The 72,089-nt window shown below is 44.8% G+C and overlaps 2 protein-coding genes and 1 pseudogene across 2 annotated transcripts; all 3 read left to right on the top strand.

Annotated features, from left to right (window-relative positions):
* LOC115128791 (serine incorporator 1-like) overlaps window positions 1-8,019 on the top strand; it is a 9,656-nt pseudogene extending 1,637 nt beyond the window's left edge.
* Window positions 8,020-33,420: 25,401 nt separating this feature from the next.
* LOC115128541 (transcription factor HIVEP3-like) lies at window positions 33,421-52,896 on the top strand. Its single transcript, XM_065017793.1, has 6 exons — window positions 33,421-38,226; window positions 38,558-38,748; window positions 45,564-45,739; window positions 47,520-47,603; window positions 47,692-48,482; window positions 49,170-52,896. Exons 1-6 carry the CDS (start codon window positions 33,916-33,918, stop codon window positions 49,914-49,916), a joined length of 6,300 nt encoding a protein of 2,099 aa, XP_064873865.1. The 5' UTR covers window positions 33,421-33,915; the 3' UTR covers window positions 49,917-52,896.
* Window positions 52,897-63,892: 10,996 nt separating this feature from the next.
* LOC115129037 (endothelin-2-like) lies at window positions 63,893-67,723 on the top strand. Its single transcript, XM_029659180.2, has 4 exons — window positions 63,893-64,113; window positions 65,118-65,394; window positions 66,051-66,155; window positions 66,271-67,723. The coding sequence occupies exons 1-4, from the start codon at window positions 64,056-64,058 to the stop codon at window positions 66,362-66,364; spliced, it is 534 nt and encodes a 177-aa protein (XP_029515040.2). The 5' UTR covers window positions 63,893-64,055; the 3' UTR covers window positions 66,365-67,723.
* Window positions 67,724-72,089: the final 4,366 nt, after the last annotated feature.

Genomic DNA, 72,089 nt, shown 5'->3' with positions numbered 1-72,089 from the left:
TACACCATTACTACGATATTACATATTTTCTTCACCCTGAAGAAGGCACAGTGATGCTGCAACATTGGTTTCTTTTTACCCAATAAATTACTGGGAGATTATTCATATGGAGTGTGCAACTCTCCTTTGTTTTTATAGCTTACAGTTTATTCACCGTTAATCAAATCAAATGTTTATATAGCTCTTCGTACATCAGCTGATATCTCAAAGTGCTGTACAGAAACCCAGCCTAAAACACCAAACAGCAAGCAATGCAGGTGTAGAAGCACGGTGGCTAGGAAAAACTCCCTAGAAAGGCCAAAACCTAGGAAGAAACCTAGAGAGGAACCAGGCTATGTGGGGTGGCCAGTCCTCTTATGGCTGTGCCGGGTAGAGATTATAACAGAACATGGCCAAGATGTTCAAATGTTCATAAATGACCAGCATGGTCCAATAATAATGAGGCAGAACAGTTGAAACTGGAGCAGCAGCACGGCCAGGTGGACTGGGGACAGCAAGGAGTCATCATGCCAGGTAGTCCTGACGCATGGTCCTAGGGCTCGGGTCCTCCTCCGAGAGAGAATTAGAGAGGGCATGCTTAAATTCACACAGGACACCGGATAAGACAGGAGAAGTACTCCAGATATAACAAACTGACCCTAGCCCCCCGACACAAACTACTGCAGCATAAATACTGGAGGCTGAGACAGGAGGGGTCAGGAGACACTGTGGCCCCATCCGATGATACCCCCGGACAGGGCAAACAGAAAGAATATAACCCCACCCACTTTGCCAAAGCACAGCCCCCACACCACTAGAGGGATATCTTCAACCACCAACTTACCATCCTGAGACAAGGCCGAGTATAGCCCACAAAGATCTCCGCCACGGCACAACCCAAGGGGGGGGGGCCAACCCAGACAGGAAGATCAGCACCTCTACGTTAAATCATTCTCTGGGTGGGCGCCAGCTCATGTTTTTTATTAAAATATTTTCCTCTAAACCCCAATAACCAGTGGCGATTTTTAACATTCATATCTTGGTGGGGAAAATTCTATCACCAAAGCTCAAATGCATCGAAACCAGTACACTACACTGGCTACACATTGAATGTGTAACAGTATTGCTTCCGTCCCTCTCCTTGTCCCTACCTGGGCTGGAACCAGGGACCCTCTGCACACATCGACAACAGCCACTCTCGAAGCATCGTTACCCATCGCTCCACAAAAGCCCGGTCCTTGCAGAGCAAGGGGAACAACTACTTCAAGGTCTCAGAGCGAGTGACGTCACCGATTGAAACGCTATTAGCGCGGATAGGAGTTTTGAGCCACACACAAACGCTATAACATTTGGTTTATGGTTTGGTTTACGGCTACTTCCCATATCTTTAGGTCATATTGCACGGAGGGACACGGTAGTCGAGTAAACTAGCTAGTAATTGGTCTGCAATATCGCGACTCCGGCTGCCTGTTACAAATGGTGCCCGGTTAACGATATACGACGTTATAACACTATTCCCTTGCTTCATCTATTGCACCTTCACAGTTCCATCAAAGGTATTTAAACTAACCCTTCTTGTACATGTGGTTCCATGGGTATTCAACAATAAGACATGTAGCCTATATGGGTATTATAGCTAACTTACCTCAAAAGTAATGTTAGCCACTGCTTCATGATCCACCACCAATCACTCCGTTTGAATCTTATTTTCCAGCTTGCTTTATTTTAATGGATGGACATATTTTAAAGTGTAGCTGGCTAATGGGCACTCAAAGTTACCGGGCATAGGACTGTGGCCAATGACCATGAGCCTTCTTGGGCGGGCACGGCTACTGTAAATCAATGTAGCACCAATTAGGGGCTTTTGCTGGCTCGCTCAGCAGGTGCTGCGGTGACGCACCCTCAGCGCAACCAGAGAAGATTAACGACGCCTGCGCTCTGTACTTTCTGTCTGCCCCTCCACCACAGTTGACACCAAGCTGCCTTACTCAACAAAAATGTACTAAAACAACAATGGAATGGGAAAGCGACCAAATCAAAGTTTATTTGTCACATGCGCCAAATCCAGCCGGTGTAGGTCTTACAGTGAAATGCTTACTTACAGGCTCTAACCAACAGTGCAAATAATGCAGATATTCCGGGTAGCCATTTGATTACCTGTTCAGGAGTCTTATGGCTTTGGGGTAAAAACTGTTGAGAGCCTTTTTGTCCTAGACTTGGCACTCCGGTACCGCTTGCCATGCGGTAGTGCAGAGAACAGTCTGACTGGGGTGGCTGAGGTCTTTGACAATTTTTAGGGCCTTCCTCTGACACCGCTTGGTGTAGAGGTCCTGGATGGCAGGCAGCTTAGCCCCAGTGATGTACTGGGCCGTACGCACTACCCTCTGTAGTGCCTTGCGGTCGGAGGGCAAGAAGTTGCCATACCAGGCAGTGATGCTCTCGATGTTGCAGCTGTCAAACCTTTTGAGGATCTGAAAACCATTGCCAAATCTTTAGTTTCCTGTGTTGTGTTTGTTGTGCCCTCTTCACAACTGTCTTGGTGTGTTTGGACCATTCTAGTTTGTTGGTGACTTGGACACCAAGGAACTTGAAGCTCTCAACCTGCTCCACTACAGCCTCGTCGATGAAAATGGGGGTCTCTGACCTCCTCCCTATAGGCTGTCTCAACGTTGTCGGTGATCAGGCCTAACACTGTTGACGTCTGCAAACTTAATGATGGTTTTGGATTCGTGCCGTGCCATGCAGTCGTGGGTGAACAGGGAGTACAGGAGGGAACTGAGCATGCACCCCTGAGGGGCTCCAGTGTTGAGGATCAGCGTGCAGATGTGTTGCTACCTACCCTCACCACCTTGGGACGGCCTGTCAGGAAGTCCAGGATCCAGTTGCAGAAGGTGTTTAGTCCCAGGATCCTTAGCTTAGTGATGAGCTTTGAGGGCACTATGGTGTTGAACCCTGAGCTGTAGTCAATGAATAGCATTCTCACATGGGTGTTCCTTTTGTCCAGGTGGGAAAGAGCAGTGTGGAGTGCAATAGAGATTGCATCATCTGTGGATCAGTTTGGGCGGTATGCAAATTGGAGTGGGTCTAGTGTTTCTGAGATAATGGTGTTGTGAGCCATTACCAGCCTTTCAAATCACTTCATGGCTACGGACTTGAGTGCTACGGGTCTTTAGTCATTTCGGCAGGTTGCCTTCATGTTCTTGGGCACAGGGACTATGGTGGTCTGCTTGAAACATGTGGTATTACAGACTCAATCAGGGACATGTTGAAAATATCAGTGAAGACACCTGCCAGCTGGTCAGCACATATGCTTTCTTAGATCAAGCAATTTGTTTCATACTATTAAAATGTGTGCTAACTGATATTGTTGTGACATTAAATAACAGAATGGCCCACGTGACGCATTGCCACTGCCAAGAACTTGTAGTCAATTAAACACACCTTGCACATTTTGTCTTTTAACAAACTCGCTGTGTGTGTTCAAGTGTGGTTCTACTTTGGCATGGTGGGTTCCTTCATCATCATCATCCAACTGATCCTGCTCGTGGACTTCGCTCACACCTGGTACCAGTCCTGGCTGGAGAACACTGAGGGAAATGGCAAGTGCTGGTTCTCAGGTACTGATCGTTAATACAGTCTGATTTAAAACGTTGTAGTCTAACTCATTTATTCAGTCTTTTCTGGAATTAAACTGAAATTTCCTGAAGAAAATAGGAATTTCAGTGTAATTTAATGAATTGACCCTTATCTTGGTTTTCTCCTAGTGGTAATGGAAAGACGTTTCCTAACATCCGTAATGGGATGTATTCTTCTGTTTCCCCACAGCTCTCCTTCACAGTGCTGGACTACCTTCTCTGCTGTGGTGGTGTTCTATGTCTATTACACCACGGGAGACGACTGCACTGAACACAACGTCTTCATCAGCCTCAACTTCATCTTCTACATCTTCGTCTCCATCGTTGCCATCCTGCCCAAAGTTCAGGTGAGGTTTCAGTCTCGCATGAAAGATTGATACCAGCACACTGTTGAAAGTTCCTGCAGTTTTGAGTACAGTGTTTCTTTGCAGGCTGTTTCAGTCTTGTTCATCTTTCTTTGAAATGCGTACACATCCTGAAGTTCATTCAAGGGTGACAATTTTAGCAATGTTTGCAATTTTGAAGATCATCAAAATGTTAAACAATGACACTGAACTATTTGTTCATGTGAATGTAGTTGAACAAGAGTTAGACACTGATGTTTTGTGTTAATTTATGTATTGTCCCCCAGGAGTCCCAGGTCAGGCCTGCTCCAAGCGTCCTTCATCTCCCTCTACACCATGTATGTTACATGGTCCGCCATGACCAACAACCCCAGTAACTCTCGTCATGACCCTGCCGATGCCCCTGTTCAGTCATTGGTTAAGAGTCATGGTTTAGGTCATGCATTAAAGATGGCCTGATGTAACTATGACTCACATAGCTGCATACTGACTCATGGAAATCACTTGATGGGAAGTCTGGAACAACAAATGTATATGTGACAAAGCATATTTTACCCAAAAGATGATCAGTGATCACGTCATCCAACATGAGAAGAGTTGCAGCCAAGAATCACAAGAGAAGAAGTAAATCAAATGGATGTGACTAGCTCATAATTAAAAGCTGATCATTTATAGTTTTCTTTATGTTAAAAGCATAACATTTAGTCTTTTCAATGGCCTTCATCAGAATGACAATATTATACCTCTTTCCCTACAGACTGCAAGTGTAACCCCAGCCTGCTGAGTCTGGTACACAACACCTCCACCCCTACACCTGCCCCAGGGCAAGGGGTCCAGTGGTGGAATGCACAGGGCATCATAGGACTGGTCATCTTCCTCTTCTGCACTCTCTACGCCAGGTATAAAGTTGCAACCTAGAGTAGGGTTCACACCAATCCTGGGGACCCACAGGACCGGGCACTCTTTGTAGCAGACCAGAGACAAATCAAATGTTATTGGTCACGTATGCATGTTTAGCAGATGTTATTTTGGGTGTAGTGAAATGTTTGTGTTTCTATTTCCAACAGTGCAGTAATATCTAACGATTTCACAATACACACATCTAAAGGAATTAAGAATATATAAATATTTGGATGAGCAATGTTGGACCGGCATAGACTAAAATACAGTGGAGTAGACACCTGATTGAAGTACTGGGCTAGAGTAAACGTGCAAGCCTGTGGGTCCTCAGGACTGGATTTGAGACACTGGTTCAGCGCTATGTTTCAAATTAAATCCTGACTATTCGAGCCTGTCCACATCATCACTTCCCTTTTTTTCTGGTGGGTTTCCTGCTCTTTCCCTCCTCCCCTGTAGCATCTGTTCATCTAACACCCAGGTGAACAGGCTGATGCAGACAGAGGAGGACCAGGGTCTGGCTGCAGACGACCACGAGGCGGCCACGGGCGAGGACTGGGTCAGACGGGCCGTGGACAACGAGGAAGAGGGGGTCACCTACTCTTACGCCTTCTTCCACTTCAGCCTGTGCCTGGCCTCCCTCTACATCATGATGACACTCAACAACTGGTACCAGTAAGTAGCTCTGTTTTCTTTGATTATGTCTGCGGGGATAGAGGAGTAGGGATGTGTACAGGTGTAACGGAGGTGATTGATGTTGTTCTAGACCTTGCGTCAGCTCCCCAAGCTAATGCCTGGGCTTCAGGTCAACAGGATAAAAGTCTTATGGTACTCCGAAGACCCAATTTTCAAACCATCGCACATGGTCTACGATGCGTTTTTCTGATGGTAAACAAAATGTGATTGATTGGATTGGTCCTGATCTCTCCCAGACCTGATGCAGAATACCAGGCCATGCAGAGCTGTTTGCCAGCTGTGTGGGTGAAGATTGGCTCTAGCTGGATAGGCCTGGCTTTCTACCTCTGGACCCTGGTAGCTCCTCTCATCCTCTCTAACCGAGACTTCAACTAAAGACATACATTCCATCCAGGGCTAAGTCCCAAATGGCACCCCTGTTCCCAAGTAGGAAGAGGGTGGGTGTCTTTTCAGATTTGCTGAGGGACTTAACTGTTTAGCATGTTTTAATTTATACTATTTGGAATGTTTTTTTAATTGTGCTGCTTGAAGGAAGGGACCATTGTCATGTCTTATTTTAATTTCAGGCTGGTCTCATTGACTAGACGTAACGTAGTAAAAGAAAATCAGGGACACTTAAATTAGTATATGTTATGTTTGGTATTGTTACTTTAATTAGCTCATTTGCAACTACTTAGCATGATAGCTAACCTTAACATCAACCTTAATCCTTAAGCGTCTAAGCCTGTGGAGGGGTTCTATTAAGCTGACATGGATTTAAAAAAAAGATGTTCATACCGAGGATCATTTATCGACTTGAATATTAGGACCCCTTTAGATATTATATAAATATATCACACGCACATTATTTGATGAAACATTGAATTGGGCCTATTAGCCCATAGAAATGGATTGAATAACCGATTCATAAGCTAGTAATAAATAAATAGGAAGTTTGTTTTTTAAAGTGTCTGTCCTATGTCTGAGAGACATAAGCCCAGAAAAATAATAATATATATATATTTTTAAAGATTGCCGAAATTGTACTGCCATTTTCTGGTTGCTAAAATACGAATAGTTTGCCTAATTTCAGTTTGTGACAACAAGCAAGTATAGTGTAGCGAATCATTGTACTATCTAAACCACTGCGAAATATATTCGGCAGTACCGACTTCAGACGAGTCTCGTGATGCTTGTTGGGGTCGTGTTCATGAGATTCCTCTTCCCATAGTGGTCATATTATTTTTGTAGGCCACGCTGTTCAGATGCTACTGACGTTTTTGTGAGAAGGCCGATTTTCGGGGTGTCTCATGGTCTGACAAACACGCTGTAGCTCAGCTACCTTCCATCGCAGATGTGGAAGGCTATCATTCACGGATGCGGTGGATGCAGCCCGTGCAAAACAATGTATATCTCTAGCACTCGGGGATCCCGAGTCTAAGGCACTGCATCTCAGTGCTAGAGGTGTCACTACAGACACCCTGGTTTGAATCCAGCCGTATCACAACCGGCCGTGATTGGGAGTCCCATAGGGCGGTGCACAATTGGCCCAGTGTCATCCGGGTTTGGCCGGTGTATGCCGTCATTGTAAATGAGAATTTGTTCTTAACTGACTTGCTTAGTTAAATAAAGAAATAAACAGACTGCTTTTGAAGGGGACTTATTTATTATGCTAATTAGATTTCAGCAAGGGTGTTGACATCGACCCCTAGCCTAGCTAAGATTATCCCTAGCTAACATTAGCATTAGCCACCTAGTTAGTCAACAAATTGTGGACAGACAAATTAATACATACTATACCAATCGTAACGCATGATACTAATTTGAGTGTTCTGGAGATGAATTTACTGTTCAGTCTATTCCCGATTCCAGGTTTACTTTGCATTTAGCCATACTTGAGGTTGGACTTATTTACTTTTTTGTTGTTGATCTTGTTAAAAATGGGATTGGTTTCATGCTTTCAAAATATCTTCTCTGGTCATTGAATCTACTGAAATGACTTCATAAATCCTCAAATCGTATGAACACGATCGATATGTTAAACCAGCCAAGTAAACTCCACTCAGGTGTTAATGTTTTACCTGTTCCACCTGTTTGCATACATTTAGATCCTCTCTCTCCACAATATACCTTGCTCAGTCCATCCACAACATGTTTGGCAGGGTGCCATTGCTACAAATGACCATAGTCTCGGATGTTGTGTACAAGATTATGTTCATCCAATGCACTTTCTCCTTGTTTTTAGTTGATTTGTTTTATACATTTCAGCATGTCTTTGCTTACAATGTACATATACATTTTTTGTTATAGCTAAGATTTGTTAAAGTGCCTTTTAAACCTATAGATTTGCTACACAATACCTATTCAGTCAGACCATAGACTGGCTTTGTATTCCAATTTGTATATGGTTTGTCATATATCTGTCAAGGTATCTCTAGTGCCTCCTTGTCATGATGAAATGTAATACATCTGATCATCTCTGAAATGTCTTCTATTGTGAGATTGTTCTTTTAAGAGTTCATGGGGTCCTGTAGGTGGGACTATTGCCCCTCAAATGACTATATATTGCTGCTAGTTTTTTTTTTTGAGATGAGTAGTTCTACGTACCTCTTCCAGATAAGTAGAAAGTGCCCTTGGCACTTCTTTTGTCTCTGCCATTCTGCCTCAAAGTGAAACATGTTAGCTCAATTCAAATGAGGACAGTCGATGCCTACTACTAGTTATATAGCTTGGTCCATGTCATAGCTGCAGCAAGCTTGTAATCAAGTGCTTTATTCTGTTCAATACTAGTGTTACTTCATTTTATCAGTAGGACATTCCAGCACCTGAGAAGTTGAGGAAACGGACCAAAGACATGTCATCACATGATGTCATCAGTCAGAGCCAACAGGGATTCCAGAATCTCCCATTCCGTCTGGCTTCATTCATCACCCTGATCACATGACCATGATCACACTCCAACATGATTATTCTTATTTCCTTGTGACGCAGGATTACCCATGCAGCCACACCACACTCTCTCGGCAAGGGAATGCGATTTCCCCATCACAAGATTGGCATAAGGAGGGGGTTGAACACAATACCAACATTATATTCATTGAGGAACAAATGGAATTGGCTGGGGTAGAGAAGGAGCACAGAGAGATGGGGTCTATAGTTATTCCATGAATTCAGCCTCAAATCAAATCACTGCAATCAGACCGTTTGAGTTTAAGCATAGCAGAATTACGCCCAGACACGCACTGAAGTAATGTACACGTAGTGGAAAATAAAGTGAGTGCCATGCCATATTAATTTCAGCTGACTGCTTTATGGTAGTCAATGTTAGTTGAATTAACATGCTTTCATTCAATCACTTTGAGATCCTTCCTCATGCTCTTTTACAGAAAATAATCTACTGTATATATCGGAGTATTTTTCAACCCTCTACACTAGTAGGTCTGATCTTGGTTAGTGGGTGACCTTGTTAGTGTGATTACCCTGGGTCTCTGTGACAGACCGTTCGATAGTGGTGGAGTCCCCCACACAGCAGGCATTTAGACCTAGTCTACATAATGCTGTTATATAATGGCCTGGTTGGGGGAACCCATCACGCTATGACTCTGTCTGGGGCCTCCACTGTGGTGCGGTAGAGGAGAGAATCCGGAAAAGATTGGTTGCATTAGCCGGTTAGGATCATGCTCACACTGGGGATGAGGACTGCCACTGTGCATCTGGATACATCTGTAGGTTGAGGTGAACACACAGAGCTCTCCAACGCAGAGCTCTCCAACCCTGCTCCTGGAGAGCTACCTTCCTGTCGGTTTTCACTTCTACCCTGTTCCTGGAGAGCTACCGTCCTGTAGGTCCTCTCTCCAACCCTAATCTAGCACACCTGATTCTAATTATTAGCAGGTTGATAAACTGAATCAGGTTAGTTACAACTGGCATTGGAGCGAAAACCTACAGGAGGGTAGCTCTCCAGGAACAGGGTTGGAGTGAAAACCTACAGGAGGGTAGCTCTCCACGAACAGGGTTGGAGTGAAAACCTACAGGAGGGTAGCTCTCCAGGAGAACCTACGGGAGGGTAGCTCTCCATGAACAGGGTTGGAGTGAAAACCTACAGGAGGGTAGCTCTCCGGGAACAGGGTTGGAGTGAAAACCTACAGGAGGGTAGCTCTCCATGAACAGGGTTGGAGTGAAAACCTACAGGAGGGTAGCTCTCCAGGAACAGGGTTGGAGTGAAAACCTACAAGAGGGTAGCTCTCCAGAACAGGGTTGGAGTGAAAACCTACAGGAGGGTAGCTCTCCAGGAACAGGGTTGGAGTGAAAAACAAGAGGGCTCTCCAGGAACAGGGTTGGAGTGAAAACCTACAGGAGGGTAGCTCTCCAGGAAAAGGGTTGGAGTGAAAACCTACAGGAGGGTAGCTCTCCAGGAGCAGGGTTGGAGACTCCTGTTCTGGAGAGCTACGGGCCTTGCAGGGTTTTTTTCTCCAGCCCTGCTCTATCATGAATCTATTACTATAGATTAGAATCAAGTGTGTAGTAGGGTCAGACCAGATTCCTGCGGGTGGGAGGATAGCTAATGGCACCCCAGGAGGAGGGTTGCTTGGCAACTCTGGTATAAAATATAGCCTGGCAACTCAGGTATAGAATGTAACTTGGTAACTCTCTGATATAGACAATAACAACCTGTGTGGAAAAACAAGCTAAATTTAGAGCAGCTAGCTACTAAAGGTTTTAATGAGAGGTCTCAGAGGTCTTGTTCTCACCCATATACACATTACCCCATAATGACAAAGTGAAAACGTGTTTTTAGACATTTTTGCCCATTTATTGAAAATGAAATACAGAAATACTTAATTTAAATAAGTATCCATACTTTGTAGAAGGCCCTTTGGTAGCAATTACAGCTGTGAGTCTTGCTGGGTATGTCTCCAAGAGCTTTTCACACCTGGATTGTGCAACATTTGCCCATTATTCTTTAAAAATGTCTTCAAGCTCTGTCGAATTGGTCGTTGATCATTGCTAGCCAAACTGTTCAGGTCTTGCTATAAATCTACTTGAAAATCCAAGTCAAAACTGTAACTCAGCCACTCAGGAACATTCACTGTCTCGGTAAGCAACTCCAGTGTAGATGTGGCCTTGTGTTTTAGGTTATTGTCCCGCTGAAAGGTGAATTCATCTCCCAGTGTCTGGTGGAAAGCAGACTGAACCAGGTTTTCCTCTAGGATTTTGTCTGTGTTTAGCACCTTTACAATTATTTTTTTTATCCTGAAAAACTCCCCAGTCCTTAACAATTACAAGCATACCCATAACATGATGCAGCCACCACTATTCATAACACTTTGTATTGAGGACAAATTGTTAATTGCTTTGCAGTATTACTTTAGTGCCTTGTTGCAAACAGGATCTATGTTTTGGAATATTTTTATTCTCTACAGGTTCACTCTGTCAATTTGGTTAGTATTGTGGAGTAACTACAATGTTGTTGATCCATCCTCACTTATTTCCTATCCTAGGCTCTGTAACTGTTTTAAAGTCACCATTGGCCTCATGGTGAAATCCCTGAGCGGTTTCCTTCCTCTCCGGCATTTGAGTTAGGAAGAACGCCTGTATCTTTGTAATGACTGGGTGTATTGATACCCCATCCAAAGTGTCTTCACCATACTCAAATGGATATTAAATTATTATTTGCAAGGCATTGGAAATCTTCCCTGATCGTTGTGGCTGAATCTGTGTTTGAAATTCACTTTCGACTGAGGGAACATACAGAAAATGTTATGTGTCGGGTACAGAGATGATGTTAAACACTATTATTGCACTTATGCAACTTATTATGGGACTTGTTAAGCACATTTTGGCTTGCCATAACAAAGGGGTTGAATTACTTATTGACTCAAGACATTTAAGCTTTTCATTTTTAATTCATTTGTAAAGATTTCGAAAAAAAAACATGATTCCACTTTGACATTATGGTGTATTGTGTGTAGGCCAGTGACAAAAATATCGAAATGTAATATATTTTCAATTCAGGCTGTAACACAATACTTGCTGAAGGCACTGTAAGATAATATGTTTGGTTTGGGTTTATATATTTGATTTAGACAATGCAATAATATTGAACCTCTTCACAGTCTTGATGTATGCTCATCATGTAATTAGGGGTTGAAGTATCAAAGCTGTGAGAAACCCTAATGTATTTGTTGGCAGTCATTAATATTACATAGTCATTATTTATTGAATTAGGCTACAGAAAAGTCATTACACAACTCTATTACATTGTCTATTGTGTTACACTGTTACACAGTCATTTAAGGTATTATCAACAGTAAAAAAGAAAAAAACTCAAATATTTAACTGCAGCATACTGTAAATGATGGAACATTGTGGGAAATTGCTGTATTTCAATTGGTACTGTAATTCCACCTCACAGAATAGAGTATGGTACTGTAATCTTTGGAGCGCCCAAAACCTTCACTACTAGTGGGTGCATGGTATTGTTGTTTCCAGCTCATTAACATATTTTGAAGCTTGCACTGTAAGAGGATATTTGCTGCAGTCGTGAATGAGAATGCTGTATCAATTGAACTCCTATGTGGTTATAGTGCCCCATGAATTTAAAATCTATAGGGGACACATTGGAGTGGCAGCAAGTCTTCAACCTTAAATGGATGAGTATTTTGCCATGTCCTTTTGGACAGTTTTGCCTTGTGGTCACTGCCAATTTGGAAGCCTTTGTTAAGACCTCTAGTGCAAGTGATATAAAATATTTATTAATATGCTGTAATGTTTAAACACTTTACCAACCAGCCAAGGAAGTTAGAATGAAACGTTTTTACAGTATATTGCAGTCAATTTTACGATATTGTACTGTGTGTCATTACACAGTACTTGCTTTCATACCACATTTATATTACAATAGCTATAGGCCCTACTGTAATATGAAATACAGCATTTTACTTGCCACAGCGCTGCCTGTAAATAACGGTCAAATTCATGGCAACCCTTTACAGTGTACTATTATCCACTGTCCCAGTCCCCCACCAGGATTTGGTCAAACTGAGATATCAAATATAAAACATCATAGGCCTACTAAAAACTAAATGTAAGGCTAATACCATAATAGAGCCTTTGCAGAGCAACAAAAGGCATAGGCCTGTGTTCTCCATTGTAGTGACTACAGTATGCCACTGAGTTGTTAAAGTGGGCGGGGTATTTCTCTGGAACTGCGTGGATCGAAGCAGCGTGTTCTGTCGCGAGGACCAGCTGTGTGTGTGTGGGACACTGGCGCGCGCTACTGTGTGAAATCGCAGCATCAGTTTGAAAAGGGATAAGGAGGACCCTCCATCCCGCCACCGCCAGAAGAAAAAGAACACTTCTCAACCTGGGGCAGTCCGTTTACATGGTAGGCTAGATTATGAAAAAGTCTGCTCTGTTGCGGAATAACCTACATGGCTCAAACAGTGCAGCAATGTTGACAGCTATTCATATTTTAGCATCTGGCATTATTACCATAATTTAGCATACCGGTATGCCCCTGGCTGATATGAGGGGTGGTGATATGTGGCGGAGACACGGCAACGGCACTGCAACGAAGTGAAGTTCAGCGGCTCTGCAGGTACAGTAATGCTGGGGACAGTGTATCATTGTTTGGAACCTTCAGGAGCTCGGTAGCGACAGAGTAACTGTGCTTCACACGAGATGACGACAGGTTATTGTGCATTCTCGCGCTTTGCAGATCGCGTGCATAAAACCTATCCAACAAAACGGCGACCTTTGGGAAATTAGTTGTTATGTTTTTGTGTGTGAAGGCAGTACGAGGCAGCATGCCTTGTGATGCTCAAGGGTTGTGTGCATGTGTAGCCTATACCGGCTGCCTCTATTCTGTACAGTCTTGGGACAGTTCCAAGACTGGGGTTGTCATTGTTCAAGTGAAATGGGTAGACAAGATAGAAGGAAGAGCGAAACCAGTGGTTCAGTTTGCCACACAGTCGCTAGGCTACATTATGCTGATAGGCAACGTAACAACATACGATCATAAGGCCATGTGTTTTTATCTTTTTATCAGCCATAATTATACAGTAGCCTAAACTATTGATTAATCACGGATATAATTTATGAATAACAAAACGCTCTCGTTGTGTTTTTATTTTCAAGACATCTCGATAAAAGATTATGCCACTACTTTACAACACGCGATCGGACGGCCATGTGTTGTTATCTTTTTACCAGACATTATTTTACAGTAGCCTAGGCTATTGATCACCATGGAAATGTATCAATAACAAAACGCTCTCGTTGTGTTGTAATTTTTAAGACATCTTGATAAAATATTATGCCACTACTTTTTCGAATTATTTGTCGTTCGATTAGGTCTTGCCAACGTGCATCAGATGTTGCCAACGTGCATCACACTGATGTGATTCGCTCTCTCGGGAATGTCAGAACCCACAATCCCACATCAGCATCCGTGGGACAGGGATGCCTCCCTTTCCCCTCCAATCTTCGAAAGCGAGAATAGGGAAATTCCTTTACAACATAAAATGAAGGTCACATAATGTATGCCTATTTCATATCCATTTTAGAATAGCTGTAAATATAGTGGTCTTTCTGCACAGCATGCCCTATGAATTGACATATTCTGTGAATGGAATTCCATGTGACTTGACGACGGTAGAGGGAGCATCCCGTACAGTCCGCGAGATTGTCAGCCCCACGCGAAATCATATCATTATCAATAAATGTTAGTCTAGAAAATCACAACTGCTCGGCTCAGATTAGGCTCGTGTGGGTTTAATTTTATGTCACTGCGGTGGTAGAATATTTAGCTATAATATTGGATATATTGAAGCAATGCATTGTGAATAGCCTATATCTATACAGTCACCTAACATTCTATATCTATCTAGTATTCACTGTGCCTGTCTGTCTGCACAGATCCGGAACCTGTTCTTTGAGGTGCATTGCATCCTTTCCCCGTCCACTGATATTAGCCTGAAATCAGATTTTACTCAGAAAATGACAATGATAAGAATTAGATCGCCAGAGACTATATTTGACTCTGGCAGCGTTGGTTCCTCGGAATGAACGGTGTCGTAACGCTGCCGCATCGCAGTCAGTGACAATGTTGTGGACGACGCTGCGTCCATCCATGCGCCCCGGTGACGCTTTCTCCATTATCATCTAGCACGCACTTAGCAGCCTTCTCTGTGTTGCAAGTACCTCTTTCTTGGTGAAATACAGACACATTATATTGTCATGCGATGCATTAGTTAATAATAGTACGCCATAAGAAGAATTACCCATGTGACAGTTGGAGTCCATCAACAGCTCAAGAGTGCTTCGATTTTCGATACCACGTGCCCTTTGTATAGTATTAACTGTCATCTTGCGTGTAATCAAGAAGGTTGGAATGTCGTAAAGACATAGGGCATCTCAGGCCAAGCTGTTGAAATGTCGGTTTTAGACACATAAGGAATTTATTTTGCTTAGTTGAATTTATAGAGAGAACAAGACATATGTAGGCCTCATCATGGTGTATTTTCTTAATTTGCAAATATGATTTTCAAAATTATAGGCCTTGGACAAGAAATGCTTCCCATTGATCCAATCTCAACACCAAAACCTTGATTACTTTATTTATCCAAGCTGCATTTTCGACTAGCATTTTTGACTAGTTGGTTTAGCTTTTACTGAATTAAACTCAACTTGGCATTTAAAGTTGACGCTTAGGGCCAGGGATCTGGTTCCCTCAAAATGATCAGTCCTGACATCCTGGCACATAATTCAGTGCCGGGTTATTGGGTGTCAGTTTGGCATGCAAAGAGAGGAGAGGGCACACTGTCTCACTCCCTAGCTGTGGAGAGGTGGGATGTTTGGCATTATTCTGACAGATTGTGTGTGTGTGTGTGTGTGTGTGTGTGTGTGTGTGTGTGACTGCATAGAGAGGAAATCTTCCCCGTGGCTTCATGGAGAGCCCAGTGGCAGCATTATGATTTATTTCCTCCAAGGCGTCCCTCCTCCTTAGTCTTAGACATATGACCGCAGGAATAGGCTTGTGTGTGTGTGTGATCATACAGTTGTGTGTTCTGATGGTCAATGTTGATTGTATGCCGTTGCATAAACCTCCACTCCGACCCAGTTATGGGTGATGATGATGATGATGAGGAGGGTCACAAGGCTGCTGCTGTATTATTCTTTTCCTTGAGGATGATGTCATATTTGGGTTGAATATTTTGTGACCTCGTATTCAACTAGCCTCTAACAACACTAGTAGACGTCTGGCCCAGATTCTATTTGTGTGGTAGAATAGAAATGCCCCTCTCTCAGCTGTGGGGGTGACTGTGGAGAGGAGAAACCAAGGACATCAGGACAATCACTCTAGGTGCTATTGAGGAAAAACACATCCAGTACAAAATGACCTTAAAGCCTCAGGGATGGATGTAAAACAATAACAACATGAACATTCACGCAGGTGCAACACCTTTATATAATACTTTAATAGCCACTGAGGTAGCACCGAGTTGAACTTTCCACTGTGAACTATAGTGTTTAGCCAATGCAGGAGCATAATGCTGTGATTGTGACATTGATAGGCCCAGGGCCCAAATGGAGCTTACCGTGCTTGCCATTAGGGTCAGAATGGGGCACGGTTTATTCTTGGTACTGAACATGAGCACACCTTGAGGACCAACACAGGCTCACGATCCATTCCGGCTCGAGTCAGCCTTCGGAAAGTATTCAGACCCCTTGACTTTTTCCACATTTTGTTACGTTACAGCCTTATTCTATTATTGATTAAATAGTTTTTTCCCCTCATCAATCTACACATAATACACCATAATGACAAAGCAAAAACAGTTTTTTTAGACATTTTTGCAAATTTTTACATGTGCATGTATGTATATATGTACAAGAAAGAAAAAAAAGAAAAAAAAGAAGGAAATATCACATTTACATAAGTATTCAGACCCTTTACTCAGTACTTTGGCAGCGATTACAGCATCAAGGATCTCTTGTACTCTGTTCATCTTTGCCTCGATCCTGACTAATCTCCCAGTCCCTGCCGCTGAAAAACATCCCTACAGCATGATGCTGCCACCACCATGATTCACCTTAGGGATGGTGCCAGGTTTCCTCCAGATGTGACGCTTGACATTCAGGCCATTCATGTGCCTTTTACTGAGGAGTGGCTTCTGTCTGGCCACTCCACCATAAAGGCCTGATTGATGGGGTCCTAAAAGTGTGTGTGTTTTGTGAGTGTGGGTCTGTTCAGGCAAGATTAGTCTAGCCTGGTGAGGACAACATTGATATTCATCCTGCACTTGCTTTTGGAAGTCCTGTCAGCTTCCTTATCCCTCAGGTGTCAGTAACTAGTGTGGGTGTGTGGTGTCACTCATCAAGCCAACCGTTTATTTTATTTTACCCTTATTTTACCAGGTAAGTTGACTGAGAACACGTTCTCATTTATAGCAACAACATGGGGAATTGTTACAGGGGAGAGGAGGGGGATGAATGAGCCAATTGGAAGCTAGGGATGATTAGGTAGCCATGATGGTATGAGGGCTAGATTGGGAATTTAGCTAGGACACCGGGGTCAACACCCCTATTCTTACTATAAGTGCCATGAGTTCTTTAGTAACCACAGAGAGTCAGGACACCTGTTTAACATCCCAGCCGAAAGACGGCAACTAACACAGGGCAATGTCCCCAATCACTGCCCTGGGGAATTGGGATATTTTTTTAGACCAGAGGAAAGAGTGCCTCCTACTGGCCCTCCAACACCACTTCCAGCAGCATCTGGTCTCCCATCCAGGGAACAAGCAAGCCAGCAGTGGGATGCAGGTTGGAACTTGGGAGGTGAATTAGAGGAACCATTCTCTGTAGTGTCAGCCTCTCTCTCTCTCTCGCGCTCTGTCTATCTGTCTGTCTGTCTGTCTGTCTGTCTGTCTGTCTGTCTGTCTGTCTGTCTGTCTGTCTGTCTGTCTGTCTGTCTGTCTGTCTGTCTGTCTGTCTGTCTGTCTGTCTGTCTGTCTGTCTGTCTGTCTGTCTGTCTGTCTGTCTGTCTGTCTGTCTGTCTGTCTGTCTGTCTGTCTGTCTGACACACACACACACACACAAAAACTCATAATCCTTAGTCCTAGACATAAGAGTACAAAGTAGCAGCACGTTGACAAATCCTTCATCTAGAGAGCTCAGTGCATTGGGCCTACTTAATGCTGATAATCATCTACAGGAAATGACTTTCAGTTCAGTCCACCATTGATCTATATGATCCAGTAGGATACATTATGTCCAGAACTCATTACTCTACGAGCTTGGACATCCGATTGGAACAACTGTTTGTTTCCATTTGACAGTATCTTGAAATTCCTTCCCACTGTCCTAACCAACCAGCACACTCACACACTCCACTGCTATCGAAACAAAACAGTCACGAGGAAATCGTGAGTTCTATAAATGTGTGTGACAGAGAGAGAGAGAGAAAGACAGAGTGTATTGTTACTGTATCAATGTTATTCTCTTAAACTAGTGACAATTTGTAGACACTCTGACATCTCTACTATGTAAGTTATTGAAGCAGACAGAAGCTACAGTGAGGTTGAGGAGGACCTGTTCTGAGAGGGGATTTGTCTTGTCTTGGCCATTCATCAGGAGGACTTCCCTGGGTCACCACGGTGACAGCGGAAATGTTCAAATAGCTCTAAGTGAACATACTTCCTCCCTGTTGGCACCGGCTTACAAGACTTTTGGAGTGGAAATGACCTCCTCCCCCTTTCTCTATATCATCCTCATTAATGAAAGGGCACAGTCGCTTATGTGTGTGTGTTTTTGCTCGCCCACGCATGTGTGTACATAAAAATGTATAGACCGTTTGTATTTGTGTGTGCGTTCATGTGAACACACCACACCGTATGCTCATGTGTTTACAGTATGTATGGGAATGAGCTCACATGTTGACTGGGTGCTGTGTTTGGCCCGGAGCCCGACCCCGACCCACAGCCCAGTCCTGTCAGGGGTTGGATGGTGCTGTGTGACCATGGTGGGGAGCATATGGACAAAGCCTGCTTTCACAGTGAGGTGGAAGGCCCTCTCTCTGCCCAGCCTGCATCATCACCAAGGTGAAGAGGTTGGCTGGTTCTGTGTGATCCTGCAGGGCATTTTATTTCTCTCTCTCTCTCTCTCTCTCTCTCTCTCTCTCTCTCTCTCTCTCTCTCTCTCTCTCTCAGTGAGGTGCAGGACCAGGCTCTCTCTGCTCTCCCTTTGTCCTGTGGAGAGAGCAGCCTGTCAGGCCAGAAGGCCATCAGCTGTAGGGCTCATTCACATGTCACCTACATGGACACACACACAGACACTGCTTACATAGTGGAAGAAGGTCGTGGGTTCTCTGGGTTGGCTACCAAGGCCGGCAGATTGGTCAGCAGCTTTGTGGAGGATTGTTTTTTGATCATTTTTCTTATATCAAGTGTTAAAATGTTCAAGTGTCAAGCGTAGCTGTCCCCCGCTAAGTTGAACAGCTCGATATCAGTTGCAGGCTTCACCGACAGATGTCAAAATATTGTCCTTAGTGCTTCCCTGCCCACAGTATCACTGCCTTTGTCTTCCTCTCTCTCTCTCTCTCTCTCTCTCTCTCTCCCCCTTCTCTTACCCCCCTTCAATTTCTCTTTCTCTCTCTACTTCCTCCTCCTCTGTGATTGCTATAGATTCCTGGACAGGGGCTTGTTGGCAGATTGCCCCAGCTCAGCTCTCAGCCAGTGTTTTGTTTTTTCTGTTGGTGAAATAAGAGAACATATGGGCTACCCCCTCTCCCCTCTCTTCCCCTCTCTTCCTCTTCCTCTCTCTCTCTCTCCCTATCTCTTTCTTTCTGCATTACATCACCTTGATATGGGAGACGATTGGTTTGGCATTACTGCTCTGTGAGACCAAAGGGACCAGGATAAAGCACTGGATCTGAAAGTGTGTTATTGGAACTCAGTTCAACCAGAATGTGCTCATGTAACAGCTGGTTTGGTGAACTGCACTCTTGTGATGAGTAACCTGGCCAGATACTTAAAGACTTGTGTTTCTCGTTGAACTAATGCCCACGCTTCAGCGGGTTAAAAATACAGTCTTGTGGCATGCTGGAGAACCGGTATCGAAACCCTGGTTGGTCACACTCTGTAAATCACGCAGTCAAAAGGATCTGTGTCAACGTGTACTTGATACAGAGAAATAGAGGGAGCCAGCCTGGCTGGCTTTGTGTGGCAGGCTTTGTCTTCCCAACAGTTTACTGCTGTACATCCTGCTGAACCCTCAGCCAGCTAAGTGCATCACCTCTACTGTCTTTGGATCAATCCCTCCGATGAGTGTGTTGTTTTAGTGACGTTGAGTTACATCATATAACGCTGCTTCCCACCGACGAAGGCCAGAACAGACGGCCTGCTAAGCCTTTCTGCATGACTGTTGTTATCAACACTACGCAATCAGCCTCACGACTCTGTTCCTAGGGGTTGGTGTGCGTGTGTTATCTTCTGGAAAACCTTCATTCTCCTTTGTGAGTGCGGACCAGCTACACAATGGTTATCTTCTGGATCCCATTTCCTGGTTTTCACCTTCAGGGTCACCTGTATCTCTTCTTTGTTTCTACTTCTCCAGTGATGACAGGTGCCGTCCTCATAACGCCTTCTTCCTGGTAAAGTGAAGAGGGGTTGGGTTCCAAGACGTAACTAGTGCAGTGACACTTTCTGAAGGTAAGCAGTTCCTCTTTCTATTTTCAACATGGTTTCTCTAACCGCACAACGCTTCCCATTCGTGTCCTCGTTGGGATTCCCTTCACGGTCCACTTCTCAGTCTGTCTAATTCTATTTAGAACACTTTCCTATAAGAGACCCTTTTAACATTTTTTTATATCAATGATATCTTATTTGCGGATTGATGGCCATCTGGTAAGACTCGTACTGTATATTTTGTTCAGAAACTGCTGGTCGAGATTGAATGGGATAAACTTTGATCATGATTTTTAGATACTTGTGGAACATCGTCATAGTAGCTCTACTAAATGGTTCATGATGGTGCATTATTACATCATGTGAAAGGAACGTTCTAGATGACTAGAACCGCATGGTGTGGTACTGGGTCTGCTTTAGGGCTCTGCTTTCTTCTGTTCTGTAGTTAGTGAGCTCATTCGACAGGTACTTCACTGTAACGTTGTACTGTTTCACTCACAATGTTTAGGAGAAATAGCCGCGGAAGAGAGAGAACGAGAGAGAGAGAATCGAACCCAAATCAGAATCAGTTAGACTAAATGAGGTGAGCAAAGCATACCCATCAGGTTTCTACTTCCAAATGAATCTCTGAAGTGTCCTTTGTACAGACTGAGTAAATACATGCACCACATACATGTAATGAACCTGTTATGGAACAGTTAATAACAGGGTTCTACAGAAAGGGGTCACCCACCCCATGTAATGAACCTGTTATGGAACAGTTAATAACAGGGTTCTACAGAAAGGGGTCACACCCCACACAGCCCTACAGTACTGTACATGTCAACATGGTGGCGTGTTAGATTGGTTAGATCACAGGGAAACATACAAGACCCTGTCTGATCAGATACTATTTCGAGCTTCATGTGGGCCACAAGACGGTCATGTCGCCATTTCCTGTGGCTGTGACGGAAGGTCTCTGTGGCCTGTCTGTTTGAGTCTGGGCCTGGGTTTGGGTGTGTTTGGGTCTGGGTTTGAGTGTGTTTTGAGTCTGGGTGTGGGTGTGTGTGTGTGTTTGGGTCTGGGTTTGGGTGTGGGTGTGTTTGGGCCTGGGTTTGAGTGTGTCTGGGTTTGAGTGTGTTTGGGTGTGTTTGGGTCTGGGTTTGAGTGTGGGTGTGTGTGTGTTTGGGTCTGGGTTTGGGTGTGGGTGTGTTTGGGCCTGGGTTTGAGTGTGTCTGGGTTTGAGTGTGTTTGGGTGTGGGTGTGGGTGTGTTTGGGTCTGGGTTTGGGTGTGGGTGTGTGTGTGTTTGGGCCTGGGTTTGAGTGTGTCTGGGTTTGAGTGTGTTTGGGTCTGGGTGTGTTTGGGTCTGGGTTTGAGTGTGTTTTGGGTCTGGGTTTGGGTGTGGGTGTGTTTGGGCCTGGGTTTGAGTGTGTTTTGGGTCTGGGTTTGGGTGTGGGTGTGTTTGGGCCTGGGTTTGGGTGTGGGTGTGTGTGTGTTTGGGCCTGGGTTTGAGTGTGTCTGGGTTTGAGTCTGTTTGGGTGTGGGTGTGTCTGGGTTTGGGTGTGTTTGGGTCTGTGTGTGTTTGGGCCTGGGTTTGAGTGTGTCTGGGTTTGAGTGTGTCTGGGTTTGAGTGTGTCTGGGTTTGGGTGTGTTTGGGTCTGGGTTTGAGTGTGTTTTGGGTCTGGGTTTGGGTGTGGGTGTGTTTGGGCCTGGGTTTGAGTGTGTCTGGGTTTGAGTGTGTTTGGGTCTGGGTGTGTTTGGGTCTGGGTTTGAGTGTGGGTGTGGGTGTGTTTGGGCCTGGGTTTGAGTGTGTCTGGGTTTGAGTGTGTTTGGGTGTGGGTGTGTTTGGGTGTGGGTTTGAGTGTGGGTGTATGTGGGTGTCTGTACATGTCGGACTACATGCCTCCTGGCTAGCTGACATTAGACGGTCATACACTGTTGCTTCGTTCCACTGTCCATACTATCGTAACACGTAGTACACATGCCCAGTACATTGATCCATTCTACGTAGTGGGCTAGTGTGGATATTGGGGACAGAGACAGTATAAGCCTTTGAGCTGCTACTTGGGGTGTGTTCTGCCAGGCAGAAGGTTATCTGTCTTTTATCCTGGTTGACTCCTGCTACGGCTGCTGCTGCCTATTGAGTGGATGACCATTAGGCCTATAGTTAATTGATGGACATGATGGACACTGGAAAGTCGAGCACGGGTACAGACAGCAACAACCGGGAAAGACAGGAGAGTAAAGCCTTGTATTTTATGCAAGAGCTTATATAAACACGGCATTTGCTTAAGGATAGCTAAATATAAACTCACCAACACTCTCAAAGCAGTCAGACATGTAAAAATAGCCACAGCGTGATTGCACAGGATTAATTCTCCTTGTGTGTGGGTTTCTTGTGTGTGTGTTTCTTATTTGACCCCTTCCTCATCTTCTCTCCCAGTTAACCGCTAGTGAATTTACTGTCTTGCTCTGAGGCAGTACAGTAACAAAGAATGCAGTGAGTGTCTGAGTCAGTGAGTGTAACAGTATAACTTTAGACCGTCCCCTCGCCCATACCCGGGCGCGAACCAGGGACCCTCTGCACACATCAACTACTGACACCCACGGAGCATCGTTACCCATCACTCCACAAAAGCCGCGGCCCTTGCAGAGCAAGGGGAACTACTACTTCAAGGTCTCAGAGCAAGTGACGTCACCCATTGAAACGCTATTTAGCGCGAACCACCGCTAACTAAGCTAGCGTTTCACATCCGTTACATGAGGATAAGCAGAGACAGGGTGGGGACTAGGGAGACTCAGACAGACTGAGTCAGTGAGGATAAGCATAGACAGGGTGGGGACTAGGGAGACTCAGACAGACTGAGTCAGTGAGGATAAGCAGAGACAGGGTGGGGACTAGGGAGACTCAGACAGACTGAGTCAGTGAGGATAAGCAGAGACAGGGTGGGGACTAGGGAGACTCAGACAGACTGAGTCAGTGAGGATAAGCAGAGACAGGGTGGGGACTAGGGAGACTCAGACAGACTGAGTCAGTGAGGATAAGCAGAGACAGGGTGGGGACTAGGGAGACTCAGACAGACTGAGTCAGTGAGGATAAGCAGAGACAGGGTGGGGACTAGGGAGACTCAGACAGACTGAGTCAGTGAGGATAAGCAGAGACAGGGTAGGGACTAGGGAGACTCAGACAGACTGAGTCAGTGAGGATAAGAAGAGACAGGGTGGGGACTAGGGAGACTCAGACAGACTGTGTCAGTGAGGATAAGCAGAGACATGGTGGGGACTAGGGAGACTCAGACAGACTGAGTCAGTGAGGGTAAGCAGAGACAGGGTGGGGACTAGGGAAACTCAGACAGACTGAGTCAGTGAGGATAAGCAGAGACAGGGTGGGGACTAGGGAAACTCAGACAGACTGAGTCAGTGAGGATAAGCAGAGACAGGGTGGGGACTAGGGAGACTCAGACAGACTGAGTCAGTGAGGATAAGCAGAGACAGGGTGGGGACTAGGGAGACTCAGACAGACTGAGTCAGTGAGGGTAAGCAGAGACAGGGTGGGGACTAGGGAGACTCAGACAGACTGAGTCAGTGAGGATAAGCAGAGACAGGGTGCGGACTAGGGAGACTCAGACAGACTGAGTCAGTGAGGATAAGCAGAGACAGGGTGGGGACTAGGGAGACTCAGACAGACTGGGTGTATCTCTGTGATGTTATTCAGCCACCCCCCCATCAACATGGCAACTGAAGGGACAAGTTGAGGGGCAGATTGAGGCTGGCATCACGTTATGGCGAATAGCCGTCCCATTCAAGGCCCAGCTGCCTGTGGAGGGTGAGGAAACACAACACACGCACACTGGCAGCTCTGTCACTGGCGTTATGGCTGTGATGCTGACAAGGACTCTCTCTGTGCTGCCTGCTAATGCTGCAGAGGGATGAAGACCTTGGTTTAGGGCTCCTTTCAAAACCAGCCAGTCTGTGTGTGTGAGTGGTCGTCCTTTAGCTACCAATTGTCTTGATGGCATTACCTCAACACTCCACACGTCGGCAAGCTTTCAGCCTCTTGAAAAGGGAAAAAGGGAAAATAACATCCCTTCCTCCCTCCCTTCCTCCCGTGGTATAAAGAGAGGAGTAGTGATGTCAGAATCACTGAATCGCCTGGACTGTGTTCAGCTGGCTCTGTCAGCAGTATGTGTGTGTGTGTGTGGACATTCTCCAGAACCACTCTGAAAACCTGGAACCCTGTGAGCCTTTTTCCACCTGGGTCCTGTGTTTTCAGCTTTTCCAGCTTTTTGTCAGAACGAACGCAGCAGCAGCAATAGGCAACTGCTGCCTTGCTTCCCCCGCCTATGGAAAGTGAGAACTGAATGGGGAAACTGTGTTTTAAAAATACAAGTCACCACCACACACCCTTCCTCTCTGTTCTCCCTCTCTGCCAGCTGAGGAGCCTGAGATTCCTGCCAAGAACAACATGGCCTGACGTCACCCTCCAAATAAGGATATTCCACTTCACTTTTACTATCTGAGGGAGACGGAGAGAGACAAATAGGGAGGGATAGAGAGAGAGCGATAGGCCCCTCCTCCCCATTCATTCATACACACAGACAGGAGACGAGTTATATACTCTGCTAGCTAACTGTTTGTCAGCTCAGTGCACGTACAGTAGAGTGGTGTCTCGATTACCCTTCTCCTCACAGTCACAGAGCGGGCTCTCGCTCTCATTCATTCACAATCTCTCTCTCGCTCTGTTCCGCGCTGTCTCGCTCGCTCTCTCTCTCACTCCGTCTCCCAGCCTCTCTTACTCACCCTCTTTCTGTCAGATGTGGAGGGGAAACCACCTGCCACCAGGTAAAGGACAATGATATTCTCTAACCATCTAGTGTTCATAGCTGTGTTTTATTCCACATTGTTCATTTACTGGATTATTGCCTGGTTATTGCTGTGTGTGTGTGTGTGTGTGTGTGTAGGGATTCTGTGATTGGTTTCCATGTGTGTTGTTTGTCCGTCCATGCTCCAGCACTCTGTCAGAGACAGAGTGTCCAGAGACCCCTGGGTCTCAAACATATACCTGTTCGTGCGCGCATGCAGGTGCACACACACACAGCCCTGGGAATGTCAGCGTTGCGCGTGTGATGACCCCAGGGCTCTACTTCCCTGTCTCTCTGACAGACTGCTGATGAAGCTACGGTCGGTTTCTGACTGTTCCTGGGATAATGTGTGTGTGTGTGTGTGTGTGTGTGTGTGTGTGTGTGTGTGTGTGTGTGTGTGTGTGTGTGTGTGTGTGTGTGTGTGTGTGTGTGTGTGTGTGTGTGTGTGTGTGTGTGTGTGAGAAAACAGACATCATCTTGAAATAATACATTATGTCTGGGAGAGAGAAATGGAGGGAATGTTTTGTGTTGTTATTGGAAAACATTTCTTGTTACATAAGTCACAACAAAGAGTATTTGTAAAACACTTGTTTGGTGACAAGAAATATAAAATTAACAAATGTTCTTTGACAAGTTCATTTCATTTCGCAGAGTATTACAGTGCTGTTATTGCTGTTAATTATTTTGTAAAACATTAATGTCAAAATGTATTTTCAGATTTCGATATTCTATTTTGTATTTACTATGGTGTCTTAGTTCTCCGTCGTTATCTCAAGAACTGAATCATATTCTCAGTTTCTCTTCTGGTGGGATACATGTCTGTAGAGCTGGGATTAATGCCAGCTATTGATTTTTGGATTTGTACCATTTTTTGTCCAAAGAGATACGCTTTGTGGGAGAGAGGCATCTCAGTGTGCTTTCTCGCTCTCTCTCTGCATCTCTCTCGCTCTCTCTCTCGTTCTCTCCATCCTTCTCCCTCTCTCTCTTTCTCTTCCTTTCCATCTTTCGTTCACTCTCTCTCTATCTCTCCCTCTCCCAGCGAGAATGCTGGGAGATATATTTAGCTCTCCTTCCCTCCATCTGCTGTGCGTGGTTTAGGGGCGTCGCCATAGCAACCACCGCTGGGTGCATATTGGTACGAGAGGAGGGAAATTTATTGGATTTATTTAAAAAAGCGTTTTCAACTCAAATAAATTCAGTTATGTGTCACAAAAAAATAATTGGGGGGATATTATTTGAAAATGTAGGAGACTAGGCAGTGATACTAACCCAGTTTACTCTCCGTGGCAATGAGAATGAGATGCCATTTCTCGTGTTTGAACGAGATCTTAGAAAAGATATGGCTGTGTGTTATGGAGTTTAAGGACTGCGTGAGATATTAGACTGAATATCGGGTAGATCAGGATGCTTGCTGCAGGCTTATAACAAAGCATTTTTTTTTAAAAGGACCTGCTTCTCTGAGCCCATGCAATAACTGTGAGACGGCAACACCTCCTGACGACAAGCAAAATGTATACACACAATTTGCACCACTCACACTTGTTCCAGATTTAACAGAAGAATGTCACCTCTTTCTCAAAGTCTAAATTAATCTCTTACTGTAGAAAGCTCTACTCTTTGATAGTCCTCACATGAACCATTTTGTAGTCTCTTAGTCCACCTGCAGTACAGTACCAGTCTGACCTACATTCCATCATCCACTGTTGAAATGCACTCTAGACGTTGTCCTGGACACAGATCTACACGCCAGTTAAACACCTAACACACTGACAGTCCATACAGATGTACTGTCTTCTATTACTAAGGGCATTTGGAAACAGAATTAAAATGACTGGCCCCCAAAAAACTTTACAGTTAAACTAAATAATTATCACAGTAGCACACCGTCAGTAAAATGCTACTATATAAGAGAGTTCTACAGTACTACTGTAAGAATGGCAACATGTCATCAGTTGTTTTATATTGACCAGCAGCTAGCACCTCCTGTGGTTTTGCCCTCTTCCGGAGGAGCTTGGCTGTAGGCCACAACCAGCTGATCAGTGGCTCTGTTCAAATACCATCCTAGCATACTCCCTAGTAAGATGCAATGTATTGGGAATGCATTCTAGGTAGTACGGTAGTGTGGATATCGGAACGTACCTAGTGTGTGGGATGAACGGGTTGTTGCTACAGTGCAGTATGTTGGTGCAGAGAAAGTAGAGGGAGTTAAAAAAAATGTAATTCTCAAAAAAAAAACTGAAAAGTGGTGTGTGTATATGTATTTACCCCCTTTACTATGAAGCCCCTAAATAAGATCTGGTGCAACCAGTTACCTCCAGAAGTCACATAATAGTTCAATAAAGTCCACCTGTGTGCAATCTAAGTTTCACATGATCTGTCACATGATCTCAGTATATATACACCTGTTCTGAAAGGCTCCAGAGTCTGCAACATCACTAAGCAAGGGGCACTACAAAGCAAGTGTCACCATGAAGACCAAGGAGCTCTCCAAACAGGTCAGGGACAAAGTTGTGGAGAAGTACAGATCAGGGTTGGGTAATATTTGTTTTAATCAGAAACTTTGAACATCCCACGGAGCACCATTAAATCCATTATCAAAAAATGGAAAGAATATGGCACCACAACAAACCTGCCAAAAGAGGGCTGCCCACCAAAACTCACAGACCAGGCAAGGAGGGCATTAATCAGAGATTCAACAAAGAGACCTAAGATAACCCTGAAGGAGCTGCAAAGCTCCACAGCAGAGATTGGAGTATCTGTCCATATGACCACTTTAAGCCGTACACTCCACAGAGCTGGGCTTTATGGAAGAGTGGCCAGAAAAAAAGCCATTGCTTAAAGAAAACAATAAGCAAACCAGTTTGATGTTCTCCAAAAGGCATGTGGCAGACTTCCCAAACACATGGAAGAAGGTACTCTGGTCTCATGAGACTAAAATGTAGCTTTTTGGCCATCAAGAAAAACGCTATGTCTGGTGCAAACCCAACACCTCTCATCACCCCGAGAACCCTATCCGGTGGCAGCATGTGGGGAAGTTTTTCATCGGTAGGGACTGGGAAACTAGTCAGAATTTAAGGAATGATGAATGGCGCTAAAAACAGGGAGATTCTTGAGGGAAACCTGTTTCAGTCTTCCAGAGATTTGAGGCTGGGATGAAGGTTCACCTTCCAGCAGGACAATGACCCTAAAGCATACTGCTAAAGCACCTCTCGAGTGGATTAAGGGGAAACATTTAAATGTCTTGGAATGGCCTAGTCAAAGCCCAGACCTCAATCCAATTGAGAATCTGTGGTATGACTTAAAGATTGCTGTACACAAGCGGAACCCATCCAACTTGAAGGAGCTGTAGCAGTTTTGCCTTGAAGAATGGACAGAAATCCCAGTGGCTTGATGTGCCAAGTTTATAGAGACATACACCAAGAGATTTGCAGCTGTAATTGCTGCAAAAAGGTGGCTCTACAAAGTATTGACTTGGGGGGGGGGGGGTGAATAGTTATGCACGCTCAAGTTTTCTGTCCTTTTGTCTTATTTCTTGTTTGTTTCACATTAAAAAACATATTTTGCATCTTCAAAGTGGTTGGCATGTTGTGTAAATCAAATGATACAACCCCCCAAAAAAAAAATAATATTTTAATTCCAGGTTGTAAGGCAACAAAATAGGAAAATGCCAAGGGAATACTTTCGCAAGCCACTGTATATTATCCTCATGAGAAACAGAGATGATACAAAGCTAAGATGACGAAGGTTGTTTGTATTTGGCTGCCTGACGTTCAGAGATCTTTAACCACACCAGTTAGAGTTTTAGAGCCATTTAGTTTTGGAGCCATTAGGTGTATGAAAGTAAACATTTATTAAAGAACATATTATTTTGTGAAATTTATATTACTTCATGGGCTTTCAGTGAATTGCTATCATTAGAGAAGTATGCTTGTTTGACAGTGTAGAGTTAGAATAAGGAGAAATTGGAAATCAAATGTGTTATTGGAGATGAGTATTTGACAAAATGACGGTAGTGTATTTTTTTCACAGCTGAATGATGTAACCCACTTCCCAATTGGAGAGGTGTTGGTGTTATCTTATGGTGGTATCTATCTCCAGACTACACCATCAGGAAGTAAGTGTTGGTGTTATCTTGCGGTGGTATCTATCTCCAGACTACACCATCAGGAAGTAAGTGTTGGTGTTATCTTGCGGTGGTATCCAACACTTCCCACACTGCCCCTACTCGGATGGTATCGCGCCGTCCCAATCTTCGCTCTCTCTCCCCCGCTACTCTCTCCTCTTCCATCCTATCATCTCTTCCCTCTGCTCAAACCTTCTCCAACCTATCTCCTGATTCTGCCTCCTCAACCCTCCTCTCCTCCCTTTCTGCATCTCTTGATTCTCTATGTCCCCTATCCTCCAGGCCGGCTCGGTCCTCCCCTCCTGCTCCGTGGCTCGACGACTCATTGCGAGCTCACAGAACAGGGCTCCGGGCAGCCGAGCGGAAATGGAGGAAAACTCGCCTCCCTGCGGACCTGGCATCCTTTCACTCCCTCCTCTCTACATTTTCCTCTTCTGTCTCTGCTGCTAAAGCCACTTTCTACCACTCTAAATTCCAAGCATCTGCCTCTAACCCTAGGAAGCTCTTTGCCACCTTCTCCTCCCTCCTGAATCCTCCTCCCCTCCCCCCTCCTCCCTCTCTGCAGATGACTTCGTCAACCATTTTGGAAAGAAGGTCGACGACATCCGATCCTCGTTTGCTAAGTCAAACGACACCGCTGGTTCTGCTCACACTGCCCTACCCTGTGCTCTGACCTCTTTCTCCCTCTCTCTCCAGATGAAATCTCGCGTCTTGTGACGGCCGGCCGCCCAACAACCTGCCCGCTTGACCCTATTCCCTCCTCTCTTCTCCAGACCATTTCCGGAGACCTTCTCCCTTACCTCACCTCGCTCATCAACTCATCCCTGACCGCTGGCTACGTCCCTTCTGTCTTCAAGAGAGCGAGAGTTGCACCTCTTCTGAAAAAACCTACACTCGATCCCTCCGATGTCAACAACTACAGACCAGTATCCCTTCTTTCTTTTCTCTCCAAAACTCTTGAACGTGCCGTCCTTGGCCAGCTCTCCCGCTATCTCTCTCAGAATGACCTTCTTGATCCAAATCAGTCAGGTTTCAAGACTAGTCATTCAACTGAGACTGCTCTTCTCTGTATCACGGAGGCCCTCCGCACTGCTAAAGCTAACTCTCTCTCCTCTGCTCTCATCCTTCTAGACCTATCGGCTGCCTTCGATACTGTGAACCATCAGATCCTCCTCTCCACCCTCTCCGAGTTGGGCATCTCCGGCGCGGCCCACGCTTGGATTGCGTCCTACCTGACAGGTCGCTCCTACCAGGTGGCGTGGCGAGAATCTGTCTCCTCACCACGCGCTCTCACCACTGGCGTCCCCAGGGCTCTGTTCTAGGCCCTCTCCTATTCTCGCTATACACCAAGTCACTTGGCTCTGTCATAACCTCACATGGTCTCTCCTATCATTGCTATGCAGACGACACACAATTAATCTTCTCCTTTCCCCCTTCTGATGACCAGGTGGCGAATCGCATCTCTGCATGTCTGGCAGACATATCAGTGTGGATGACGGATCACCACCTCAAGCTGAACCTCGGCAAGACGGAGCTGCTCTTCCTCCCGGGGAAGGACTGCCCGTTCCATGATCTCGCCATCACGGTTGACAACTCCATTGTGTCCTCCTCCCAGAGCGCTAAGAACCTTGGCGTGATCCTGGACAACACCCTGTCGTTCTCAACTAACATCAAGGCGGTGGCCCGTTCTTGTAGGTTCATGCTCTACAACATCCGCAGAGTACGACCCTGCCTCACACAGGAAGCAGCGCAGGTCCTAATCCAGGCACTTGTCATCTCCCGTCTGGATTACTGCAACTCGCTGTTGGCTGGGCTCCCTGCCTGTGCCATAAAACCCCTACAACTCATCCAGAACGCCGCAGCCCGTCTGGTGTTCAACCTTCCCAAGTTCTCTCACGTCACCCCGCTCCTCCGCTCTCTCCACTGGCTTCCAGTTGAAGCTCGCATCCGCTACAAGACCATGGTGCTTGCCTACGGAGCTGTGAGGGGAACGGCACCTCAGTACCTCCAGGCTCTGATCAGGCCCTACACCCAAACAAGGGCACTGCGTTCATCCACCTCTGGCCTGCTCGCCTCCCTACCACTGAGGAAGTACAGTTCCCGCGCAGCCCAGTCAAAACTGTTCGCTGCTCTGGCCCCCCAATGGTGGAACAAACTCCCTCACGACGCCAGGACAGCGGAGTCAATCACCACCTTCCGGAGACACCTGAAACCCCACCTCTTTCAGGAATACCTAGGATAGGATAAAGTAATCCTTCTCACCCTCCCCCCCCTTAAAAGATTTAGATGCACTATTGTAAAGTGGCTGTTCCACTGGATGTCTTAAGGTGAATGCACCAATTTGTAAGTCGCTCTGGATAAGAGCGTCTGCTAAATGACTTAAATGTAAATGTAAATGTATCTATCTCCAGACTACACCATCAGGAAGTAAGTGTTGGTGTTATCTTGCGGTGGTATCTATCTCCAGACTAGACCATCAGGAAGTAAGTGTTGGTGTTATCTTGCGGTGGTATCTATCTCCAGACTACACCATCAGGAAGTAAGTGTTGGTGTTATCTTGCGGTGGTATCTATCTCCAGACTAGACCATCAGGAAGTAAGTGTTGGTGTTATCTTGCGGTGGTATCTATCTCCAGACTACACCATCAGGAAGTAAGTGTTGGTGTTATCTTGCGGTGGTATCTATCTCCAGACTACACCATCAGGAAGTAAGTGTTGGTGTTATCTTGCGGTGGTATCTATCTCCAGACTACACCATCAGGAAGTAAGTGTTGGTGTTATCTTGCGGTGGTATCTATCTCCAGACTAGACCATCAGGAAGTAAGTGTTGGTGTTATCTTGCGGTGGTATCTATCTCCAGACTACACCATCAGGAAGTAAGTGTTGGTGTTATCTTATGGTGGTATCTATCTCCAGACTAGACCATCAGGAAGTAAGTGTTGGTGTTATCTTGCGGTGGTATCTATCTCCAGACTACACCATCAGGAAGTAAGTGTTGGTGTTATCTTGCGGTGGTATCTATCTCCAGACTACACCATCAGGAAGTAAGTGTTGGTGTTATCTTGCGGTGGTATCTATCTCCAGACTACACCATCAGGAAGTAAGTGTTGGTGTTATCTTATGGTGGTATCTATCTCCAGACTACACCATCAGGAAGTAAGTGTTGGTGTTATCTTGCGGTGGTATCTATCTCCAGACTACACCATCAGGAAGTAAGTGTTGGTGTTATCTTGCGGTGGTATCTATCTCCAGACTACACCATCAGGAAGTAAGTGTTGGTGTTATCTTATGGTGGTATCTATCTCCAGACTACACCATCAGGAAGTAAGTGTTGGTGTTATCTTGCGGTGGTATCTATCTCCAGACTACAACATTTGCATTTGGCCTAATTATTTTTTAGCTAGAGTTAGCAGCTGGGGTCGGGAGACTTTGGGGGAATCTGGATGAATACAACTATTGACTCTTCTGGCTGCAACAAAATCTTGGGTTGAGTTGGGCAATGAAAAGGAAAAATCTGTCATCTTGTCTTGGGAGTGTGATCCCTGTGAAACACGTAGTAGCTTATGTTTGAGCAATGTGCAATGCACACGGCTGATTGGGAACTATTCAAGGGGCTATTGGTACCAGAATCTGAAAATGGATGCTATGACTTGGAGTGTTTTCTTCGTAATAAATAGTCAAGTAAATTAGATGTTTTTGTAGCCAGATTCCAAATCACAGTTTGGTAACTAACACCTACATTTTAGGTGTACAGTTTTGCACTTTTGAACTAGACTTCTTTCTGCGTTGAATAACTTTCTCTATCATGCTAATGTTTGTTGTTGGTTGACGAAGTGAAACTGGTCGCTATGAGAAATGTGCCCCTTTAATGCGACCAAACCCCAAGCTTTGTTTCCAACTTGATCATCCATCATCCATCTGGATGAAATAAGTGATTAAAACCTTGCTTTTTAGCTGTTTGGTTCCCTCCCTTTGACAGTAATGTTTTTAGATCATAGTGGGCGGAGAGAGACTGTTTCTGCCATCTGTCTTCATGATGTCATTTCATTTGGTGTGTGTGTCCATGTGTGCGCACACTGTGTGTGTGAAAAAGAGAAAGAAGGAGATATAGAGACTACCCCTCAGGTGGGTCTGTCTGTCTGTCTGTCTGTCTGTCTGTCTGTCTGTCTGTCTGTCTGTCTGTCTGTCTGTCTGTCTGTCTGTCTGTCTGTCTGTCTGTCTGTCTGTCTGTCTGTCTGTCAGTCACCTAATCTTTTCTGTTTTCTTCTTTCAGGTCCTCTTGAGTGAGGACACAGACATCCAACAAAAAGTCCTGAACACTGGATCTGAAGACCTGACACAAGGACGGATTCAACCCAGTATCTGAACACCGGACAACAGGGACTATCTGAGGGGACTGGCTCAGAGACTCAGAGGGCAGAGTTGTTGACTCTGGGAGCCAACAGAGCTCCAAGATGGGAAGCTCCTTTGGCTCAGGATGGAAAAGGACTTCCTCATTACCGCATGACAATTCACAGTTGTTTCCCAGGATCCGTTGAATGAATGGCTTGACCCTAGTAAGTACTAAGTATGAGTACAGACAGCCTTAACTCCAGTACAAGACAGATATAACTAAGGAACAAAATACTCATCATACATCAATCCCAGAGTCCGTTGAATGAACAGGCTAGACCTGCGTAGCCTGCCCCGGGCGGAGGGATCCCAGGTGTCTACCTGAGGTTTTTGTTCCGTTTTATGGAGGCGTTGCACAGCTGCAGCCACTTGCCGACTGGGGAGCAGTCCAGTGGTCATGACCAGCCTCAGCCAGAAGAGTCTGCTCTGCCTCTCGCAGACCCTGAGCCTCCCAAATCTCCCTCCTCCCAGAACAATCAACTGCAGACACAACAGACTCGCTCCAAACAAGGAGGCCCTCAACATCAACAACACCACAAACTGCCTAATAAGAGGGAGCGCAAGCGTCTCCGACATCAGAGGCAAAGTGTTGATTCAGACACCCCACTGTTGGAAGAGGGTAAGCATGCAACGGCAGAGGCAACACAGACTAGAGTGTCACGGACACCGTCTGGGGGGACCCCGGCAACTCCCTCCTTATCAACCACCTCCACCCAATCTACAGAGGCTCCTGTCACAGAGGAGAACCAGGAGGGCACCCTGAAGCAGAAACGGGAGCATAAGCCTGGAAAACCTGGGAAATATGTGTGTTCTTACTGCGGCCGTGCCTGTGCCAAGCCCAGCGTCCTGCAGAAACACATCCGATCCCACACTGGAGAGAGGCCCTACCCCTGTGCTCCCTGCGGATTTTCTTTCAAGACCAAGAGCAACCTCTACAAGCACCGGAAGTCCCATACCCACAGGGTGAAGGCCGGCCTCGCCTCTGGAGAGCCCAGGGCTTTAGAAGAACCTATGCCCGTGTCAGAAGATGAAACCAGACAGCCATCGTCTGCTGCCTCCTCTATCTTGGAGAGACATGGCAGTGTAGCCAATGAGAAGATGCTTGAAGACACAGAGAGGTCTAAAGAGCAGTCCAGTGGGATGGACAACTCATACGCCGTCAAGAAGAGGCTGGCCCTGCGTTTGAGCCGAGGGAAACGTGGCCCTCTAGGCTCGTCTGACTCGATCAGTTCCTCGTTGGGTATGGCGAGTATAGGGAGCAGAGGCAGCACAGAGTCTGGCTATTTCTCTCGCTCTGAGAGCACTGAGCAATCGCAGGACATCCCACCCAATGCAACAAGTGCCAAAAGCTACGCAGAGATCATCATGGGGAAATATGGCCGCCTGGGCCACCTCCAGAGGATGTCCCGGCATCAGGACCAGCAGCCTTCTGGAAGCCAGGGACAGCAGGAGAAGAGCAGCCCGTTCACAGTGCCCAAGAAGCAGGTCATTGACCACATCACCAACCTCATCACCATCAACGAGGCTGTGGTGGACACAAGTAAGATAGACAGCGTTAAGCCCAGGAGGTTCTCTCTGCCTAGGAGAAGTAGCAATGAGTCTTGCTCTAAGGTTACTCTATCTCTGAAAGAGACACCGGTAGTCCACCACAGCACCAAAAACCCTGGAGACCCAGGATTTAAGAGCAGTGGTTCCATCACTATGGGAGTTCCGTGTGAGAAGTTCCATCATCACCAGTCACTACACGTGGATTCAACGGCAGGCCTGTCACCCACTTCCATGGCTCCTCTTCTGAGAAGCCTCTCTATGCCCTCTGCTGCTAGTTCAACTGATGCCTCCTCTGACGTCTTCCCACGAAACTTCCGCCTTAGCCAATCTTTCGATGAACGGTCTGAAACACAGTCTCGCCGCACTGGGATGCTACGACGCCAGCCTGCTATCGAACTACAACCCAGGGCTGAATTGACTAAAGAGGAACATAGTTTACACAGTAGCTCCAACACACTCTACAATCACAATATGTCCACCGTGCCTCCTGATCACAAGCAATGTCAACCAGAGCCGTACGAGTGTGAGACCTGTGGCGTTGGATGTAAGAACTGGGAAGGTTATAAGGCACACAAGAGAAGTCTTTGTATAGCACGACTTCCCCAAGAGAGTCTTGGTACAACAATATGCCAGCTGGACCGTTCACAGTTGATACACTATCCGATTAGCAAACCAGGGGCTTTGGCAATGCGCAAGAGAAGGAAAGAGGAGAGTTTTGAATCTGATGATCCATCCTCTCCTGTGTCTTTATCCATACCCACCTTCTCCACGTCGGTGCAAGGCAGAGACAGAAAAAGTGTAGCATGCAATAGAAACTCATGGCCATGGGTAGAGCAGGAGCGTGGAGACACATCAAAATGTTTCTCAGTGATTCAGCATACTAGTTCATTTGAGAAACAGGACCCTTTGTTTACAGACAGTCAAGGTAAAGAGGAGGCGCATTTTAGTTTTCAATCTCATGAGGATGTGACTCAGAAACAACTGCAGGAACACTCGTCCAAACCAACACCTCGCAAACTGGTGCGGCAACACAATGTTCAAGTCCCGGAGATATTCATCACTGAGGATTACAACACCAATGTTATTGAGTCTGTTCAGACACAGTCAGAAACGACATCCATAATGCCTAAACAGACTGAGAGGACAGAAGAGTTCCAGTGGCCACAGAGGAGCCTCACCCTGTCTGGGGTCCCCATCGAGAAGCTGCCCCCGAAGAAGAAACGTATTCGTCTGGCCGAGGCCGCCCAGTCTTCAGGGGAGTCCATATCCAGCTTTGACTCCATCTCCCTGCCTCGCAGCCCCAGCCAGGACAGCTGTGCATCCCACGCCTCTAGCCGCTCTGCATCCTTCGAGGAGTCCACCAGACCTGGAGACATGGAGACCCTGGCTGGGACACCATTGAGGAGGTCTAGGGCCCCTAACATGTTGACCGTCCCAGGGCTGCATCTTCACAAAAGGGAGATGCGGCGGTCGGTCTCAGAGCAAGCACCTCACGACCCACAGCAGCAGTCTGTCCTGATGGCGATGTTGGAGATGCGAAGCAAGTCCTTTGACTACAGCAGTTTGTCCCCTGAGCGCTCCGCGGCCGGCTGGAGTGACAGACGCAAATGTCTCCTCATGAGACACACTGCGGTCAAGGACCCAGAGGAGGAGCAGCCTGCCAAACCTGCAGAACTAAAGCGGAACCCCAGTTCCTCCATTTCTGCCAAACACACAGCACTAAAGGTGAACAATCCTTCTCACTGTAGCCCCAGTCCTGACCCTGTCAGTCCCAGCACTTCTTCCAAACTAAGCCCAGGTCCTCGACACCTTAGTGCGACTGCTGGTTCCCCTCTGTCAGGAGAACCCACATCATGTAACCCTGTACAAACTCTTTGCCAAGAGCCCCCCTCACAATGGAAACTGGGTCAAAGTATTCATTTGACTGGACATTGCTCTGAAGTCCTACCGTCAAAGAACTCTGTAGAATCTCCTGACCGCCTCCAGAGGGTAGACCCATCACCTCTCTGTTCAGGGAAACCTCTAATTATCTCCCTCCGTCCTGTCCACACCTACATCCATCCTGCCCAACCCCAACCCCGTCCCGTCTACCCTCCCCACTCCCTCTCCACCCAGTGCCCATTAGGGATAGCTAGGGCCCACTACCTTCCAATGTCCACAGGCCTGAAGCTGGAGATACCAGTCCCAATTCACAGTCATGATGGACCTTCAGAGTTTGTAACACATCGTCCGCAGATCCTCCACCCTCACCCTAACATCTCACGTAGCCCAGAGTTACTCCGGCCCTCTATATCACCAGCAGTAGCAGTAGTCCGGCTACAGGCAGACACCAACACCCTAGCCAGTGCCATATACACCACTCTGTCCCAAACCACAACATCTAGGTCCCAGGAACCTGTGTGTTCTGGGTTAAACAGTGGCCATAGAAATTCCCCAATGCCTGAACATAACAGTCACCTGGTCATGTCTCTGCCTGTAAGTAGCAAGATGTTGTCTGGGACTCTGCTACCAGTCAGCCAGTTGGCTCTGCCTCCAGGCAACCACTTGGCTTTGCCTCTGCCTTCAGGCAGCCAGTTGTGGTCTGATGAGGGCTGTAGATCTCCGGGCTCAGGGAGCAACAAGCGATTGTTGTCCCCTTCAAACAGTGTCGATTTCAGCCCTGAGTCCAAACAGCAGCAGAAGCGAGTGAAGGAGGAGGAAGAAGAGGAGAGTTGTGTAGGAAACATAATCGTGGAAACATCCACAAAAGAAGAAAAGGTTGAGATTCCAACATGTTTACCGAGGGTGTGTACTCCAATAAGTCCAGAAAGACCTTCATATCCGACCCTCCAGTCCACCACCTCTCACAGCTGGTGTTATCTGAACTACATCAAGCCAAACCCCTCCACCTCCACCTCGACTGACCACCAGCCCTCAGTGTACTCCTCTTGGTCTACCAGCGAGTATGACCCCAACCCTCCAGGCCTCTCCAGCAAGACAGCCCTGTCCCTGTTGGACTGCAAGCAGAGGGTCTGCCCCACCATCTACACCATGTCTCCCATGTCATCCACCCCGGCAGAGACCCCACCAGAGCCCACCGGCATGAAGACGCCATGCCATTCTGAGGTAAAGAGACTTTACTGGAGGCCTCCTCATATAATGGTCAATGTGAAATTTGCAGTACTGTATGTATTTATTTAGCCTTGTCCCATACTGTACTATGTGCTGTAGTTTTTTACTTTATTTTGTATATGACCCAATACACACAATACAGTTTGGCCTTATTTCTCATTTCAAGCATGTAGGCCTATATTGTAGATTGTAATGCCACAGTATAATTTAGATAAGTGCTGAAACACATAAGTTATGATGAATCCCCCCCCATCCCTGTCTCCTTGGCCTGATCTTGCTGGAGCAGGGTTGGTGAATTTGCCCTGCATGTCTCTCTCGAGTGTAGGTACATGCCACTCTGCCCGGCGACAGCCACCGTGTCGAGACAACAGAGCAAGAGCAGTCCGCAGAGGACAAGGAGCTAAAGAAAGAACGAGAGGAGGAGGAAGAGAAGGAAGAGGAGGAAAAAGAATCAGAGACCCAGTCAACCAGCAAATGTAGAGAACCTCCAACTCGAATCTGGATCTGTGAGGGAGGGTGAGTAGGCTAGGACTGATTACATTTTACTTTTGAAATAACACTTAAACATTTAACGATGCAAAGCATTATTGGCTTTACATTCATAGAGACATGAGAAACGACACTCAGCCTTACAGGTTTTGCTCTATACGGTACAAGGCATGCTACTGTAAGCTACAAGTCATAGACAGTGAGGGTATTGGGTCTCTGTGTTGTGTATGGAGAGCTGTGAAATGTTGTCGTTCCCCTCTGCAGGACATGAGGGGCTATGGGTTGTCTGTCTGACTACACCAACAGAGCCCGTCTGTTGAGTGGCCCTTGCCAGGAAATGACCAACAACTACCCAGCTTCCTCTACTGTACCCTGTGTAGAAGCTCAGTTACACCCAACACAGTCAATGGTTCTGGTCATTCAGCTGTAGAGGGAAATAGTGGCCAATTTCATTCCTGATTTCATTCCCATTTTAGATGGTGATTGATTGAATGAATGAGAACCTTGAGTCTATTTACATGATTTCTCTGTGCATCTGGGTTTATGTGTATCTATTTGTAGACAGAGAACAACAGGGGCACTATTTTCAGAGGAGAGAGTGGAAGGTGTTTGATACTAACTCTGCTTCTCTAGTGATGGGACTTATGTAGGATGTGTCAGATAGGAGAGAGAGAGAGAGAGAGAGAGAGCCCGAGAGCGCTCTGATTCATCTGTCTTCATTTACAGTAATCCACACAGCTAGATCGAATCACACTGTTATGAAGCAGACATAACTGAAACTCCTGAGAACACTTGGTCTCCTCCATCATATCTGTGAATGTGCTACTGAGGTGCCATCTGTGTGTTCCTCTGCATCTCTCTGAGTACCGCTGGGAACCTGTTGTCGTGACTCAGGTTCACAGCCTTCTTCTAATCAGTCACAACCCAGCTAGCACATAACGTTCTGAGAACCATATGTTTCTTTGAGCTTGGTGAGAGTGTGTTTGTTTGTCCAATCATTATTTTGCATACAACCTTCCCATGACCTTCTGGGAATAGTGCAGAATAGTTGCTTGGCTTTGGAACATTCTCAGCACATTTAAGGAACTTGACAAAAAAAATGTCTTTATTTTTCTTGGTATTTCATTAATTGAACAGAATGTTTCCTAAACATTCAAACATGGTTACATTCAATTTCAATCTTGGTAATGTTCTAGGAACGGTTTCCTACTGGTTTGACATTGGGAATGTTCTTAAATAGTTCAGAGAACGTTAAGAAACAATGTTCTTCTGTGGGAAACTACCAGTAAACTGTTCAGAGAACATTCTAAGAGTGTTATTTAAACGTCTCAGAAGAGCTTCCCATAGGGGGCACAAGGGCAAGTGCCCCGTCAGCATTGTCCTCTTTATCATTTTTTCAGATGTTAAATTAAAACCCCTTAGAGTCGATTGACGCACCCGTGCGTCACATCGTGATGTCATTTTGAATATCTACCTGTGTGTTTATGCTAGAGACTTACAGTGGCTGCAACTCAATCTCCTCTTTCTGCCGATATAAGGTTTCTGCATACTTCATAACATGGGGCTTTTAAAAGCTGTGTTTTTCTACAGTTGAGAGGATCCGGACAAGAAAATCGTCACCAAATCGTCTGTAGAACCCAAACCGTTAAGAGCTACAAACTAAGGAGATGAAAGAGGAGACTCTCATGCACTCGACAGTGTCGTTTGTTTTGCTCTACGAGATCCGCAAGCTTTACGGCAGTCGTCTGACCTCTCTGATGCAGACATCCTAATTTCAAAGATGTCTTCTCACAAAAGCAACTGTCCGGACCGAACTGTTAGAGCTCACTAATATATCAACAGGGGTTCTAAAATTACAAATCAAATAGCGAAATGATCCATTTTATGACCATCCTAAAACAATTCAAAAAATTTGCTTAGTAGATATTGCGATCTAAGGGCTTAGACCTACAGGGTCTTCACTTTTAAGCCCACGTTTTATCATAATAATTTATAAAAAAGATCTGTCAGCTGCATTTTGCAGAGGGGGCACACTGACTGGACCAGGCAAAGAGTACCCCCCACCTCTTCAAGATATGTCGCCTATTGATTCCTTCTTGATTAATAAATAAAACTGTAACACAGCCACCTAGCAATTTTATGAAGTTGGCTTTAACTAGTCAGCTAAATAGGTTCCCAATCTCCCAAACTCATAACTAGCTACCAAGCCATTTCAGGCTGTCAATCAAGTAAGAGTAGCTTGTCTAACTATCTTACACCTCAGCTCCACTATAAGCGTTGCGTTGCCATCAGCGTTGTGTCAATGAAACGTTCTACTTGCTACATGTTGTTTTGGGAACTGTGAGGAGCAGAGGGGAAGCGCGTCTTTATTCTATTGTCCCCTACCTTACCATATTCATTATTTATGCGTAAGTACAATAGCTTTGGTCAAGTTTTTCACAAGTACTCATTCAATTGTTGCTAGTGCTTGTACTAAATGATCCTCTAATTACACAAGTTGCTTTTGTTTACATTGTGAACCTACTCAATATAGCTAGTTAGCTAGAGTTTCTGCTAGCTAGTAGCTTCTTCACACATCTTAGTGCAATAACCAGCGGTGTATAGTCGAGGCCATGTGCAACCAAAATAAACTGTATTTCTCATGATTTCAATTCACAAGATGGAATGAACGCATGCGTCAGCCTTCGAGAATTGAGCCTTCGAGAATTGAGCCTTCGAGAATTGAGCCTTCGAGAATTGAGCCTCCGAGAATTGAGACTTCGAGAATTGAGACTTCGAGAATTGAGCCTTCGAGAATTGAGCCTTCGAGAATTGAGCCTCCGAGAATTGAGACTTAGAGAATTGGATGCAGTATAGCAGCTTTTATTGATTTTATAGGAAGCATTTCCTCGATGGCTGACGGCAATGCCAGACGCCCGATGGTTATTGTGTAGCAGGGCCATTAACTGGCATCCCTGCTAGCAAGAAAATACTAAAATTGTCAAGAGGTATGCTTAGATAACCTATACAGAAAAATAGACATTTGTGACCTAGAATAAGGCATAATGATTATGCCTCTAGATTGCAGGAAATGTCTGTAAAGGTGTTTGAAAAATGTACAATTACGGAGCCGTCCACCAGACCACCTCCCCTCCATCCTCATGTACTTCACGCCCCCTTTTAAATAATGGGTGAATGACGCCCCTGCTCAGAACGTTAAGAAAACCTTCTTTAAAAACCACAAGAAAACTTTTGTAACATTCAGAGAATGTTCTATTAATGTTATTTAAAAAGGTATACAGTCCGTTCTCAACATCAACAAAACGCTCTCTAGCCTCTAACTTGTTACGTGTGTTCAGGTGTGTTGGCCCCACCCACTAATTGGCCACACATTCAGGAAGTTATTCAAAAAACTCAAAATAACCTGTAATTTCCATTCTCAGAGCGTTAATAAAAACTCCCAGGAAATCTTTCAAGGAAACAGAGTAAAACATTCTAAGAATAGGCTAAATGTCCACTTCTGTTCTCAGAACTTTTAAAAATGGTTCAGTTTTACCAGTCAGGAAATGTATTGCTTTGTTCCCACAACCAATGTGAAACCAAAAACATACATTCCCACAACTTCCAATAAGCCCAATGTGCTAGCTGGGAATGACTCATCTCTCTTCCCTGCTGTGCTGTGTGGAGCTCTGAGTCCGCCAATTCCATCTGTTCGGGCCGTTGTGTGTGTGCTGGATGATAAGACAAAGCAGTGAACAAGAGGAAGTCAAACAATGACCTTTCAGTATGGCTACATTTCGGGGGAGTGAAGGCTGAGTGAGGGAAGATTTAGTGTAGGCTGTCTCTCTGAAGATAAAGCTAGGGGCAGGATCTGTGAATGGGTGTCAGAGTAAGCTATGAATTGCGTGGGTTGGTGGCCATCAATATGCCTACATGCTGTATATCAGTTCGGCATGTGGGATTTTTTGTCAGTGGGCATGTACACACACATGCATCGACACACACACACTCACACACATATGAAATACTTTATTTGAATCACATTACATCATAAAAGATTCAAACATAATTCAAACAGATGCCCATAACGGCTGAAACAGAGTGGTACGTTCTCCTCCACACAGCTAGGCGGTCCATAACAGCTGAAACAGAGTGGTACCTTCTCCACACAGCTAGGCGGTCCATAACAGCTGAAACAGAGTGGTACGTTCTCCTCCACACAGCTAGGCGGTCCATAACAGCTGAAACAGAGTGGTACCTTCTCCACACAGCTAGGCAGTCCATAACAGCTGAAACAGAGTGGTACGTTCTCCTCCACACAGCTAGGCGGTCCATAACAGCTGAAACAGAGTGGTACGTTCTCCTCCACACAGCTAGGCGGTCCATAACAGCTGAAACAGAGTGGTACCTTCTCCACACAGCTAGGCGGTCCATAACAGCTGAAACAGAGTGGTACGTTCTCCTCCACACAGCTAGGCGGTCCATAACAGCTGAAACAGAGTGGTACGTTCACCTCCACACAGCTAGGCGGTCCATAACAGCTGAAACAGAGTGGTACCTTCTCCACACAGCTAGGCAGTCCATAACAGCTGAAACAGAGTGGTGCCTTCACCACACAGCTAGGCAGTCCATAACAGCTGAAACAGAGTGGTGCCTTCACCACACAGCTAGGTGGTCCATAACAGCTGAAACAGAGTGGTGCCTTCACCACACAGCTAGGCAGTCCATAACAGCTGAAACAGAGTGGTACGTTCTCCTCCACACAGCTAGGCGGTCCATAACAGCTGAAACAGAGTGGTACCTTCTCCACACAGCCAGTGGTGGAAAACATACCCAATTGTCATACTTGAGTAAAAGTAAAGATGCCTTAATAGAAAATGACTCAAGTAAAAGTGAAAGTCACCCAGTAAAATACTACTTGAGTAAAAGTCTAAAAGTATATTGTTTTAAATATGTTTAAGTATCAAAAGTAAATGTAATTGCCAAAATATACTTAAGCATAAAAAAGGAAAAGCATAAATAATTTCAATTTTATTTAAGCAAACCAGGCAGCACCATTTTCTTGTTGTTTGAATTTACGGATAGCCAGGGGCACACTCCAACACTCAGACATAATTTACAAACGAAGCATTTGTGTTTAATGAGTCCTCATGATCAGAGGCAGTAGGGGTGACGAGGGATGTTCTCTTGATAGGTGTGAATTGGACCATTTTCCTTTCCTTGCTAAGCATTCAAAATGTAACAAGTATTTTTGGGTGCCAGGGACAATGTATGGAGTAAAAAGTTTATTTTATTTTTAGGAATGTAGTAAAGTAAAAGTAGTCAAAACATTTTTATAGTAAAGTAAAGTACATATATCCCAAAAAACTACATAAGTAGTACTTTAAAGTAGTTTTACTTAAGTATTTTACGCCACTGCACACAGCTAGCCTGCCCATAATGGCTGAAACAGTGCCAGGGAAAATGAATGGAGTAAAAGCACATTATTGTCTTTAGGAATGTAGTGAAGTAAAAGTAGTCAAAAAATAATAATAGTAAAGAATAGATATCCCCAAAAACGACTTAAATTGTACTTAAAGTATTTTTTTTACTTAAGTACTTTATGCCACTGCACACAGCTAGCCTGCCCATAACGGCAGAAACAGAGCACTACCTAGCCAGTTGTTTTGGCTACTCTTAGTCAGGCCTGCCTAATCTAAGCCTATGTAAATGGCCAAGACTGCCAACTTTCAATGCCACCAACTTGCATTTGTATCTTAGGCTGTCCAAGCGTGATATGGGGGGCTGGTATTTAAGGAGCTTTTAAGAAAAGGCCTGCTCCATTTTTAAAGTTGTTTTATTTAACCTTTATTTAACTAGGCAAGTCAGTTAAGAACAAATTCTTATTCACCAAAACAGCCTATGTCACAATGCAACAATGATATGGTTTCATGAAAGCTCTACATTGAACCCCTGTAAGGACATCGCAACACCTGTCGCATTCATTTAGTCAAAACATTGCTTTTAAGGCACCAAACAGTGATTAAGTTGAGAAAATGAAGCATGTTAGCTACCATTGTAATTACCGATCACATTCATAGAAAGACGTTTTTGTTTTCTGTTTATTTGGAGCAGCTGGTCTGAGCCCAGGGTTTCCTCCCTCTCTGGTGTGTTTTTATTGGCTGGCTGTTCCAAACCCCAGCTGATGTTGCAGGCTCTCTGTGTTTGGACTGGGGCTGGGTGGTGGTGGTGGTGTGAGAGGGTGGTGATGAGGGTTAGAGTCCCACTGCAGGGCACCCACTTCAGTTTCAAACAGAGGGGCTTTTATAACCCCAAACCAGAACACCCTCCACCCCAAAAGCACACACACGCATGCGCACGCACACGCACGCACGCACGCACGCACACACGCACACACACAAAACACACACACACACACACACACACACACACACACACACACACACACACACACACACACACACACACACACACACAGGGGTGGACCCCCTAACCAACTGCCAGAGTGTGTGTTCACTGTGTAAGAAGGGTGTGTGCCAAACAGATACAGCAATAAATAGAAACATTAGAGCAGCGTGCAGGTGCTATATACAGTATATAGAACCAATGCTTTTATTGCAGCCATATGGACTGTGGTTTTCATCAGGGGTGGAAATGAACTCACCACTGAAAATTTGACCCGGGATTCAGATCCAAATATCTAAACTTTGGGTACTCTGTTCACTCAGGTTCCTCTCCATTCCTAGATGTTATTGAAAGAACACTAGCATCAATTCACAAGGTTTATGGTGGTAGCATTACCTGTACATAATAAAACACTAAAATATAACTAAAATTCTCTCTCTCTCTCTCTTGTCCGTCAGCTACAGGTCGAGTGAGGAGTACGTGTACGTGCGGGGTCGAGGCAGGGGCAGATATGTGTGTGAGGAGTGTGGCATCCGCTGTAAGAAGCCTAGTATGCTGCGTAAACACATCCGCCTGCACACCGACTCACGACCCTACGTCTGCAAGCACTGCAACTTCGCCTTCAAAACCAAAGGTGAGCTATGGATGGACAGGACTGCTGCCTTGTTGTGGTTACAGATAGTCACAGGACTGCTGCCTTGTTGTGGTTACAGATAGTCACAGGACTGCTGCCTTGTTGTGGTTACAGATAGTCACAGGACTGCTGCCTTGTTGTGGTTACAGATAGTCACAGGACTGCTGCCTTGTTGTGGTTACAGATAGTCACAGGACTGCTGCCTTGTTGTGGTTACAGATAGTCACAGGGCTGCTGTCTTGTTGTGGTTACAGATAGTCACAGGACTGCTGCCTTGTTGTGGTTACAGATAGTCACAGGACTGCTGCCTTGTTGTGGTTACAGATAGTCACAGGACTGCTGCCTTGTTGTGGTTACAGATAGTCACAGGACTGCTGCCTTGTTGTGGTTACAGATAGTCACATGACTTCTGCCTTGTTGTGGTTACAGATAGTCACAGGACTGCTGTCTTGTTGTGGTTACAGATAGTCACAGGACTGCTGCCTTGTTGTGGTTACAGATAGTCACAGGACTGCTGCCTTGTTGTGGTTACAGATAGTCACAGGACTGCTGCCTTGTTGTGGTTACAGATAGTCACAGGACTGCTGCCTTGTTGTGGTTACAGATAGTCACAGGACTGCTGCCTTGTTGTGGTTACAGATAGTCACAGGACTGCTGCCTTGTTGTGGTTACAGATAGTCACAGGACTGCTACCTTGTTGTGGTTACAGATAGTCACAGGACTGCTGCCTTGTTGTGGTTACAGATAGTCACAGGACTGCTGTCTTGTTGTGGTTACAGATAGTCACAGGACTGCTGCCTTGTTGTGGTTACAGATAGTCACAGGACTGCTGCCTTACTGAGGTTACAGATAGTCACAGGACTGCTGCCTTGTTGTGGTTACAGATAGTCACAGGACTGCTGCCTTGTTGTGGTTACAGATAGCCACAGGACTGCTGCCTTACTGAGGTTACAGATAGTCACAGGACTGCTGCCTTACTGAGGTTACAGATAGTCACAGGACTGCTGCCTTACTGAGGTTACAGATAGTCACAGGACTGCTGCCTTACTGAGGTTACAGATAGTCACAGGACTGCTGCCTTACTGAGGTTACAGATAGTCACAGGACTGCTGCCTTACTGAGGTTACAGATAGTCACAGGACTGCTGCCTTGTTGTGGTTACAGATAGTCACAGGACTGCTGCCTTACTGAGGTTACAGATAGTCACAGGACTGCTGCCTTACTGAGGTTACAGATAGTCACAGGACTGCTGCCTTACTGAGGTTACAGATAATCACAGGACTGCTGCCTTACTGAGGTTACAGATAGTCACAGGACTGCTGCCTTGTTGTGGTTACAGATAGTCACAGGACTGCTGCCTTACTGAGGTTACAGATAGTCACAGGACTGCTGCCTTACTGAGGTTACAGATAGTCACAGGACTGCTGCCTTACTGAGGTTACAGATAGTCACAGGACTGCTGCCTTACTGAGGTTACAGATAGTCACAGGACTGCTGCCTTGTTGTGGTTACAGATAGTCACAGGACTGCTGCCTTGTTGTGGTTACAGATAGTCACAGGACTGCTGCCTTACTGAGGTTACAGATAGTCACAGGACTGTGACTCTCTAGTGGGTATGGATAGGTGGATGGGTACTGAAATGGCTGCCTTATTGGGACAAGGCCTCTCTTTTAAAATAGATTTTGAAGGAAAAGTGTACCGTTGACCTGCTCAGAGTTGACATCTCTGTTCATCCAGTGTGTGGTTAGGGACATCTTGTAATGGTTCTCTGTTGTTCCAGGGAACCTCACCAAACACATGAAGTCCAAGGCCCATGGTAAGAAGTGCCATGATGGGCCAATGACTGGTTCTGAGGCAGAAGAAGGTCAGACGATGTTATATTGCTGTGTCTACATAAAGAATATCCAATAATACTTGGTTATGTTGCCTAATTCTTACAATGACCCCCCCAGACTGCTCAGTCTGGCCAGAGACAGGACAGGACATCAGCGAAACTGAAGCAGACGACGATGACAACGAGTATGATGATGAAGATGATGATGATGGTGAAGAGGAGTCCTGGTCCCATGAAGACCCTTCCACCACCTCAACAAGCCACTTGAAGCCACCCAAACCCCCAGACCAGAACAGAACCACACCAGACCAGGACAGGCCCAGACCATCTGGGTCAAGCCAGCCCAGCCAGCCTCAGAGGCTGAATCCCCAGGAGCCAAGCCTCTGTTACCCTGCTGGTTCCCCCAGCAAGAAGAGAGCTCTATTCTCTCGGAGGAGGCACCTGGACCCCTGTGGTCACCACTCCCCATTGCACTGTCCATCACCAACTCCAGCCCTGTCTCCATCCCTATCCCTAACCAATCAGCTTTGTCCTGCTCACTCCCTATCCCCTAGAGCGGACCTGGCCCCTCTCCGATGCCCTTCCCCCAAGCGTTACCTCTCCCCTGTCTCCTGCCATCCCTCCCCTCCACCTCTCTCATCCCTGTTTCCTAGGCATAACCTGTCCACTGCCCCCTCCCACCCCTCCCCACCCTCCTCTCTGTCCCTGCTAGGTTGTCATGTCTCCCCCTCCCTAGAGAGACATCCGTCCCCCCTAAGAGGCCTCTCGCCTGTCAGGCCCAAGTCCCCCAGCTCCCCTTCCCCTCAGGCCACCATCCCTGCTCAACACAGAGCCTGTCTGCCCAGAGACCCATCTTCAAATCCCCACAGGGACAGATCTGCTACGGCTACAAGCTCCAAGGCAAGGCTGGTGAGTATTTCACAGTCTCACTCTGTCACCCCTAGAACACAACACAGACACACTTTGTGTCTGACCTGTGGAAGACTGCTCGGCTCTCTTGTATTTTTGTTGCATAATTGAATTTAACATCTATAACGTGGGGATGGATTGGTTTGATAACCACAGTGCTGCTCACTCACCTGCGACGTGATCTGTCTCTGTTTGGTTAGCCGGTTGGGTTCAGAGATGAAATAAACCCTTTTCTACACACAAAGCAGTTCCTGTGAGGGATAAACAGCCAAATACAAGTAAAATAAACATCCAAAACAAATATAGATATGTAGGGTGGTACATTCAGGGTTATTTTAAAGTCATACCTTTTATAGGAAAAGGAAGGAAGGGTAAAACTCTACATTTATATGATTCAAACCGAACCAACAACACAAAACCTGAAAATAATGCAAGATGGTTCCCAAATAGACACAAATGTGTTTGTTCTGAGCAGTCTGTGAAAAAAACGAGTCACACACCTATCATTAGATGTCTGAGATTGTAACCACAAGGACTGTGCCATCAGCCTCTAAATGTGTTTCAATGTCTCAGTCAACTCACCTGATATAAACATGGTATGTTTCTTCACAAGTCGTGTTGACATTGTGGTTTGGTTGCGTTGTGGTTGTAACCTTTACACCCTTCCTTCCCCTCATCCCTACCAAGCTGAAGAGCTACTCTGTTCAGGAGGACGATGAGGTGCGTCTCCCTCTCCTGTCCCCCAGGACTAGACCATCCCGAGGGGGCCACGTTGGTGTCCTCAGCCACCTGCCTCTCCACTCTCAGCAGCTAGCCAGGACCCCCAACCTGATGATCCCCATTGGGGGGATCCACATGGTACAGCCCAGGACCAGTCGTCACTACAGCCTGGTGAATAGCCCTGTGGCATCACAGAACACCCCTACCCCGGCAAAGATGGACCGGTCCATGGCAGCCCAGAACACCCCTACCCCAGCAGAGATGGACCACTCCAGGACCAGGGGAGCTGGACTGGAAGAAGGGCCACTTAGTAGGCCTTCATCGCTGAAGAACCATCAAAACCCTCTGAAAGAGGCGGCTGGGCCTAGCACAAGCATGCACACCAGATACCAGGACAACAGGGTAGGAGAGGGAGAGGCCGAGGGCAGACTTTCAGGACCTCTCCCAGACAAGGCAGGTACGGCCCATTTACAGGTGTGCTCCATGAGACCTGAGAATCATGGGAGTTTGAGTCAAAGGGAAGAAACTAAACTACTGTTCACTGGGACAGAGCTAGGAGGCAGCTCACACAGTCCAGGTGCCCAAACGAGCACTTTGTCCAAGGGAACCACACACACAGAAAGAGATACAGATACACACGTTAGAGGAGGGAGTCTTTTTCCAGTGACTAAACAAGGCCAAAAGATGCCATCTTCTTTCCAGACTAAACTCTGATAGGAAGGAGCACCTTTAGGGAACAGTGCAACAGACTTGTCTTGGGTACATCTGATTTGGCAGCGCTTTTCCTACATAGGGGATACAGTGCCATATCAGACACAGACATGGTCTCAGAGCTAGAAGTAGTTCTGGTTTTGAGACTGAAGAAGACGGAAAGAATCCAAGTAGAGCACTCAGGAGCGTACGACTTCTGACTATAATGTGTAATTATATTATGTAATTATATGAATGATATATAGATACAGTTAAAGTCGAAAGTCTACATACACCTTAGCCAAATACATTAAAACTCAGTTTTCACAATTCCTGACATTTAATGCTAGTAAAAATTCCCTGTCTTAGGTCAGTTAGGATCACCATTTTATTTTAAGAATGTGAAATGTCAGAAAAGTAGTAGAGATAATGATTTCTTTCAGCTTTTATTTTTTTTATCACATTCCCAGTGGGTCAGAAGTTTACATACATTCAATTAGTATTTGGTAGCATTGCCTTTAAATTGGTTAACTTGGGTCAAACGTTTCAGGTAGCCTTCCACAAGCTTCCCACAATAAGTTGGTGTGAATTTGGCCCATTCCTCCTGACAGAGCTGGTGTAACTGAGTCAGGTTTGTAGGCCTCTATGCTCGCACACGCTTTTTCAGTTCTGCCCACAAATTTTCTATGGGATTGAGGTCAGTGCTTTGTGATGGCCACTCCAATACCTTGACTTTGTTGTCCTTAAGCCATTTTGCCACAACTTTGGAAGTATGTTTGGGGTCCATTTGGAAGACCCATTAGCGACCAAGCTTTAACTTCTTGACTGATGTCTTCAGATGTTGCTTCAATATATCCACATAATTGTCCTGCCTCATGATGCCATCTATTTTGTTTAGTGCACCACTCCCTCCTGCAGCAAAGCACCCCACAACATGATGCTGCCACCCCCGTGCTTCACGGTTGGGATGGTGTTGTTCGTCTTGCAAGCCTCCCCCTTTTCCTCCAAACATAACAATGGTCATTATGGCCAAACAGTTCTATTTTTGTTTCATCAGACCAGAGGACATTTCTCCAAAAAGTACAATCTTTGTCCCCATGTGCAGTTGCAAACCGTAGTCTGGCTTTTTTAATGGCGGTTTTGGAGCACTCACCCTTCCTTGCTGAGTGGCCTTTCAGGTTATGTCGATATAGGACTCGTTTTACTGTTCGATATAGATCCTTTTGTACCTGTTTGCTCCAGCATCTTCACAAGGTCCTTTGCTGTTGTTCTGGGATTGATTTGCACTTTTCGCACCAAAGCATGTTCATCTCTAGGAGACAGAACGTGTTTCCTTCCTGAGCGGTATGATGGCTGCGTGGTCCCATGGTGTTTATACTTGCGTACTATTGTTTATACAGATGAATGTGGTACCTTCAGGCTTTGAACATTGCTCCCAATGATGAACCAGACTTGTGGAGATGTACATTTTTTTTACATCCACAGGTACACCTCCAATTGACGCAAATGATGTCAATTAGCCTATCAGAAGCTTCTAAAGCCATGACATAATTTTCTGGAATTTCCCAAGCTGTTTACAGGCACAGTCAACTTAGTGTATGTAAACTTCTGACCCACTGGAATTGTGATACAGTGAAATATAAGTGAAATAATTTCTGTAAATATTTGTTTGAAAAATGACTTGTGTCATGCACAAAGTAGATGTCCTAACCGACTTGCCACAACTATAGTTTGTTAACAAGAAATTTGTGGAGTGGTTGAAAAACGAGTTGTAATAACTCCAACCTAAGTGTATGTAAACATCCGACTTCAACTGTATGTTGAATATGCAGTATAAGTTTTGCAATCTTTTTTTACACTCTTCTTTTGTTTGATGTCATTGATGTTAATTTATTATTGATGCAATTCTGTACTATCCTCTGTGAGAGCTGGAATGAAATGTAGATGATAAAGATTTGATTAAGTTCAACTCTTCCCTCATTGACACCTTTGATAACTCTAATACATTATACTACCCTGGCGGTGTTAATACTGTATGATTTACAGGTGTAGGATCTTAATTTGACCTATATTGTCTCAGATAAATAATCCTCCAGCACCAGGATTTGAACGTTTAGACCAAAATGTTGCTTGATCTGTGGTTAGGCTATTAGCTGGTCAAAAATAGGCTATGAGAAAAGTGCAATTCCATTAATATAACCGTGTATTAGTGTGGGTTTTCAGTGAATTCATGTAAATCACAAAGTTCATCTGCATTTCCTATGGTGCTGGAAAATTCTCATCAACAAAAAGAGTGGCCAAATTAAGATCCTACCCAGGTACGATCAAATAGAAAGGTACTATAAATCTACTCACCCTGACCAGTATTTTGAAGTGCAATTTCTGTAAAGATTGTGGCTTGAAATGTCATTGTTAATGACTGTGATTATTTTTTGTTTCATGTTAAGTTGGAATCCTTAATGGTGAAACAGCCACGTCCGTTTGCGATATTACAACAATAAAGAAGTCACTGCAAACAATGTACACTTTCTTTCCTCTTCACTCGGTACATCGTTGGACGCGCGCTAGAACGGTGGAATATGTACCGCATGTTCTTTTACCACGCGGTGCGCCGCTCGCCGCTCTGCTTCGTCAACAAAACCAAAGCCACGACAGTGGCGCCTTTTCCCCACTGCGGATTCCATCTGTAAAGATTGTTCTTTAAAAAAAATATGTTATCTGTTTGTTTTGAAGAATCAGGGTCAGAATAATATCTTATTTTCTACTATCTTGTTGAGACAAAATATTGGAATAATAATACGCATTCGTGGTAGAAAAGCTTACTGCACTCATTGGATAGTCATACATGTATCTTGTTTTGATCATCTGCTGTACATGGTGCAGTCTATATTTATTGTCATAAACACAGTAGTAACAGGTCGTTTTTATAAAGGAGGCAGTTTCCATATTTGTCATTTTCATGTATTTTGCCATTAAAACTCGTTTTTACAGATTTGTAATGAAATGGTGTCCCTGTGTATGTTTTCTTTCAACCTAAATATTTTGGTTCTGTGTCATTCAATGGATGATCACACAACAGCACTACCGTTTATCTTGAATTATATATCGCCACCTTGTGGCTGCTAGTGTTGAGTTAAATAATTTCTAAAAATGACAGACAGGAAATTCCCCATTCCAGTATTAACTGAGAAATTTCATGGTCAGTTTGGAATGTGTTCAGAATGTGGGGGGGGGTTATGACCTACTAGATGATATCACAGGACAGGATGTTAGCATTATGTCGTACTCCTCTGAGAGAGATAATGATTTATAGAAAACAAGAACAACATCCAACATCAGTTTCTATGGGGGGGGGGGGGGGGGGTCACTCACTAGTCATTACATTTGTATAGTTGAGTCATTCAGCAGACGCTCTCATCCAGAGCAATTTACAGTTAGTGCTTCAAGATAATTAGGTGGGACAACCACATATCACAGTCAGACACTAGTCAGATACTATTCATGTACAATGCCATGGAGCAATTCAAATCCTTTAGAAGTTTGAATTCTATCTGCAACCCTCCAAATGTTGTCGTCTACTGAGTATTCTATCGCTCTATCCCAAATTGACCCCTGTAGTTTACTTCTTTAGCTATATCAAATCAAATTGTATTTATAAAGCCCTTTCTACATCAGCCGATGTCACAAAGTGCTATACAGAAATCCAGCCTAAAACCCCAAACAGATGTAGAGGGTGTAGAAGCACGGTGGACCAGAACCTAGGTAGAAACCTAGAGAGGAACTATTTGACGTAATATGTAACCAATATGGTAATGGTGCCACCTTAAATGACAAGCTATATTGCTCGGCCCTATCTCCTTCTCTCAGGGTCTATGGGCTTGACTTGGGATAATGACTCAACTGCTATTAGCCCCTACCCCCTTTAAGCAATAAGTCCAGAGGAGGTGTGGTATATGGTCAATATACCACGGCCAAGGGCTGTTCTTATGCAGAGTGCCTGGACACAGCCTTTAGCCGTGGTATATTGGCCGTAGATCACAAACCCCCCCATTGCTATTATAAACTGGTTACCAACGTAATTAGAGCAGTAAATAAAAATGTTTTGTCATACCAGTGGTATACAGTCAGCTATACCACAGCTGTCAGCCAATCAGCATTCAGGGCTTGACCCACACAGTTTATAAATAGATATAACATAGTAATAGCACCACTAGCCAGTTGGAATTGTTGCTATATTGTGTACACCTATCCACTACTCTCAGATCTACACTAGTGTATAGGGGGCATAGGGGTTATATGAGTTGATTTGGTATGGGACAACTACAGTATGTATGCCCTGGAGTTACTTGGGTGTTTCAGGCTGTTTCTTTGTCTCACTATGAGGACAATGTCTCTGTCAGCCACTAGATGTCACTAGTAATCAAGCCACTGGAGACCGATGCTCGGGACTGCAGTTTGCTAAAAACATGACATCATGTAGTTAAGATATTAGTCATCAGTCCCTACTGTATTTCCACCAGAAATGGACATAAAGCATAATTGACATGATAATACATTTCCCATTATTTCAGCCATGCTTGCATTTCAATCTACATATTCCCAATGTAATTTATTATTGGTAATACAGGAGAGTCATTCAAATGAGAACACGTCGAAATGAAATAATGAAATAATTATTGCAGAGGAAACATGCGACCAGACTGGTTAATTTGACCATCATATTTATTTTCAGAGACAAGGACATGTAGTGAATAGGTCATTCTGGCGATCACATATATACTGTATAGAGTATATTTTCAGTATAAGTCTACATGGATGGAAAGAGCAGGAGCCACACATCATTTGTACAGCTTATTATCCATTCTCTCCTCGCCAATTACTAAGGAAATGCCTTGCACCTGAGGGAGGTGTTGAAGGGACATACTGATGTGTTTAAATGTGTGTTGAATCTCATTATATGAATTCCTCATCTACCAGTTATAACATGGAAGATTCAAGTGTTAGTTCTTGGCCATGCTATTCATTAGGTCATTGAGGTTGTTCAGTGAGATGGGCCGTGTTCCAAACATTCATACTAGCATACCGCCTAAGTAATGTATTGTGCACACATTCTATCTAAATATGCTTGTATGGACATTGGAATGTAATCATAGCAGTGAACCAGATTGTACCAATACATCTGGCTGGCTAGAGCTAGAAGTTAGTTACACTTTCACATATGTTTATAGTTTCTGTGGAGTGATACCAGCATTGGATTGCCCCTGGGCAGACATGATGCCTAGTTAGTGCCCCTGAATTGCACATTGCAGAATATCACCACGGAAACACCTAAACTATCCATAAAACATTTATTTTATTTTTGGGGTGGGTGTTGATCCAAAACTTTGAGTCAGAAGCTGCTATTGTTTGATTTCTTTGAAGGTGTAGTAATTCACCGATAGGTATGTGGTATGATATGCCGGTGGATATGTTGGATATTATAGTCAGAGTTGGTTTATAATACTGGCTTGATATTGGATTTGTTATGGTTTCAAGATTCAGCCCTCATGGTTACCCTCTCAACCCCCAGTCATAATGAGGTGTTGGGCCCACTTTAAAATGGCCTGTTTACATTCTTTACCCTGTGTCATCTCCACACAACTCACACCAATGGAATTGACAGGAAAAGGAAAAGGAAGAGAGAGGGGGGGGTAGTCTGCACTCTGTCCTTTAAAGGCAGGTAGGTGTGTGTTTTAATTGTTTCCCCAACCCCCCCCCCCCCCCGAAACCCCAACCCGTAGAAACTGATGTTGGCTGTTGTTCTTGTTTTCTAGAAATCATTATCTCTCTCAGAGGAGTACGACATAACGCTAACATCCTGTCCTGTGATATTATCTAGTAGGTCACCCCCCCCCCCACACACACACACACATTCTGAACACATTCCAAACTGACCATGACATTTCTCAGTTAATACTGCAATGGAGAATTTCCTGTCTGTCATTTTAGACATTATTTAACTCAAGCCTACGTGCTGTTATCTTCCCTCTCAGTATGCAAATAATATTAAGGGGGTTTTATTGAGTGCAGGCAGATTAGTAATTTTGCAGATACTCAAACGCTGTACAGTATTGACTGATACGGAGCATTCAAATGCTCATTTATGAGTCAAATATCATTTTATGAGTCAAATATATCAAGTGTCAAAGATAATGACTGTCCACCTACACTACATGGCCAAAAGTATGTGGACACCCCTTCAAACTAGTGGCTTCGGCTATTTCAGCCACACTTGTTGCTGACAAGAAAATCGAGCAAACAGACATGCAATCTCCATAGACAAACGTTGGCCGTAGAATAACCTATACTGAAGAGCTCAGTGACTTTCAACATGGCACCGTCATAGGATGCCACCTTCCCAACAAGTCAGTTTGTAAAATTTCTGCCCTGCTGGAGCTGCTCCGGTCAACTGTAAGTGCTGTTATTGTAAAGTGGAAACCTCTAAGAGCAACAATGGCTCAGTCCGGAAGTGGTAGGTCACACAAGCTCAGAACGAGACCGCCGAGAGCTGAAGCTTGTAAAAATCATCTATCCTCGGTTGCAACACTCATCACCGAGTTCCAAACTGCCTCTGGAAGCAACGAAAGCACAACAACTGCTCGTCAGGAGCTTCATGAAATGGGTTTCCATGGCCGAGCAGCCACACACAAGCCTAAGATCACAGTGCACAATGCCAAGCGTCAGCTGGAGTGGTGTCAAACTCGCCGCCACTGGACTCTGGAGCAGTGGAAATGTGTTCTTCGGGCCTCCCGAGTGTCGCAGTGGTCTAAGTGCAGTGCTAACTGTGCCACTAGAGATTCTGGGTTCATGTCCAGGCTCTGTCGCAGACGGCCGTGTCTGGGAAACCCATGGGGCGGCACACAATTGGACCAGCGATGTCTGGGATAGGGGAGGGTTTGGCTGACAGGGATGTCCTTGTCCCATCGTGCACTAGTGACTCCTGTGGCGGGCCGGGCGCAGTGTATGCTGACACGGTCGCCAGGTGTACGGTGTTTCCTCTGACACATTGGTGCGGATGGCTTCTGGGTTAAGTGGGCATTGTATCAAGAAGTAGTGTGGCTTGGTCGGGTTGTGTTTCGGAGGGCGCATGACTCTCAACCTTCGCCTTTCCCGAGTCCGTACATGAGTTGCAGCGATGAGACAAGACTGTAACTACCAATTGGATACCATGAAATTTGGGATTCCAATTTGAGGTGATAAATCATCGGGCAGTCCTACGGGCAGTCCTACGGACAAATTTGGGTTTGGCAGATGCCAGAGGAACGCTACCTGCCTGAATGCATAGTGCCAACTGTAAAGTTTGGTGGAGGAGGAATAATAATTTGGTGCTGTTTTTCATGGTTCGGGCTAGGCCCCTTACTTCCAGTGAACTGAAATCTTAACGCTACAGCATACAATGACATTCTAGAGGATTTTGTGCTTCCAACAGTTTGGGGAAGGCTCCTATCCTGTTTCAGCATGATAATGCCCCCGTGCACAAAGCAAGGTTCATACAGAAATGGTTTGTCGAGATCTGTGTGAAAGAACTTGCCTGGCCTGCACAGAGCCCTGACCTCAACCCCATCAAAGACCTTTGGGATGAACTGGAATGCCGACCGCGAACCCAGGCCTAATTGCCTAACATCAGTGCCCGACCTCATGAATGCTCTTGTGGCTGAATGGAAGCAAGTCCCTGCAGCAATGTTCCAACTTCTAGTGGTAAGCCTTCCCAGAAGAGTGGAGGTTGTTATAGCAGCAAAGGAGGGACCAACTCCATATTAATTAATGCCCATGATTTTGTAATGAGATGTTCGACTAGCAGGTGTCCACTTTTGGCCATGTAGTGTGTGTCTACCCACGTCTGGCGGATTATCCCACTTTGTTTAGTCACTGACTCTTTCTCGGTGTCTGTCTGTCTGTCTGTGACATGTTTTAATGAAGGGAGGTGATGATGATTGTGCCATCATCATGATTTCATAGGTCAGCCAATTAGCACATTCTTTCTGCTCGAAGGAATTCCATGGAATCCAGCGCTCTGCTCTGTTTGTCATCTCGCAGCCCTGCATTCCTCTCTCTCTCGCTGTGTTTCACTCTCTCTGTGTCTCTCTCTCGCTGTGTTTCACTCTCTCTGTGTCTCTCTCTTACTGTGTTTCACTCTCTCTGTGTCTCTCTCTCGCTGTGTTTCACTCTCTCTGTCTCTCTCTCGCTGTGTTTCACTCTCTCTGTGTGTTTATCTCTCTTCATGTCTCTCTCTCTCTCTGTGTCTCTCTTTCTGTGTCTCTCTCTTTTCTCTCTCTTTCTCTTTGTGTCTGTGTGTCTCTCTCTTTCTCTCTGCCTCTCTGTGTGTGTCTCTCTCTGTGTGTCTCTCTTTCTCTGTCTCTGTCTGTCTCTCTCTCTCTCTCTCTCTCTCTCTCTCTCTCTGTGTGTCTACCTCTCTTTCCATATATATATATATTAAAATGGAAATATCACATTTATTTAAGTATTCAGACCATCTACTCAGTACTCTGTTGAAGCAACTTTGGCATCGATTACAGCCTTGAGTCTTCTTGGCTACAAGAACGGATCGGTCCAGATCTTTGGGTGGGCCTCTCAAGGACATTTAGAGACTTGTCCCGAAGCCACTCCTGCGTTGTCTTGGCTGTGTGCTTAGTTAGGGTTGTTGTCCTGTTGGAAGGTGAACCTTCACCCCAATCTGAGGTCCTGAGCGCTCTGGAGCAGGTTTTCATCAAGGATCTCTCTGTACAGTGCTCCGTTCATCTTTCCTTCGATCCTGACTAGTTTCCCAGTCCCTGCCGGTGAAAAACATTCCCACAGTATGATGCTGCCCACCACCATGCTTCACTGTAGGGATGGTGCCAGGTTTTCTCCAGACGCTTGACATTCAGGCCAAGGAGTTCAATATTGGTTTCATCAGACCAGAGAATCTTGTTTCTCATGGTCTGAGAGTCCTTTAGGTGCCTTTTGGAAAACTCCAAGCGGGCTGTCATGTGCCTTTTACTGAGGAGTAGCTTCCATCTGGTCACTCTACCATAAAGGCCTGAGTGGTGAAGTGCTGCAGAGATGGTTGTCCTTCTCGAAGGTCCTCCCATTGTCACACAGGAACTCTGTCAGAATGATGATCGGGTTCGGGGTCACCTCCCTGACCAAGGCCCTTCTCCGCCGATTGCGCAGTTTGGCAGGGGGCCACCCCTTAAAATTTTTTTTTTTTTTAGAATAAGGCTATAATGTAACAAAATGTGGGAAAATGGAAGGAGTCTGAATACTGTCCGATTGCACTGTATCTCTCTCTCTCTCTCTCTCTCTCTCTCTCTCTCTCTCTCTCTCTCTCTCTCTCTCTCTCTCTCTCTCTCTCTCTCTCTCTCTCTCTCTCTCTCTCTCTCTCTCTCTCTCTCTCTCTCTCTCTCTTTCTCCCTCTATTAACATTTAACATTAAACACACAAACGTTTCAAAAGAGAAAGACATTTGAAATGTTATATTATTAGCTATGTAATAAAGCAAACACAAATACAAGTGTATCGGTCCGCACCTGTACAGGCCGTTGGTCTATACACTCTAAATAGTCTATAAATGAAGATATAATAGTGCACAGACAAATGTAACTATTCTCTCCACTAGGACCCACTCAGCCAGCTGGTGCGTGTGCTGTGTGTGAAAAAATAAATGAACAGATAAATGAACAGATAAACATATAGGTTCTCTTTACTTTGGTGTTTCTGCTCCACTGTTTACTCTTTTCTTATCGCAACAGGTCAAAAATGTTGCTGCGATGATTGCACCCTACGGCATTTCACCGAACAGATAAGGAAACTTGTCAATATTTGATTTGTTTCAAAATCTTTTTGGGTCCCTGTAATCTGAGGGAAATATGTATCTCTATGGTCATACATTTGGAAGGAGGTTAGGAAGTGCAGCTCAGTTTCAACTTTATTTTGTGGGCAGTGGGCACATAGCCTGTCTTCTCTTGAAAGCCAGGTCTGCCTACAGCGGCCTTTCTCAAAAGCAAGGCTGTGTTTACTGAGTCTGTATATTGTCTATTCTTCCCTCAGTTTTCTATGTTAATGTTAAATGATAGTCGGCCACCGTGTACTTTCTGTTTAGGGCCAAATAGCATGTCAGTTTACATGTTTTCCCAATAGGTAATATCATTTTATTTTTGTTTGATTCTAATGTGATTGGGACAGATTGTCTGAGTGCTGTTCTGAAGCATTGTCGGGTTGGTAGTTGTTTGTGAATTTAGCGTCAGGACTAGCTGGATGAGGGGACTTTTCTCTATGTTCATCTCATGGCATTTCAAGAATTTGTAGCGGTAGGAGTAGGGATCGCTTGTTTTTAGATGGTTATAAAAATTGATGGCTTGTTTTTGGATATAAATTATGAATGAATATTGGCCTAATTCTGCCCTGCATGCGTTATTTAGGGCTTTTCTTTGTACTCTAAGAATACTTTTGCATAATTCTGCGTGCAGGATTTCAATTGGATGTTTGTTCCATTTTTTCAATCTTTATTGGTTTGCGGACCCCGTACTTCACTTCCATACAGAGCAATTGGCAGTTTTGGAAAAAGTACTAAATTGTCATACTTGAGTAAAAGTAAAGATACCTTTATAGAAAATGACTCAAGTAAAAGTGAAAGTCACCCAGTAAAATACTACTTGAGTAAAAGTCTAAAAGTATTTGGTTTGAAATATACTTAAGTATTAGAAGTAAATGGAATTTCTAAAATGTACTTAAGTATCAAAAGTAAAAGTATAAACCATTTCAAATTCCTTATTTTATGCAAACCAGACGGCACAATTTTCTTTCTTTTTTTTAATTGACGGTTCGTCAGGGGCACACTCCAACACTCAGACACCATTTACAAACTAACCATTTGTGTTTAGTGAGTCCACCAGATCAGAGGCAGTCGAGATGATCAGGGATGTTCTCTTGATAAGTGTGTGAATCTGACCATTTTCCTGTCAAAATGTAACAAGTTATTTTGAGTGTCAGGGAAAATGTATGGAGTAAAAAGTACATTATTCTCTTTAGGAATGTAGTGAAGTAAAAGTTGACAAAAATACTTTGTCTACTTGAAGTTTACTGTCATGTTTACTGTCATGGACCATGACTGACAGAACTCATGTAGGATATTTAGATTCTGTTGTAGACTCTTTTTTTTGTGGGTGACAACAGAACTAGATCGTCTGCATACAGCAGGAATTGAGTTTCCGTGACATGCAGGGCGAGACCAGGTGCTGTGGACTTTTCTAATAGTCTTTGCCAATTCATTTATACAGTATATATGTTAAATAGAATGGGGCTTAAGCTACAACCCTGTCTAACTTCCCGACCCTGAGTAAAGTAGTTTGTTTGTTTGCTTCCCATTTTTATTGCACATTTACTGTTTGTATACATAGATTTGATATAAGCAAACACCACTTTCTGTACAGAAGACCCCCATTGCCAAAATGGAATCAAAAGCTTTTTCAAAATCAACAAAGCAGGAGTATATTTAGGTTTTTATTCTGGTTCACATGGGGGTCAATAAGGGAGTTCAGGGTGTAAATATGATCAGACGTGCATTAATTTGGTAAAAAGTCCTATTTGGCATTTTGGTCAGGACATTATGTTCAATAAGGAAGTCTAGAATTTACAATACTACAAAGTACCTTCCCCAGGCTACTGTTCACACAGATGCCTCTGTCATTTTTAGGGTCAATTTTATCTCCACTCTTAAACACTTCAGGGAATTCATGGTCATGGGATGTCCCTCATGCTACGGCAATCATATACAGTACATATCTGGCAGTAATATTTGCAGTTTCTCCGTCACCCAGAATAATTCCCAGCTTTATGTTATTAGAACACTAGAACATGTACAGAAGTTAGGTATTGATTGAGATATTTTCTTGAAAATAAAACATTTCCTTAATACTTATGGAAATGGATAAGGGCACATTTTTACATTGTGAATGCAAAATCACTACCCCCCGTGTTGTCTAGAAAGAGCAAGGGAGAGCAGGGTTTAGGAGGATAGAGGGGGGGGGGGGTCTATCTCCAGACTGGTTCCACTTCGCCAGCCCGCGCAATGTTGGACAAATATTTGCTTTGGACAACTTTTTTCCCCCCTAATGGAACAAATCATTTCTAAAATGCCATTGTTTTGTGGACCGTGACATCACGTTGGCATTTCCTCCAAGGCCCCCCTCCCCATAAAAAGACTGCGTGTTCCTACACAGTGTTTTCCCCTTTAATTGAAGAAGGTTGTTTTCTGAGATGAGGTTGTTCCCAGATGGTATAGCTATATCATGTCTGGGTAAACGGTAACCTACCTCACCGATGGCTTTTCCCTCATTGAACATTTGGGGGATTTAAAGTAAAAACACTGGCATATAAAGCACAGTGATTACTGTGCCTTAACTGCTGTTGACATTCTGCAGGCAATAGTTTCAACACATATATATATATATATATATATATATATATATATATATATATATATATGGAAAGAGAGGTAGACACACACACAGAGAGAGAGAGAGAGAGAGACAGAGAGAGACACACAGAGAGAGAGACAGAGAGAGACACACAGAGAGAGACACAGAGAGAGAGAGAGAGAGACAGAGAGAGACACAGAGAGAGACACACAGAGAGAGACACAGAGAGAGAGAGAGAGAGAGACACACACAAAGAGAGACACACAGAGAGAGAGAGACAGAGAGAGACACACATAGAGACACACAGAGAGAGGGAATAGTTTCAACATTTGGCTGTGAGGGTACTAGAAAGATAGAAGGTGTCTGTATCCAAATGCAGCTTATTTCTCACTGACCACAGGTGAATTGGAAGCATTGCAGCCAGTGCTATTTGGTGTACTCAATAACACTTTGTAAACTCTTTATATTTTAGCTGTAGACTGTGGTATTGGAGTATGGCATCACATAGCCTACCCCTCTGAACCTCACAGCACAATGTTGTCCTTTGTGCATGAATGAACGTACCTATATTCCACTCTAATCAACAGTATTCATTGCAGTAATCCTTTAAATGATGTATTTGCATGCATTATCCGGTGGAATTCCTTTATCTGATGCACATAGTGCTTTTCACTTCCACTGCCTGATCATCTGCTGCTGGAGTTTACCACTGAATCGCATAGTCTTCCTTCACCACCGATAGGAGTAGGAATACCCAGGAGGATTTGCATGTCTTTACTAGTATTTTATCTAGATTGACACTCCACTCTGTAGGAGGGCAGTTCTGTCCCTCAGGCCGATCAAGATTTACAGCTTTCCTGTCAGAGTGGAAGGACTGTGTGAATGCACATGCAAACTGGCAGAAGGGTGTGTGTACGTCTCTGTGTGGGTACGTGTGTGTGTGTGTGTGTGTGTGCATGTGTGTGTGGTGTGACTGTGTGTCTGTGTTAATGTGTGTGTCCCCTGGGGGTCATGCGGCGTGTTCTACAGTATCTCTGTATCAGGGGTCATGTCACACGTGTGTCAAAGTGACGATACTGAGATAGCGTGGGTGACAGTGGGGTCGTCCCGGATGAACATCACCAGCCCTGAGGCCCTGTAGTGGCAGCATGCAAAACAACAGTCCCCATCATCAGACACTATCTTTACAGCCTTTCCTTTTATTGATGACACCAGGTCTTCCCTCCGCCTACAGGTTTCCCTCTCCTGCCTGCCTTACGTCTCGGGAAACACCAAAGCATTCCCAGATTCCAAGCCTCTTCTCTGGTGGTTTCCTGTTTCTGTCCGTGACAATGACCTGCATACACCATAAGGGTCACAACAACTACCCAATAGCAGTTTGTTCCTCTCCCCTCTCTTTTCCTGTTGATCTGGAATGTGTAGAGAGTGAGAGGGAGGCAGGCAGCTGCTGAACGGTGAGCATTGTGTAAGAACATGGATAGTAGGTGTGGCTAGGTAGGTGACATCACAGAATAGGGGTATAAGTCATGGCGCTGGAGAACACTACAGCACCAAGCACCTGTTGCCTCTCTCTCTCTCTCTCTCTCTCTCTCTCTCTCTCTCTTGCTGCATCACTCGGGACTGTAAAGCTGTAGCTACTATTACTGTGTGTGTACTCTACTGTCCTGTGGACTCTTGGATATTATTGCAGACTACGTCTTCAGAGATACTCGACCAGAGAATAACCATGGCTCTATCACTGAACTCTCTCACCATCATAACACTCTGTGTGCTCCTGCAGGAGGGTAAGTTCTCATCCTGTACACTGACTTTTCATTCAACATATACTTGGTTTAGAATGTATTCTAAGGTGTAGGGGTGATACATGACAATGCGGATTTGTATTCTTTAGTCATAAAGATGACTGACAGTGAGTGTGCATAAGTTTCCTTATGCTAGTGCTCCATTTTATTTTCATGAGGTTGTTAAATTGAATATGAGGGGTCATAGTTCAGTTGAGATGTAGAATTGGAGCTCAGGGTTGGTTGAGGTGGTGGGGATCGATCCAGAATAACATGATAAAACCTACAATGATGAAAGATGGAGAAACACCTTAAAAAAAGAAGATATTTTTCACCATGTCAGCTCGAGTATTCGAACCAGGGACCATTCAGCTACTGGCTCCGCGCTCTAACCTCTAGGACACCTGCTGCCCTGATGCTAAAACTCCTGCTGCAGCATGCATGTTTGGTTTTCTCATTACTTAGTTTCACTCTCCGAATGATAGCTCAGTTAATCACAGCTCTGGCAGGTTTACTAATGGGTGGGTGGCTAATGACCATGTTGTGAAGTTACTGCATGACACATGCTGCCTGATGCCAGACTCTTTGACCTACTCCCACTGTTCGCCCTACAGAGATATAATACAATGAGAGATCCTGCTAGGTCATACATGCAATCACACTCTCTCTGATAAGATGCAGATTATATAGGCACGGTTCAACTCCTATCACTGCATTTGACTTTAAATAACCGCAGTTGGCAACAAACACAGTCTTTGTTTGAACTTAGATAACATTTCATAACAGAGTTATGAATCAAAGTTCAAATGTGTTGAACAAGACCTGATACATAGGAGAATGGGATGGCATGTAGCCCACATGTACTTCTCTGTATCAGTGAAAAGGACTTTTGATTAGGATGTGGTGATGTATATTTGCTCATGCTGATTGTCAAATTGCACAGTCATCCAGTGATTTTGCTGAGTTATAACCAGGCTCTTAACAAATGATCCTTTCTGTCTCTATAGGTTTTGGGCTCCCTGTATCCAGCCAGACTGAGCTCCCTGACCAGTCCCCGTCCCAGAACAGCCCACACCACACCAGGGTTAAACGATGCTCCTGCAGTAACTGGCTGGACAACGAATGCATCTACTTCTGTCACCTGGACATCATTTGGGTCAACACTCCCAATAAGGTCATCCCCTACGGTCTTGGCAGCCCCCTGTCCCGACGCCGCCGCTCCACCGGGCGATGTGAATGTGCCCACCCAGCCGACAGGACCTGCTCCGGATTCTGCCACAACAGGTGAGCTCACGTTCACGAGACAAGGAACTTCTACCCTCCTTGCCTCCCTCATCCAACCCTACCCTTTCCCCTCCTTGCCTCCTTGCTAGATACCAGATTGTATCAAGCCAGTGACTATCTGTGGCAGTCAGTCGTCTGTGACCAGCCTGTATCAGGTTGTATCAGGGCTGCTTGTCGAGGAGATGCAGGGAGGAGGCGTATTGTTTTTATGGCTTAGATGTGTAACTAGTGATGGGGGAGGAGAAGGGGGGGGATAGAGGATGGATGGATGGGGGAATAGCCTGCATGTTCTGGAGGCTTAGAGCCCCCTTACAGACAGATCCATTAGTCATGACACTATTCTTGGAATGTTTTACCAGCGGGAATGTCTGCGGTATTAATACAGTTATTGCTGTTATGACATACCAAGGTTGAGGATTAGTCTGTGTGTCTCAACAAGGTTTTATCCTGCTCTGTGAAAAGTCACTGAGAACAGGCTGTAGGGCATGCAGTACAGACATTACTAGGTTGAAATCCCTAGTCAACCGTCTCTCACTGCTAGCATTGTAGAATCATGTAGTAATGTAGAATCCAGCCTCATGGCCCTTTAGGAGTAGTCAAGATAATGTGTTCTTGGTTTGCTCTCATTTTGACATGGTTGTTCTCTCTGTTTGCAGCTCAGAGAACCCCATATTCGTAGTGGTAAGCCCCTCAGACCAGAACCTGGAACAGGCTGTTAGCAGTCCAGACACAACCAGCAGCGACCTACTGACCTCTCTCAGGTAAGAGAAAAACAAAATATCATTAAGGACCAGACATTTTCCCAGGCCTAGATTCATCTTATTCCTGTCCCCATTGAGGATGTTAACCTGATGTTTCTCTCTTTGTTCTTTACAGAAACACGGTCCTATCCAACATGGCTGCCATAGAGCAGGCTGCTCCCTCCAGGAAGAAGAACGCGTCCAGAGCCAACAGACTGAACATCGGGTAGATGAGGAGGAGGGAGGAAGAGGAGCTGAAAGAGGAGCTTTAAGAGCTCCAGAGCATCCGAACAAAGACCCCCTGGAGGAAACTAGGGAGTCCTCCCCGGGGAAGACATAGAAGAGAGGTCCTAAGAGAGACCCTGAGAAGAGGGCAAATATGGAACACTGGCTGCCCACTGTTGTATAACACCTAGTAGACTGGATATGGACATTATCTGGATATGAGTCTTGGACTAATCTGGCAAAGAGTCCGATTCGGAAGACTAGGGAGGATCAAGTGTGTCCTCTGTGAACTGTGACAGTCTGGACTAGGATGGTTGCTGACTGTGTGCTGGTCATGGGTTGTCATCATGTCCCAAACATAAATACACTTTCTGTGTCTGAGCACCTGAAATGGGTGGATGCAAGACAAGGCATTCTGGAGTGATGTTAGTCTATGTTTACTTTACAGGCTTACTTCATTATAGTGCCTTGAAAATATTGACCACTATTCTCATTTGGATTTGGATCCTTCACCTGTCACACGACATCTACTATATATCATAGAATAAAAGATAAAAAAGGATTGTTCCTCTGTATCAGAGATGTATTGCCAGTTTATAGTGATTGCCATGCATGCATTTAAACTACTTGAAATACTTTTGGCACATGAAGGACATTACTTTAAGGGACAGGGAATTACTACACACACACACCTTCCGGTAGCAGCAGATAAAAGCAGGTCTATTGTGATGGCGGAAGTATTTATTGCGCAGCCCCTGTTAAATGTTTTGATTGTAGACAGAGCCAAGGCAGCAGACTTCAATGGGTTTGCTCCTTGCCAAATATGCAGTGACTGTTTTTCTGCTTTCAACAAATATCCATTAATGTCCATGTTATTACACATTGGGAAATTAGGACACTGCACTTCTGTTCTAATGCCTTCAAAGGAATGTGTTTTTATGTCCAGTAGACTTTAGATGGGTTAGGCTGACCACAAGGCATTTACTGGAAACGATACAACGCTACAGTCTTCCACTGATCTTCAAGCCCAATGTCACAATGCTGTATATTTATTATATGATTATTTATTTATTTGTTTGTGTTTTGTTGAGGAATTTGTGTATCAAAATGCTGGATTGCGCTTTTGCTTGACGTACTGTTGCTATCCCTAGAAGGACAATTCACCCACAATAGTCTATTTAGCAGTCAAATACGCTATAGGAGGCTGAACGAAATGTTTACTTACGAATTGTTCTATTCCAAGCTATTCATATGATCTATTATCAGCAATTATTTATTTAACTTATTTTTTGGCATATACTTATATATTTGTGTTGTGTGAGTTTATCACTTTTAATGTGTGATGAAATAAATACTAAAATGAATGCTCTTGCTTTGTTTGATTATTTACTAACAATGATAATTGATTCTTGTTTAGTACAGTAACAAATACCTGAGTGAAAGCTAAATTCAAAGCATTCTTAACATAAATCTCAGATATCTACATTTTTTAAAGGTCATGAACAGCCAACATCATATTTTTCATGAACGTGGAGGATATTTGGATGAAACCAGATCAAAGTACGATGACCAAAGAATGAAAAATGACTGTTGCTTGATCATAAAGTTTGATCCTAAAGTTACTGGTCGCCTCCCCCATGTCAAAGACTTGGATTCAGGAGGTGGGATTATCAAGTGGATAGGGTGACATCACCCTAACTCACATTTTAAAACACCAATGGTAACATTATATTTTTGTACCTAACTTAAATAAGTACTGCCTTGTAACAAATATCGGAGAAGGCATGTTTGCAGAGGGACATGGTTTATATAGCTAGATAGCTACTCTCCAAAATCTGACTGTAGGGTGTCAGCAAATATAATCAAAAGTTTACACTACTCATCTATAGCAGTGGTCCCCAAAAGTTTACACAACTCATCTATAGCAGTGGTCCCCAAAAGTTTACACTACTCATCTATAGCAGTGGTCCCCAAAAGTTTACACTACTCATCTATAGCAGTGGTCCCCAAAAGTTTACACTACTCATCTATAGCAGTGGTCCCCAAAAGTTTACACTACTCATCTATAGCAGTGGTCCCCAAAAGTTTACACTACTCATCTATAGCAGTGGTCCCCAAAAGTTTACACTACTCATCTATAGCAGTGGTCCCCAAAAGTTTACACTACTCATCTATAGCAGTGGTCCCCAAAAGTTTACACTACTCATCTATAGCAGTGGTCCCCAAAAGTTTACACTACTCATCTATAGCAGTGGTCCCCAAAAGTTTACACTACTCATCTATAGCAGTGGTCCCCAAAAGTTTACACTACTCATCTATAGCAGTGGTCCCCAAAGGTTTACACTACTCATCTATAGCAGTGGTCCCCAAAAGTTTACACTACTCATCTATAGCAGTGGTCCCCAAAAGTTTACACTGCTCATCTATAGCAGTGGTCCCCAAAAGTTTACACTACTCATCTATAGCAGTGGTCCCCAAAAGTTTACACTACTCATCTATAGCAGTGGTCCCCAAAAGTTTACACTACTCATCTATAGCAGTGGTCCCCAAAAGTTTACACTACTCATCTATAGCAGTGGTCCCCAAAAGTTTACACTACTCATCTATAGCAGTGGTCCCCAAAACTTTACACTACTCATCTATAGCAGTGGTCCCCAAAAGTTTATAGTCATGTACCCCTTCAAATATTCAACCTCCAGCTGCGTACCCCCTCTAGCACCAGGGTCAGCTGTACCCCCTCTAGCACCAGGGTCAGCTGTACCCCCTCTAGCACCAGGGTCAGCTGTACCCCCTCTAGCACCAGGGTCAGCGCACTCTCAAATGTTTTATAGTCCCGTACCCCTTCAAACATTCAACCTCCAGCTGCGTACCCCCTCTAGCACCAGGGTCAGCTGTACCCCCCTCTAGCACCAGGGTCAGCTGTACCCCCTCTAGCACCAGGGTCAGCTGTACCCCCTCTAGCACCAGGGTCAGCGCACACTCAAATGTTGTTTTTTTGCCATCATTGAAAGCCTGCCACACACACACTATACAATATTGATTAAACAAATATATAATGTGAATTACATTTTAATTTGGCGTACCCCTGACGGGATTGCATACCCCAGTTTGGGAATACCTGATCTAGATTATAGACTCTGTGTTGACTGTTCTAGGAGCCATGCAGTTGAGTTCAGGAATAGGATGAGGACCAGTATTGTCATATGGAGGTCCAAACAGAATTATAGCCAAGCTCGTCCATTATGCTCTGATTGCGATTGATCTACTTACTGCATGCATTATGCAACATCGTTGGGCAACTCAACTCTTCAATTTGTTGTGTATTAAAATACAATTGGTGTTATTTTGCATGTGCAGTATTGTAAACATCCTGATTACCTAACACCACTCAGACCCTCGTTGCCTTACAAAATGAAAGATGGAAACAAGCGCTCAGTCAGAGCTTCCATTGCTGTGTGTGTGAGGGGAAGAGGGTTACGCTGGGACAAACAATACTCTCTGACTCTGCACCTGGGTCAGCATTCGTAGTTCACCCAGTCACCTCCTTTCCTCTCTTCCTCTCGTATTTACACACTGACTTCATTATCGATACTACAGTCCCCCAGCGAGGCTTTACCAACTGTGGTTAAACAGATTACTTAACGTAAGAAACCAAAACAGGATGCTTTTCCTACATTCCTGAGAATTTCCCGACACATTCCTCTAGCGCAGGAGAGAACAGGAGGGAAAGACCACTGGAAAAACCGCAGCATGTGTGCTGGCAGGGTCACTGATACACAGCTGATATGGAGGGAGACTGATTGTGTCCCAGTTACTCACTTGGTTGTCATAACATTGCTGTATTGTTTTCTTTTATTTCATTCCCCTCTCATTTGTTTATCTTTGTGGGAACATTATGTGTTGAGGGATTTTACCCACAGTATACCTGTGTGTGTGAAGGCATGCTTTTGTCTGTTATCTTTGCGTATACACTGAGTGTACAAAACGTTAATAACACCTTCCTAATATTGACTTTGCCCTCCATGCCCCTACAGCCTTAATTCGTAGGAGCATGGACTCTACAAGGTGTTGAAAGTGTTCCACTGGGTTGCTGGCCATTGTTGACTCCAATGCTTCTCATAGTTGTGTGAAGTTGGCTGTATGTCCTTTGGGTGGTTGTCCATTTTTGATACACACAATTTGTTGAGCGTGAAAAACCCAGCAGTGTTGCAGTTCATGACACAAACCGGTGCACCTGGCACCTACTACCATACCCCGTTCAAAAGGCACATACATCTTTGGTCTTGCCCATTCACCCTCTGAACGGCACATATACACAATCCATGTCTCAATTGTCTCAAGGCTTAAAATCATTCTATAACCTGTCTCCTCCCCTTCATCTACACTGATTGAAGTGGGTTTATCAGTGACATCTATAAGGGATCATAGCTTTATCTGGGATTCACCTGGTCAGTCTACAGTATGTCATGGAAAGAGCTGGTGTTCCTTATGTTTTGTACACTCAGTGCATGTGTGTGTGTGTGTGTGTGTGTGCGTGTGTGTGTGTATATGCATGTTGGTTTGTCTCAGTGTTTGTATATTTGCTGTTATTCAACTCCAGCCATAAGGTCCAGCAGTATCCAGACTGCAGACTGTGGTTCCAGAACAGACCGGTATCTGAACATTCCTTTACTTCCTGGGTTTGTTTCAGCCAGGGGACTGTAATGTAGGTGGCTGGTAGGCACCGGAGGGGACATTCTGACAGGGCTATCACGGCTGTTTGAGCCAGTCCCCATCTCTCCTGATACTACTCAGCTATGTGTCTGGGCTGAGAGTAGCTGAGATGAGCAACAAGGAAACACAACAAGGAAACAGGGGTTAGGGATCAGGTGAAAGGTCAAGTTGTTTTAGTGGATAAAAGCCGCCTGATTGTCGTGCCATGCAGGCGGAACGGAAAAGCTGATTGTGGTAAACAGCCAGTACAGTAGAAAGAACAAACATGGTGACATTTTTGTGACGAGTACTGTATTGCATTCCTCTACGCATACTCACGAAGTCACACAGTCAAACAATGAGCCCTCCTTAGCCGACGATCTCAACATTCCAAGCTTTCTATTCTTGTCCAAGTTTTTGTTACATTCTTAACCATCGTATGTCTTTTGTAACTTGCCAGTATGAAATTGGTCATTGTAATTCAAGTTTACAGTAACCCAGACCACCAAGAACAAACATTTCTTAATCCGTACGAGACATAAACCCGATGTGTTCTTTTTCTAAAACACTGTCGGTCAATGAAACGTCTGTACTGGATGGCATTCCTGCTTGATAGTTTAGATAGCTGTGTTTCTGTATTGTGTCCCGGCATACACTACCAATCAATAGTTTGGACACACCGACTCGTTCAAGTGTTTTTCTTTATTTTACTATTTTATCATTTGTAGAATAATAGTGAAGACATCAAAACTATGAAATTACACATATGGAATCATGTAGTAACCAAAAAAGTGTTAAACAAAACAAAATATATTTTATATTTGAGATTCTTCAAAGTAGCCACCCTTGCCTTGATGACAGCTTTGCACACTCTTGACATTCTCTCAACCAGCTTCATGAGATAGTCACCAGGAATGCATTTCAATTAAGAGGTGTGCCTTGTTAAAATATATTTTGTGGAGTTTCTTTCCTTATTAATATGTTTGAGCCGATACGTTGTGTTGTAACAAGGTAGGGGTGGTATACAGAAGATTTGGT

The sequence above is a fragment of the Oncorhynchus nerka genome, linkage group LG4 (assembly GCF_034236695.1).
Source record: "Oncorhynchus nerka isolate Pitt River linkage group LG4, Oner_Uvic_2.0, whole genome shotgun sequence".
Lineage (NCBI taxonomy): Eukaryota > Metazoa > Chordata > Actinopteri > Salmoniformes > Salmonidae > Oncorhynchus > Oncorhynchus nerka.
This window is presented reverse-complemented; position numbering and strand designations above follow the sequence as displayed.

Bases quoted from the DNA above. Each gene is read 5' to 3' on its own strand.
- LOC115128541 (XM_065017793.1), top strand. From the start codon at position 33,916: ATGGAGGCGTTGCACAGCTGCAGCCACTTGCCGACTGGGGAGCAGTCC. The intron at 38,227-38,557 runs GTAAAGAGACTT...TCTCGAGTGTAG, and splicing joins AGACGCCATGCCATTCTGAG to GTACATGCCACTCTGCCCGG. The intron at 48,483-49,169 runs GTGAGTATTTCA...ATCCCTACCAAG, and splicing joins CAAGCTCCAAGGCAAGGCTG to CTGAAGAGCTACTCTGTTCA.
- LOC115129037 (XM_029659180.2), top strand. From the start codon at position 64,056: ATGGCTCTATCACTGAACTCTCTCACCATCATAACACTCTGTGTGCTC. The intron at 64,114-65,117 runs GTAAGTTCTCAT...CTGTCTCTATAG, and splicing joins CTGTGTGCTCCTGCAGGAGG to GTTTTGGGCTCCCTGTATCC. The intron at 66,156-66,270 runs GTAAGAGAAAAA...TGTTCTTTACAG, and splicing joins GACCTACTGACCTCTCTCAG to AAACACGGTCCTATCCAACA.